Source organism: Coregonus lavaretus (genome assembly GCF_964263955.1).
Source record: "Coregonus lavaretus genome assembly, chromosome: 3".
In the NCBI taxonomy this organism is placed as follows: Eukaryota; Metazoa; Chordata; class Actinopteri; order Salmoniformes; family Salmonidae; genus Coregonus; species Coregonus lavaretus.
In genome coordinates, this window is record NC_139990.1 from 20,072,920 (window position 1) to 20,145,008 (window position 72,089).

General features: G+C 41.9%; 1 protein-coding gene across 1 annotated transcript; it reads right to left on the minus strand.

The window, feature by feature from the left end:
* Positions 1–24,617: 24,617 nt before the first annotated feature.
* Positions 24,618–49,278, minus strand: LOC311123911 (gonadotropin-releasing hormone II receptor-like; the record flags this gene model as incomplete). Its single annotated transcript, XM_084158231.1, has 4 exons — positions 24,618–24,711; positions 39,402–39,816; positions 40,185–40,386; positions 48,736–49,278. 4 exons carry the CDS (start codon positions 49,276–49,278, stop codon positions 24,618–24,620), a joined length of 1,254 nt encoding a protein of 417 aa, XP_084014357.1.
* Between the last annotated feature and the right edge of the window lie 22,811 nt (positions 49,279–72,089).

Consider the following 72,089-nt stretch of genomic DNA (forward strand, 5'->3'; position numbering starts at 1 on the left):
TTTTACTTTCCATCTAACAAATTCACACAAGTTAATTCACTTAACCCAATAACACCTAACCCTAGGCTTAAACAAATGTTTTGACAACGACATTCTTTTATCTGTTACTGATTATTGTTGCTGATACCACAGTCATGACAACGCATAAGATTGACACATACTTGATAGAGATCGAGCGACCGTCTCTAACATGTTTGTTGCTGGAATTCTTAACAGACATGGACCCTCAAGATTCCTCACTGATCTTACAGAATGAGCTAACCGCTGGAACCAAAGATTCCTACCTGCCCATTTATCTTTAACTTTCACAACAGAAGAATCAAACCACTCCATTTAGTTTCTCTCTTCCCTAACGAGCGGTACCGATGAGATACCTCTCCTTGTCTGTCATTAAAATCAAAGACCTCATCCTGTACCTCCATGATGAATCTATATTCTCTCTACTACTATCTGTTCTCCTATTTTACCTTCTTGCTACCCCCTTTAATTTCAGAAAAGTTGTTGTCGGTGTCATACTTCCTACATTTGCTATTGCCATCGTATCATTAATCCCTTCCAAAGTTACCATTAAAGTAGTTGATTTAGCTGATGTATCAACCTTAATTACTTCTAGTGCGAAAGTTCCCGTTATCCTCTGTGTATTATCTACTGTTGGAGTGACTACTGTAACATATTCTTCCTGACCTCCTTTGATTAGGTGCCACAGCTTCTACTCCTGGTCCTGATAACAATACTTATTCTCCATAATTATCTCTCCATGTGGGAGGAACGTCCCCATCCTAACCCTAATAAGTATTTTTTTTTTTCTAAAATTGGTGCTGGAGCCATTGGCTCCCTTATAATCAAATGCGATATATTTATGGCTTTAATAACTATCAATGTTGAAAGAGTTAAATTGCTTCTCACTGTTGTTATAATAGACTGAAGTGTTAATGTCCTTAGTTACTTCTAGTCTTTCCCCAACGAAAAGTTGTCTTTGCTTGTACTTCCATCTATCACCACTAGTGTCACTTTTTCCCAACTCTCAGTCCTATCTCTAATCCCTGACTTTCAAACTTTTGATTATAAAAATACACCTATAATTACCTTGATCTCCCTGCTGGGAACTGTAACTATAGATACTCAATCACCCTCAATCTTCTCTTATCATTCAGCAACACATACTTTCTCAATGCATCTGCTCCTAACAGATCTAAACTCCTACCATATCTTCCCACTAAACTTTAAAATGTCCTTCACTACTGTTCTCTCTCTCTTACTACTAACTTTGAAACTTAGCTTACTGTCTTAGAGTTCCTTCAACCTAGTTCTCCTAACTTATTTTAATCTAATCTGTTCCTCCTAACCTTTAAAAACCTTTTCCACTGATTTATTCACAAAATCCCTTTACCACCAAATGTTTAGAATATGTGATTGGGAAAGTCCCCACCTGCTACTGACTTTACACACACAGACTTGGCAAACGACTAAACACCTTTTAGCCTAGCCTGAAATCTCTTGGTGTAAGAATGTAACCCAGAATAACAGTCACCCCTTTTAACTTTATTCAGACAGATTGTCTAATAGGCAGTCTAATAGGTTATCATCCTTCCTATGATATGATCTTTTTAAGCCAATATGATTCCCAAAAACCCTACTTTTTTAAAATCCTCTACCAGACAGCCGTTTAGTGTACATCCTATTGTACAGTTCAATTTAAACAATGCATCTCTTCCCAACAATGCAATAGGTATATGCTCTAATATTAGTATGTCTATTTTAATTTCTCTTTGAGTTCTTATAGCATAGCTCAATTGGTTCCCTAAGAGTACTTAACTGTTTTACTACCTCAAATCCCTATCCTAATTAGTTAATTTTACATAGTGAGATGTTTAACCTCTTTAGGCTGAACACAGATAAGTTTTTCCACTATTCACCATTATTTCTCATAGTCCTCTGGTTTTACTTCAATTGTTAGCTATTTTCTCTTCTTCTCTAATCGGTGCTATCAGCTGACACCCCCCTCGTATCTTCTAGGCACTCTAGAATCTTTAGGGTTCACCTGGAGAACAGGTGATCTTGAATTGCCCCTGTATCTTCATTAAAAATGTTCTCTGTTTTCCCTCCTGACTTGTTGCACTCACAGGTAAAGTACCCAATCTGTCCACAATTATAACAGTCTTCTGAAAGTTGCTGGAAGTGTAGCTGAAATCTTCCTCCTCCTTCTAAGCCTTCTCATCCTCTTCCTCTCCAATTCTGTGTCTGTCCAGAAACTGGCTGTGGATATGGAACATTTGGTACCCCCCTTGGCTGGTACAATTGTATTTGATATTGTTCAGTTGAAGCTGTAACAGTGATTGTTGATTTGGTTCACTCTGATTCTTCATAACCAAAGCTTCTCTTCTCCACCAGTTGTATGATTGAGTTTTCTCAGAGTTTCTTCGTCCTGTTCTTTCTTGCTGTTGACATATCAGGATTCTTCAAAAGCTTATATTCTAAGTTCTGTCCTCAAAATATCATCTTCCATCATCTTCTTCAGCATCTTTGCCTCAATGTATTCTTCTTCTCCTCCAATTCTTGGGATTAAAAATGTTCTCAGCAGGTTTTCTCCTTGTCTCTTCAATGTCTCGAGCTGTTCCTCTAGCTCTCTTACCTCTCCCAAAGTCCTCGCTTCCTCCAGGCCTGATAAGCCTCGGTCTATATCTCCTTCTATTTCTTCTGTGCCAGTCCTTGTAGGATAAAATCCTCTTGAACATAAAGCACCTTTAATCTCCAAATCTTCATCGCTTTCTTCATCTTTGCTTTCATCAGAGATCAAATCTCGTGTATCCTTCTTCCTTCAACTTCCATCAGAGATCAAATCTCTAGTATCCTTCTTCTTTCCTCTCTTGCCAACTTCCTTCTGATCACAGAGTCATATCCACCCATGACCTCTTCTCAATCACTCTTATCTTCATCATCCTCGTCTTCTTTAACCTCACTCTTCTCTTCCAGACATCTCATTTTCTTCCTTCTGGAGTTTTGGATTCATCTTTATCGTCGTTTCTGCTTGTCCTCTATCTATTATTTGTTCATCTCCATCTCTGATGCAACAATCACCCTGCTGGATGATCACTGAAAGCTGAGGATAAACATCCCTAAGCTCTCCTTCCCTTCTCATAAGGTGGGTGTCATTTTGCTGAATCCGTATGTGAGAAAGGTGTACTAACTTCTGCCATTAGTTTTTCTAACACTACTTTAGTTAAAGGATTACTATTTTTCCCCCTATATCAACCCTTTTATATTCCTTTATCGTGAATTATTTTATTTTAGACTATATAGCCTATGGCTTCCCCCCTTAAATTATTAATATAAACCTAACAACTCAAAAAAAAAAAATTTTTTTTTTATTTATTTATTTATTTAAATAAATCAATTAAAAATCATGAATAATTAAAACCAATTTTTATTCCTATATCCTATGTCACCAATTTATCAATTAGTGGTGGCTATCTTACCACAACCCATCAAATGCAAATGTAAGTTAGTCAACTTCAAAGCAATCCCAAAACAAAGCCTGTAACCCTACCATTACTACAATTCCCATAAACCCCCTTGCTCTATAGGCACCTAATTATCTTAAATTTACAGAATAATGTCAGTCCTTGATTCCCAACCCATCTGTAATTAACCCAAGTGATGCACATAGCCTCCAAAATGCAATTTTTAATGAATCATTTGCCAAGCCTATGCAAAATTGTCATAACATCACATATTTTGTAAGGGATGATTTTGTGAACTAGCCTGATATCTGATCCTCTGCCTGCGTCACACCTTGTCACGTGACGCACGTCAGCACTTCCTGTATCTCCTCTCTCCTCTGGTTCCTCTCAGATGACAAAAGAACAGAGACACAGGAAAAGATTTTAGTAGTTAATGCAATCACTGAGTTATTTCAAGCATATTCAATATTCCTTCGTTCATATTCGCTTCAAGACTTAATTTAATTCATTACGTATTTTATTTTAATCCGTCATTTAACTCAGGACTAAATAGATCGCTCAAAAACATTTTTATTTAATTTTAATCCGTCATTTAATTTAATTCATTATACTTCGCCAACATATATTTAATTTATAAATTCAATAGGTCACAAAACAAGTTTCATCTTTAACCATCCGCCGTTTAAACTAGAATACTTGTGTCAAAATATATCTTCTTTGTTTCCTCGTCTGTGTCTATTTCTCTTCCTGCGACACGCAGGCCCCACAGAGATATGACACGTTACCCACAATCCCGTTTTTGTAGTTTTACTATACCCTCGTGTTGTAGTTTAGTGCCGTAAACCAAAACGTGTCCTAATCTCGTGCCATAAACTCCCCCTTTCTGTAGTGTAGTGTCGCAAAATTAAACGCATGCGCAAATGCATTCAATGATACGATTCCCGGACAATAGAACGATAGCATTACGCTACAGCTTCACTATTTTATACCCTATACTCACACAATTACACATAACAGAGCTCACATTTGCGTAGAACTTTAAATTCTACACACACATACATATTTTAAGAGGCTTAGTCCATCGCAATGGGACCTCTAAGGATACATTAGCATGTAGCACAGAACACAATAAGCATTTAGCATTAGCCGCCATATACTATATAGCATGAAACACACTCCCATTTAGCATTAACCTTAGCCTTAGCCTTTAGCTAACTGCGGCCTACCACGCCCTAAGTAACCTTTCATTGTGCCCAAATCATTATCCATCATTATCCATATCTCCGCCTAACTTTATGCTGCCTTGAGTTCTGGATAATTATATGAGCGGTTACCCCAAATGAATAATCCGTCAACTATAAGATGAGCATAACATACAATATCATCGTCCAGCTCATGGTTCCCAGAACCAACCTGACCCCACACCTAGCGCGTTGCCAGGATTTTATGGCCGACTCATAATAAGTCGCCTCGTTTCGAGGTCTTTCCAGATTCACAATGCCCTAATTGCATACGTATTCCTGACTTCATTCTGCCAATATCTGCCGTTAATATCTCTACCATCGATTGCTCTAAAATTCCAAGCCTACCCTCCCCCTTGTTGCCCTGTCTACCAGTGCAACAATTGATAATGATTAGCCAGACCCCCAGTAATCAGCAATAACTCCACGAGGCACGGTCGTATGGTACACCTCTCCAGTGTACACAAGCAGTATCAAAACTAACAATCTCACAAAGCTTGTGAGGAAAAAACTCACCCTTGTCTGGTCATGACTTCAGACCGAGTTAGCTTGAGTTAGCTTGGCGGCTACAAATGAACAAAGGAGAACTGCAGACCAGCCCCACGTTGGGCGCCATTTGTCGTATCGAGTGAGTGATGGCAATTATTGCTGATAAACAAAGGAGTCCGCTCATACTGAATCCTTGATCATAAGTTTATTCAGATCCCAAGCTTCAGCATAAGTGACAGGTGACATGACACCCGGAGAGCGACGCCTCAGAATGGCCGTTCTGCCCTTTCTGTAGTCTAGCCCCTATTTATAAACAATGCAAAAAGATGCTCCCTCTTCTGGCCAATCACCAGTCTCCCCTGTCTACAACACACTTCCTGTCTGTTGTATGTGACGTTGCACTAAAACATTCCCTCTTGATACTAAAATCAACATTCTTTCAGTTCCACTTAAAAAACATTTAACACCATGATAATCTCAATACACTACACAATGGCTACTAGAGGAGTTGTACACTATCTCCTGCAAGTGGTTCTGTAAATGTTGTGGAACGTTATTTTTTTTTTTTGTTATCTGTTGTGCTACAACCATAAATGTGTGTGGTACAATGGTTAGAAGCTCCATCCAATGTGAATGAGGTCTAAGTCACCAGCCCCCACTTGTTCACCAGCCTCCTAAATTAAAGAGAGAAGGAATTCTCTGACCACTGCTTTAATTATCTGTCCATTGACATCAGGTACAAAGGTGATGTGTTAGGGCCAGTCTCCCTCAGTCCAAGTGATCCGAGTTATCCTGGGTGGGAATTCCTATCTACAAGATTATAATAACACATTCCCTTTAAATGTCAGATTTGAAGAGCAGGGCCATTGTAACTCAAAATCAAATCAAATCAAAATCAAATCAAATTTTATTGGTCACATACACATATTTAGCAGATGTTATTGCGGGTGTAGAGAAATGCTTGTGTTCCTAGCTGTAACAGTGCAGTAGTATCTAACAATTCACAACAATACACACAAATCTAAAAGTAAAAGAATGGAATTTAGAAACATATAAATATTAGGACGAGCAATGTCGGAGTGGCATTGACTAAAATACATTAGAATAGAATACAGTATATACAGTACCAGTCAAAGGTTTTAGAACACCTACTCATTCCAAGGTTATTCTTTATTTTTACTATTTTCTACATTGTAGAATAATAGTGAAGACATCAAAACTATGAAATAACACATATGGAATCATGTAGTAACCAGAAAAGTTTTAAACAAATCAAAATATATTTTATATTTAAGATTCTTCAAAGTATCCACCCTTTGCCTTGATGACAGCTTTGTACACTCTTGGCATTCTTTTAACCAGCTTCATGAGTGTCACGTCTCCTCCCGTTACTCCCCTCCGGAGCTCTGATTCGCCGGTCTACTGAGCCACCGATCTGAGTGCACCACCTCGGCAACACCGGAATGGAAACCCAACGCATCCTAATCACCTCCACTTCATCATCTCATCACCACTCCTATATAGCCCTGGACTGTTCAGTGTTGTGTTGTGTGTGATTGTTAGTGTCTTGTCGTGTACTCGCTCTTTGTTGTTCTCTAGCTCAGTGTTAAGCAAACCTTTATATTGTTGATTCCTGCGTCTGCGTTCTGCCTCTTCGTATCCTCAGTACTCGTCACAATGAGGTAGTCACATGGAATGCATTTCAATTAACAGGTATGCCTTGTTAAAAGTTAATTTGTGGAATTTCTTTCCTTCTTAATGCATTTGAGCCAATCAGTTGTGTTGTGTAGGGGTGGTATACAGAAGATAGTCCTATTTGGTAAAAGACCACGTCCGTATTATGGCAAGAACAGCTCAAATAAGCAAAGAGAAATGACAGTCCATCATTACTTTAAGAAATGATGGTCAGTCAATACGGAACATTTCAAGAACTTTGAAAGTTTCTTCAAGTGCAGTCGCAAAAACCATCAAGCGATATGTTGAAACTGGCTCTCATGAGGACCGCCACAGGAAAGGAAGACCCAGAGTTACCTCTGCTGCAGAGGATAAGTTCATTAGAGTTAACTGCACCTCAGATTGCAGCCCAAATAAATGCTTCACAGAGTTCAAGTAACAGAAACATCTTCATGGTTGAATTGCTGCAATGAAATCACTACTAAAGGACACCAATAAGAAGAAGAGATGCTTGGGCCAAGAAACATGAGCAATGGACATTAGACCGGTGGAAATCTGTCCTTCGCTCTGATGAGTCCAATTTTGAGATTTTTGGTTCCAACCGCCGTGTCTTTGTGAGACGCAGAGTAGGGGAACGGATTATCTCCGCATGTGTGGTTCCCACCATGAAGCATGGAGGAGGAGGTCTGATGGTACTTTGCTGGTGACACTGTCTGTGATTTATTAAAAATTCAAGGCACACTTAACCAGCATGGCTACCACAGCATTCTGCAGCGATACGCAATCCCATCTGGTTTGCGCTTAGTGGGACTATCATTTGTTTTTCAACAGGACAATGACCCAAAACACAACTCCAGGCTGTTTAAGGGCTATTTGACCAAGAAGGAAAGTGATGGAGTGCTGCATCAGATGACCTGGCCTCCACAATCACCCGACCTCAACCCAAATGAGATGGGTTGGGATGAGTTGGACCGCAGAGTGAAGGAAAAGCAGCCAACAAGTGCTCAGCATATGTGGGAACTCCTTCAAGACTGTTGGAAAAGCGTTCCTCATGAAGCTGGTTGAGAGAATGCCAAGAGTGTTTAAAGCTATCATCAAGGCAAAGGGTGGCTACTTTGAAGAATCTAAAATCTAAAATATATTTTGATTTGTTTAACACTTTTTTGGTTCCTACATGATTCCATATGTGTTTTTTCATAGTTTTGATGTCTTAACTATTATTCTACAATGTAGAAAATAGTAGAAATAAAGAAAAACCCTTGAATGAGTAGGTGTGTCCAAACTTTTGACTGGTACTGTATATGTTTTTAAATGAGTAAACACTCCTGAATTACACATTTTGGAATGTTTTCTGTTGTTAAAAGTAAATAAAAAAACCAGACTGCAATGAAAGGTTGTTGTCTTTCTTCATAAATTCTCATCAGTTATTAACAGATCGTAAACAAGGTTATAATGAAAGTCAAAATCATGGCACGTGATGAGTATTTCATTATTTGAAAAAATTTATAAACATTGCAGTTCAAGAATTTATAAGGATTTGTAATGTCTTAATCATGAAAGTTGAGTGTAACCTTGTTATAGAGTGTAACTGGATGCATATATACAGTACATGCATCATTAATTGCTTTTTCAATGTCAACCTGAATGGAATGCACTGGATGCATTTCAGCAAAGCACTAAGGCCCTGTGTGGTGTGTGTGTGTGTGTGTGTGTGTGTGTGTGTGTGTGTGTGTGTGTGTGTGTGTGTGTGTGTGTGTGTGTGTGTGTGTGTGTGTGTGTGTGTGTGTGTGTGCGTGCGTGTGGTGTGTGTGTAACCGGTCCAGTGAGGGCAGTGTGAAGATAAAATCTATTTGATCTAATATAGTCCCCTGTAGCTCAGTTGGTAGAGCATGGTGCTTGCAACGCCAGGGTTGTGGGCTTGTTTCCCACGGGGGGCCAGTATGAAAATGTATGCACTCACTAACTGTAAGTCACTCTGGATAAGAGCGTCTGCTAAATGACTAAAATGTAAATCTAAGAGCTGTTAGTCCTTTGGCTGTGAGTCCGTTTTATATTCTGAAAGGTAGAGTTCCCTAGCGTACTGTATAGATTTTTCCTCTCCTACTCCAAATTGTTTTCAAACGTTATTATAAGTAAAGGTGGGAGTGTGCTAACAGATGAAGACTAATGCTGAGAGAGAACAAGGAATAAGTGGCTTCTGAGCTTTAAGGGGCTAAGCGCCTCCGTGCTCCCACAGAGCCCCTCCCACTGAATGTTTGCTGGATAGAACAGAGAGGAAGGTCACAGTGACTGCTCAACACAGCTGGACCCTACCAAGTCATGAACTGAACAACTCAATTTCACAACAAGCAAGAAACTGGTCAACAGGTCAATCCCACTAGAAGGCAGGAAACTGAACACAGCTTGATCTTTAAAGCCAGAAACTGAATACAGCTTGATTTTACAGTCGTCCAAAGCAGTGAACTGAACACAGCTCAATGTCACAAGACAGGAAATTTAACAAAGCTAAATGTTCCAACAAGACAGGAAGCTTAACATAACTTGGTTTTCAAAGCAATAAACTGAGCATAGCTCAATGTCACAACAAGAAAGGAACAATGTTACAGAGCTGCTGAAAAATAATGTGGCACAGCGCGTCCTGAGAGTCTACGAGAGATTAAGAGAATATAAAAAAAGAATGGCTGAGAACTTAATGTGAACTCAGTGTGCCCACATTAGAGGCTGCTGCTGCCTATTGAAATCACTGGCCACTTTAAGAAATGGAACACCAGTCACTTTAATAATGTTTACAGTCACTTTAATAATGTTTACATATCTTGCACTACTCATCTCATATGTACAGTGGGGGAAAAAAGTATTTAGTCAGCCACCAATTGTGCAAGTTCTCCCACTTAAAAAGATGAGGGAGGCCTGTAATTTTCATCATAGGTACACGTCAACTATGACAGACAAATTGAGAAAAAAATAATCCAGAAAATCACATTGTAGGATTTTTAATGAATTTATTTGCAAATTATGGTGGAAAATAAGTATTTGGTCACCTACAAACAAGCAAGATTTCTGGCTCTCACATACCTGTAACTTCTTCTTTAAGAGGCTCCTCTGTCCTCCACTCATTACCTGTATTAATGGCACCTGTTTGAACTTGTTATCAGTATAAAATACACCTGTCCACAACCTCAAACAGTCACACTCCAAACTCCACTATGGCCAAGACCAAAGAGCTGTCAAAGGACACCAGAAACAAAATTGTAGACCTGCACCAGGCTGGGAAGACTGAATCTGCAATAGGTAAGCAGCTTGGTTTGAAGAAATCAACTGTGGGAGCAATTATTAGGAAATGGAAGACATACAAGACCACTGATAATCTCCCTCGATCTGGGGCTCCACGCAAGATCTCACCCCGTGGGGTCAAAATGATCACAAGAACGGTGAGCAAAAATCCCAGAACCACACGGGGGGACCTAGTGAATGACCTGCAGAGAGCTGGGACCAAAATAACAAAGCCTACCATCAGTAACACACTACGCCGCCAGGGACTCAAATCCTGCAGTGCCAGACGTGTCCCCCTGCTTAAGCCAGTACATGTCCAGGCCCGTCTGAAGTTTGCTAGAGTGCATTTGGATGATCCAGAAGAGGATTGGGAGAATGTCATATGGTCAGATGAAACCAAAATAGAAATTTTTGGTAAAAACTCAACTCGTCGTGTTTGGAGGACAAAGAATGCTGAGTTGCATCCAAAGAACACCATACCTACTGTGAAGCATAGGGGTGGAAACATCATGCTTTGGGGCTGTTTTTCTGCAAAGGGACCAGGACGACTGATCCGTGTAAAGGAAAGAATGAATGGGGCCATGTATCGTGAGATTTTGAGTGAAAACCTCCTTCCATCAGCAAGGGCATTGAAGATGAAACGTGGCTGGGTCTTTCAGCATGACAATGATCCCGTCGTAAGAAGCATTTCAAGGTCCTGGAGTGGCCTAGCCAGTCTCCAGATCTCAACCCCATAGAAAATCTTTGGAGGGAGTTGAAAGTCCGTGTTGCCCAGCGACAGCCCCAAAACATCACTGCTCTAGAGGAGATCTGCATGGAGGAATGGGCCAAAATACCAGCAACAGTGTGTGAAAACCTTGTGAAGACTTACAGAAAACGTTTGACCTGTGTCATTGCCAACAAAGGGTATATAACAAAGTATTGAGAAACTTTTGTTATTGACCAAATACTTATTTTCCACCATAATTTGGAAATAAATTCATAAAAAATCCTACAATGTGATTTTCCGGAATTTTTTTCTCAATTTGTCTGTCATAGTTGACGTGTACCTATGATGAAAATTACAGGCCTCTCTCATCTTTTTAAGTGGGAGAACTTGCACAATTGGTGGCTGACTAAATACTATTTTTCCCCACTGTATATACTGCATTCTATTCTATAATATTCTACTGTATCTTAGTCCATGCCGCTCTGTCATCGCTTGTCCATATATGTATATTTTCTTAAATTCCACTCCTTACTAGTTTTGTGTGTATTAGGTATATGTTGTGAAATTGTTAGATATTACTTGTTAGATATTACTGCACTGTCGGAGCTAGAAGCACAAGCATTTCGCCACACCCGCTATAACATCTGCTAAACATGTGTATGTGACAAATACAATTTGATTTGATTTGATTTGATGACATCTCAGCCGCTCTGAGGCATGTATCTGCAATTGCGTTTGCCACTTATTTGTTTCCCGGGCCACTTTCACTTGCGTCATGTCTCTCATCAATCCAACTTGCTCCATTTTGCCCAGCCACTGTTCCCCCAAGGAGCATTTCCCCATTACTATTCAACGTTGCTCAATGACAGTACACTAGCTCAGCTGAGAGTATGGAATAATTACCCCCTACAAATTACCAATGAAATATGAAAATACTGGCAAAGCTTTAAAGGGTAGGTTAGTTCTTTGATCACACATTGTCCAGCAGGACCAGCTGGTAAAATAGTTATCTCCTTTTATCATGAATACTATATATATATATATAATTTTTTTACACACATAACAATCACTGAACATATGGGTTGCTTATTAAAGGTGCAACCTGAGACAGATGGTAAAAATCTGTGTTCACACAGGTAGCCCAATTTCTGATCTTTTCCCCAATTATTTGCAAAAGAGCTGATCTGATTGGTCAAAAGACCAATTAGAGGATAAAGATCACAACTGCATTTTATCGATGGCAATAAAAGTACACTCTAAAATGTGCAGTTTTGTCACACAACACAATGCCACAGATGTCTCAAGTTTTCAGGGAGCATTCAATTGGCATGCTGATTGCAGGAATGTCCACCAGAGCTGAATGCACAGAGATACCATGACGCGATCCTGAGGCCCATTGTCGTGCCATTCATCCGCCGCCATCACCTCATGTTTCAGCATGATAATGCAAAGCCCCATGTCGCAAGGATCTGTACACAATTACATTTACATTTACATTTTAGTCATTTAGCAGACGCTCTTATCCAGAGCGACTTACATTACATTACAGCATACATTATTTTTTTTATTTTTTCATACCCCCTGTGGGAATCGAACCCACAACCCTGGCGTTGCAAACGCCATGCTCTATCAACTGAGCTACATCCCTGCCGGCAATTCCCTCCCCTACCCTGGACGACGCTGGGCCAATTGCACGCCGCCCCATGGGTCTCCCGGTCGCGGCCGGCTACGACAGAGCCTGGATTCGAACCAGGATCTCTAGTGGCACAGCTAGCACTGTGATGCAGTGCCTTAGACCAATGCGCCACACAATCCCTGGAAGATGAAAATGTCCTGGTCTGCATACTCACCAGACATGTCATCCATTGAGCATGTTTGGGATGCTCTGGATCGACGTGTACGACAGCGTGTTCCAGTTCACGCAAATATCCAACAACTTTTCACAGCCATTGAAGAGGAGTGGTGCAACGTTCCACAGGCCGAAATTACCAACCTGATCAACTCTATCGGAAGGAGATTTGTCGCGCTGCATGAGGCAAATGATGGTCACACCAGATACTGACTGGATTTCTGATCCACACCCCTACCTTTTTTAGAATAATAGTGTATACAGTGGGAAGAACAAGTATTTGATACACTGCCGATTTTGCAGGTTTTCCTACTTACAAAGCATGTAGAGGTCTGTCATTTTTATCATAGGTACACTTCAACTGTGAGAGACGGAATCTAAAACAAAAATCCAGAAAATCACATTGTATGATTTTTAAGTAATTAATTTGCATTTTATTGCATGACATAAGTATTTGATACATCAGCAGAACTTAATATTTGGTACAGCTACCTTTGTTTGCAATTACAGAGATCATACGTTTCCTGTAGGTCTTGACCAGGTTTGCACACACTGCAGCAGGGATTTTGGCCCACTCCTCCATACAGACCTTCTCCAGATCCTTCAGGTTTCGGGGCTGTCACTGGGCAATACGGACTTTCAGCTCCCTCCAAAGATTTTCTATTGGGTTCAGGTCTGTAGACTGGCTAGGCCACTCCAGGACCTTGAGATGCTTCTTACGGAGCCACTCCTTAGTTGCCTTGGCTGTGTGTTTCGGGTCGTTGTCATGCTGGAAGACCCAGCCACGACCCATCTTAAATGCTCTTACTGAGGGAAGGAGGTTGTTGGCCAAGATCTTGCGATACATGGCCCCATCCATCCTCCCCTCAATACGGTGCAGTCGTCCTGTCCCCTTTGCAGAAAAGCATCCCCAAAGAATGATGTTTCCACCTCCATGCTTCAGAGTTGGGATGGTGTTCTTGTGGTTGTACTCATCCTTCTTCTTCTTCCAAACACAGCGAGTGGAGTTTAGACCAAAAAGCTCTATTTTTGTCTCATCAGACCACATTACCTTCTCCCATTCTTCCTCTGGATCATCCAGATGGTCATTGGCAAACTTCAGACGGGCCTGGACATGCGCTGGCTTGAGCAGGGGGACCTTGCGTGCGCTGCAGGATTTTAATCCATGATGGCGTAGTGTGTTACTAATGGTTTTCTTTGAGACTGTGGTCCCAGCTCTCTTCAGGTCATTGACCAGGTCCTGCCGTGTAGTTCTGGGGTGATCCCTCACCTTCCTCATGATCATTGATACCCCACGAGGTGAGATCTTGCATGGAGCCCCAGACCGAGGGTGATTGACCATCATCTTGAACTTCTTCAATTTTCTAATAATTGCGCCAACAGTTGTTGCCTTCTCACCAAGCTGCTTGCCTATTGTCCTGTAGCCCATCCCAGCCTTGTGCAGGTCTACAATTTTATCCCTGATGTCCTTACACAGCTCTCTGGTCTTGGCCATTGTGGAGAGGTTGGAGTCTGTTTGATTGAGTGTGTGGACAGGTGTCTTTTATACAGGTAACGAGTTCAAACAGGTGCAGTTAATACAGGTAATGAGTGGAGAACAGGAGTGCTTCTTAAAGAAAAACTAACATGTCTGTGAGAGCCGGAATTCTTACTGGTTGGTAGGTGATCAAATACTTATGTCATGCAATAAAATGCAAATTAATTACTTAAAAATCATACATTGTGATTTTCTGGATTTTTGTTTTAGATTCCGTCTCTCACAGTTGAAGTGTACGTATGATTACAGACCTCTACATGCTTTGTAAGTAGGAAAACCTGCAAAATCGGCAGTGTATCAAATACTTGTTCTCCCCACTGTATGTATATCTGTATTCCCAGTCATGTGAAATCCATAGATTAGGGCCCAATGAATGTATTTATATTGACTGATTTCCTTATATGAATTGTAACTCAGTAAAATCATAGACATTGTTGCATGTTGCGTTTATATTTTTGTTCAGTATATATTTATATTGTTATCAGGAGGTGCTGCAGCACCCTCAGCACACCTACTACCCACGGCTATGTATGTGAGAGGTTATAGATCTACAGATTGTCCAGATTTCAGTTTCCATTTAACCCATCTGAACAGTAAGCTACTGTACAGTTTTCTTGACTGTCAAATTTGTATAGCCCTCACTATGACTGCCATCATCCTCTTTTACCACTTCACCAAATCTCTCCCAAACATTACTTTTATGGCCCTCCCTTCTCTTTATTTTCAACTCTCCATTTCGCAGGTTTTCTCTTATTGTATTTAATTCCGACCTTGTCCTTTTTGCCTCTGTTGCTTTGCCTCTGGAAGTATGCTTGGGGTCATTGTCCATTTGGAAGACCCATTTGCGACCAAGCTTTAACTTCCTGACTGATGTCTTGAGATATTGCTTCAATATATCCACATCATTTTCCTTCCTCATGATGCCATCTATTTTGTGAAGTGCACCAGTCCCTCCTGCAAAAATGCACCCCCACAGCATGATGCTACCACCCCCATGATTCACGATTGGGATGGTGTTCTTCGGTTGCAAGCAACCCCCTTTTCCCTCCAAACATAACGATGGTCATTATGGGCAAACAGTTCTATTTTTGTTTCATCAGACCAGAGGACATTTCTCCAAAAAGTACGATCTTCATCCCCATGTGCAGTTGCAAACCGTAGTCTGGCTTTTTTATGGCGGTTTTGGTGTCTTCTTCCTTGCTGAGCGGCCTTTCAGGTTATGTCGATAAAGGACTCGTTTTACTGTGGATATAGATACTTTTGTACCTGTTTCCTCCAGTATCTTTACAAGGTCCTTTGCTGTTGTTCTGGGATTTATTTGCACTTTTCGCACCAAAGTACATTCATCTCAACCTGTGCATCACTACCACTCAGTACATCTAGAAGGGAATGTATTTCATACCGAACCTCTCCCTCCCTTGAGATGTCTTTACATCACGATTTCAATGGTAGAGTTGAACCACTATGGGCAAAAATAGCTACATTTAGGCTACTACTAAAAGACCAAAATATATCACTTTTGCAATTAACTGTCAAAATGAAGACCAGAATTGACTTCTTTCACTATAACTAAACCTAAAACATCTGGTTAAAAAAAAAAATAGTATTTGTATTCTCTATATTGATTTCCATTAAGACCTCCTGCGCCTTAGGCATGTTCAGGTGGATAACAACATCATGTACAACATAACATGTTATGATCCTTGTCATCCTCATCATCTTCATCGTAATGACTATCATCTTTGCAGTGATATTAACAAATCAAAAAAGGCCACTTGCACCATATTCCCCCCACATGCGTTTCTATAATGGCTGCAGTAGATGGCTCTGCATTTGGTCACACTATTTGGATAGCCAGATGGTCCATCTGTAGATACTCTACAGATGGTCATTCTATCAACAAACTATCTGTTGATAAGCAACTGCTTGCTAAGGTTACGGTTAGGGTTAGGTTTAGAATAAGGGTAAGGTTTAAGGTTAGAGTTAGGGCTAAGGTTAGGGTTAGTAGATAGTAGGTTGAAATGTTACTGATAGTCTGTAGATAGTCTGTAGAGCATCTACAGATGGACTATCCAAAGAAAGTGTTACCCTGCATTTAACCTTGACAACTGCTACAATCCAATCGATAGCACCAATGCATTTTTAAGTGGCTGTAGAGGTGGACTTTACAGGGATAAATGATTTATTAATACATGCTGTGGTGCAGCAACCCCAATATGGATCAGGGGACCAAGTCCAGCAGATTTACAATATAATATGCCATTTGGCAGACACTTTTATCCAAAGTAACTTACAGTCATGTGTGCTTATATTTTACATACAGGTGTTCCTGGGAATTGAACCCACTAACCTGACGTAGCAGGAATTTATTTCCTTCTTAATGCGTTTGAGCCAATCAGTTGTGTTGTGACAAGGTAGGGGGGGTATAGAGAAGATAGCCCTATTTGGTAAAATACCAAGTCCATATTATGGCAAGAACAGCTCAAATAAGCCAAGAGAAACCACACTCCATCATTACTTTAAGACATGAATGTCAGTCAACACGGAAAAGGTCAACAATTTTGAACGTTTCTTCAAGTGCAGTCACAAAAACCATCAAGCGCTATGATGAAACTGGCTCTCATGAGGACCGCCACAGGAATGGAAGACCCAGAGTAACCTCTGCTGCAGAGGATAAGTTCATTAGAGTTACCAGCCTCAGAAATAAATTGCAGCCCAAATAAATGCTTCACAGAGTTCGAGTAACAGACACATCTCAACCTCAACTGTTCAGAGGGAACTGTGTGAATCAGGCCTTCATGGTCGAATTGCTGCAAAGAAACCACTACTAAAGGACACCAATAAGAAGAAGAGACCTGCTTGGGCCAAGAAACACGAGCAATGGACATTAGACCGGTGGAAATGTGTCCTTTGGTCTGCGTGAGCGGATGATCTCCACATGTGTATTTCCCACCGTAAAGCATGGAGGAGGGGTGTTGTGGTGTGGGGGTGCTTTGCTGGTGACACTGTCTGTGATTTATTTAGAATTCAAGGCACACTTAACCAGCATGGCTGCCACATCATTCTACAGTGATATGCCATCACATCTGGTTTGGGCTTAGTGGGACTATCATTTGTTTTTCAACAAGACAATGACCCAACACACCTCCAGGCTGTGTAAGGGCTATTTGACCAAGAAGGAAAGTGATGGAGTGCTGCATCAGATGACCTGGCCTCCACAATCCCCCGATCTCAACCCAATTGAGATGGTTTGGGATGAATCGGACCGCGTAGTGAAGGAAAAGCAGCCAACAAGTGCTCAGAATATGTGGGAACTCCTTCAAGACTGTTGGAAAAGCATTCCAGGTGAAGCTGGTTGAGATAATGCCAAGAGTGTGCAAAGCTGTCATCAAGGCAAAGGGTGACTATTTGAAGAATCTCAAATATAAAGTATATTTTGATTTGTTTTTTGGTTACTACATATGTGTTATTTCATAGTTTTGATGTCTTCACTATTATTCTACAATGTAGAAAATAGTAAAAAATAAAGAAAAACCCTTGAATGCGTATGTGTGTCCAGACTTTTGACTGGTAGTGTATATATGGATAGCCAGGGGTACACTACAACACTCAGACATCATTTGCAAACAAAGCATTTGTGTTTAGTGAGTCTGCCAGCTCAGAGGCAGTAGGGATGACCAGGGACGTTCTCTTGGTAAGTGTGTGGATCATTTTCCTTATCCTGCTAAGCATTCGAAATGTAATGAGTACTTTTGGGTGAGTACTCTTAGACACAGAGGCCTATAGTCTGCTCTGTAGATAATCATTGCGTTCTGTAATGAATAGACGGAAGACAGGGTATAGGCCAGGATGCTGCACCATGCAAACAGGCTATTTTGTTATAGCAAATTCAGATGCATGATGTATTTTGATAACAGCCTCCTTGGGCCACTGAAATTCTCAGTCCGACTGTGTGGGCATGGGGATACAAATGTGAATATAATTACATACAGCCCTGATTGGCTGATAGAATCATCTAGAGCCCACCCCCTTACCCCTTCCAAAAAACAACAACAAAGGTACATGGTATTCAACCTGTCAGTTGGAGCTGGAGTTGGACCCTGAAAGCAACAAACTTCCACAGGTGTGTAGGCTACTTTGTTTCGTCATCAAAACAAAAAGGCATACATCACACATCTTAATTTGCTATATCATTGTTGTACAGTTTTCGATAGGTCACCAGAAGAAGCAGTAGGTCACCAAAAGATGCAGGACCAAAATAGCCTGTTTGCATGGTGGACCATCCTGGCCCATACCCTGTCTGCCGTCTATTCATTGCAGAATGCCATGATTATCTACAGGGCAGACTATAGGCCTCTGCGTCTGAGGCCAAACACAGTAATACTTAGTATAATCTTCAGTATCATCACAAAGTCTATTTCATCATTTAGCAAAATAGACTTTGTGATGATACTGGAGATTATAACTTATTATACACTGCTCAAAAAAATAAAGGGAACACTTAAACAACACAATGTAACTCCAAGTCAATCACACTTCTGTGAAATCAAACTGTCCACTTAGGAAGCAACACTGATTGACAATACATTTCACATGCTGTTGTGCAAATGGAATAGACAACAGGTGGAAATTATAGGCAATTAGCAAGACACCCCCAATAAAGAAGTGGTTCTGCAGGTGGTGACCACAGACCACTTCTCAGTTCCCATGCTTCCTGGCTGATGTTTTGGTCACTTTTGAATGCTGGCGGTGCTTTCACTCTAGTGGTAGCATGAGACGGAATCTACAACCCACACAAGTGGCTCAGGTAGTGCAGCTCATCCAGGATGGCACATCAATGTGAGCTGTGGCAAGAAGGTTTGCTGTGTCTGTCAGCGTAGTGTCCAGAGCATGGAGGCGCTACCAGGAGACAGGCCAGTACATCAGGAGACGTGGAGGAGGCCGTAGGAGGGCAACAACCCAGCAGCAGGACCGCTACCTCCGCCTTTGTGCAAGGAGGAGCACTGCCAGATCCCTGCAAAATGACCTCCAGCAGGCCACAAATGTGCATGTGTCTGCTCAAACGGTCAGAAACAGACTCCATGAGGGTGGTATGAGGGCCCGACGTCCACAGGTGGGGGTTGTGCTTACAGCCCAACACCGTGCAGGACGTTTGGCATTTGCCAGAGAACACCAAGATTGGCAAATTCGCCACTGGCGCCCTGTGCTCTTCACAGATGAAAGCAGGTTCACACTGAGCACATGTGACAGACGTGACAGAGTCTGGAGACGCCGTGGAGAACGTTCTGCTGCCTGCAACATCCTCCAGCATGACCGGTTTGGCGGTGGGTCAGTCATGGTGTGGGGTGGCATTTCTTTGGGGGGCCGCACAGCCCTCCATGTGCCTGCCAGAGGTAGCCTGACTGCCATTAGGTACCGAGATGAGATCCTCAGACCCCTTGTGAGACCATATGCTGGTGCGGTTGGCCCTGGGTTCCTCCTAATGCAAGACAATGCTAGACCTCATGTGGCTGGAGTGTGTCAGCAGTTCCTGCAAGAGGAAGGCATTGATGCTATGGATTGGCCCGCCTGTTCCCCAGACCTGAATCCAATTGAGCACATCTGTCTCGCTCCATCCACCAACGCCACGTTGCACCACAGACTGTCCAGGAATTGGCGGATGCTTTAGTCCAGGTCTGGGAGGAGATCCCTCAGAAGACCATCCGCCACCTCATCAGGAGCATGCCCAGGCGTTGTAGGGAGGTCATACAAGCACGTGGAGGCCACACACACTACTGAGCCTCATTTTGACTTGTTTTAAGGACATTACATCAAAGTTGGATCAGCCTGTAGTGTGGTTTTCCACTTTAATTTTGAGGGTGACTCCAAATCCAGACCTCCATGGGTTGATAAATTTGATTTCCATTGATAATTTTTGTGTGATTTTGTTGTCAGCACATTCAACTATGTAAAGAAAAAAGTATTTAATAAGATTATTTCATTCATTCAGATCTATGATGTGTTGTTTAAGTGTTCCCTTTATTTTTTTGAGCAGTGTTTATATATTTTTAATGAGTAAACACTCTTGAATTACACATTTTGGAATGTTTTCTGTTGTTTAAAGTAAATAAAAAAACAGACTGCAATGAAAGGTTGTTGTCATTCTTCATAAATTCTCTTGTCAGTTATTAACATAATAAACAGATCGTAAACAAGGTTATAATGAAAGTGAAAATTATGGCACGTAAGCATCTTTTCAAGTTATTGTTTTACAACTCAAGCTCTGGAAGGTATGACTCACAGTAAAATGTGTTTATATTCTGATCCTTACAAAATAAGGAACACCTGTTTTTGTGACTGATGGTACAAACTGATAGGGATCAGACACTTTCTTATTCGGATAGTAAATTAAACAAATATCTGCACCAAAACAAATTACAGAAAGCATTGAGTCTTACAAATGATAAGGAAAGACATACAAGAAATATAATATTAATAAAACAATAACATTATTGAAAGAATAAGGTTAGGAGAATATAATTGTCTCATTCAAACCTGAAAACAAAGTGTAAGTTACATCACTATCATAACCATAAAATCAAACACAACCGCTTGCCATCGCATTCAGTTGCCACACAAGCAAACCAAGTAATACTCTCCTTTCTAGCTTTCAAATCAAATCAAATCAAATTTTATTGGTCACATGCGCCGAATACAACAGGTGCAGACATTACAGTGAAATGCTTACTTACAGCCCTTAACCAACAGTGCATTTATTTTTAAAAATAAAACAACAACAAAAAAGTGTTGAGAAAAAAAAGAGCAGAAGTAAAATAAAATAACAGTAGGGAGGCTATATATACAGGGGGGTACCGTTGCAGAGTCAATGTGCGGGGGCACCGGCTAGTTGAGGTAGTTGAGGTAATATGTACATGTGGGTAGAGTTAAAGTGACTATGCATAAATAATTAACAGAGTAGCAGCAGCGTAAAAAGCATGGGGTGGGGATCCAGTGCAAATAGTCCGGGTAGCCATGATTAGCTGTTCAGGAGTCTTATGGCTTGGGGGTAGAAGCTGTTGAGAAGTCTTTTGGACCTAGACTTGGCACTCCGGTACCGCTTGCCGTGCGGTAGCAGAGAGAACAGTCTATGACTAGGGTGGCTGGAGTCTTTGACAATTTTGAGGGCCTTCCTCTGACACCGCCTGGTATAGAGGTCCTGGATGGCAGGAAGCTTGGCCCCAGTGATGTACTGGGCCGTACGCACTACCCTCTGTAGTGCCTTGCGGTCGGAGGCCAAGCAGTTGCCATACCAGGCGGTGATGCAACCAGTCAGGATGCTCTCGATGGTGCAGCTGTAGAATTCTTTGAGGATCTGAGGACCCATGCCAAATCTTTTCAGTCTCCTGAGGGGGAATAGGCTTTGTCGTGCCCTCTTCACGACTGTCTTGGTGTGTTTGGACCATGATAGTTTGTTGGTGATGTGGACACCAAGGAACTTGAAGCTCTCAACCTGTTCCACTACAGCCCAGTCGATGAGAATGGGGACGTGCTCAGTCCTCTTTTTTTTCCTGTAGTCCACAATCATCTCCTTTGTCTTGGTCACGTTGAGGGAGAGGTTGTTGTCCTGGCACCACACGGCCAGGTCTCTGACCTCCTCCCTATAGGCTGTCTCATCGTTGTCGGTGATCAGGCCTACCACTGTTGTGTCGTCGGCAAACTTAATGATGGTGTTGGAGTCGTGCCTGGCCATGCAGTCATGGGTGAACAGAGAGTACAGGAGGGGACTGAGCACGCACCCCTGAGGGGCCCCCGTGTTGAGGATCAGTGTGGCAGATGTGTTGTTACCTACCCTTACCACCTGGGGGCGGCCCGTCAGGAAGTCCAGGATCCAGTTGCAGAGGGAGGTGTTTAGTCCCAGGATCCTTAGCTTAGTGATGGGCTTAGAGGGCACTATGGTGTTGAATGCTGAGCTGTAGTCAATGAATAGCATTCTCACGTAGGTGTTCCTCTTGTCCAGGTGGGAAAGGGCAGTGTGGAGTGCAATAGAGATTGCATCATCTGTGGATCTGTTGGGGCAGTATGCAAATTGGAGTGGGTCTAGGGTTTCTGGGATAATGCTGTTGATGTGAGCCATGACCAGCCTTGCAAAGCACTTCATGGCTACAGACGTCAGTGCTACGGGTCGGTAGTCATTTAGGCAGGTTATCTTAGAGTCCTTGGGCACGGGGACTATGGTGGTCTGCTTGAAACATGTTGGTATTACAGACTCAGTCAGGGACATGTTGAAAATGTCAGTGAAGACACTTGCCAGTTGGTCAGCACATGCTCGGAGTACACGTCCTGGTAATCCGTCTGGCCCTGCGGCCTTGTGAATGTTGACCTGCTTAAAAGTCTTACTCACATCGGCTACGGAGAGCGTGATCACATAGTCATCCGGAACAGCTGGTGCTCTCATGCATGCTTCAGTGTTGCTTGCCTCGAAGCGAGCATAGAAGTGGTTTAGCTCGTCTGGTAGGCTTGTGTCACTGGGCAGCTCGCGGCTGTGCTTCCCTTTGTAGTCTGTAATAGTTTTCAAGCCCTGCCACATCCGACGAGCGTCAGAGCCAGTGTAGTACGATTCAATCTTAGTCCTGTATTGACTCTTTGCCTGTTTGATGGTTCGTCGGAGGGCATAGCGGGATTTCTTATAAGCGTCCGGGTTAGAGTCCCGTTCCTTGAAAGCGGCAGCTCTACCCTTTAGCTCAGTGCGGATGTTTCCTGTAATCCATGGCTTCTGGTTGGGGTATGTACGTACGGTCACTGTGGGGATGACATCATCGATGCACTTATTGATGAAGCCAGTGACTGATGTGGTGTACTCCTCAATGCTGTCTGAAGAATCCCGGAACATGTTCCAGTCTGTGCTAGCAAAACAGTCCTGTAGCTTAGCATCTGCGTCATCTGACCACTTTTTTATTAACCGAGTCACTGGTGCTTCCTGCTTTAGTTTTTGCTTATAAGCAGGAATCAGGAGGATAGAGTTATGGTCAGATTTGCCAAATGGAGGGCGAGGGAGAGCTTTGTATGCGTCTCTGTGTGTGGAGTAAAGGTGGTCTAGAGTTTTTTTTCCTCTGGTTGCACATTTAACATGCTGGTAGAAATTAGGTAGAACGGATTTAAGTTTCCCTGCATTAAAGTCCCCGGCCACTTGGAGCGCTGCATCTGGATGAGCGTTTTCCTGTTGATTTATGGCCTTGTACAACTCATTCAGTGCAATCTTAATGTCAGCATTGGTTTGTGGTGGTAAATAGACAGCTATGAAAAATATAGATGAAAACTCTCTTGGTAAATAGTGTGGTCTACAGCTTATCATAAGATACTCTACCTCAGGCGAGCAAAACCTCGAGACTTCCTTAGTATTTGATTTTGTGCACCAGCTGTTGTTTACAAATATACACAGACCGCCACCCCTTGTCTTACCGGAGTCAGCCGTTCTATCCTGCCGATGTAGCGTATAGCCCGCTAGCTGTATGTTATCCATGTCGTCGTTCAGCCACGACTCGGTGAAACATAAGATATTACAGTTTTTAATGTCCCGTTGGTAGGATAACCGTAATCTTAGGTCATCCAATTTATTTTCAAATGATTGAACGTTGGCTAATAGGATTGATGGAAGAGGCAGTTTACTCGCTCGCCGTCGGATCCTTACAAGGCACCCCGATCTACATCCACGATATCTCCGTCTCTTCCTCACGCGAATGACGGGGATTTGGGCCTTGTCGGGTGTCTGTATGATATCCTTCGCGGCCGCCTCGTTGAAGAAAAAGTATTCGTCCAATACGAGGTGAGTAATCGCTGTCCTGATATCCAGAAGCTCTTTTTGGTTATAAGAGACGATGGCAGAAACATTATGTACAAAATAAATTACAAATAACGCGGAAAAACACACATAATAGTACAATTGGTTAGAGGGCTGTAAAACGGCAGCCATCTTCTCCGGCGCTGTTCTCTTAGCTATCTAACAAAGTCCCAAAAAAATGGAGTAGTTCTCAAGTACAATGAAGTTTCACTCTTTCTGATCTGACAATAATAATAATAATAATAATAATAATAATAATATAATAATAATCAGCCATATGTTTGCTTGGTCTTCGATCTGTTTGTGCTATATAGCCAACTCCTATGTATAGCCAACTGGTAACATGGCATGACAACTATCATACATTAGAAGTTAGCAAAACAGCATAAACAGATCTGGGACCAGGCTAGAGCATTTCTACTACCTGCACCACCAGCTTGGTATGTACAACAGCCACCTCCACCAGCATCAACCTAGGAGCGTAAGGGTTGCACCAGTTTAGCTGTTTCTCTGCCAGTCAATTTTCACATGCCTGTCCTATGTGTGTGTGCGCGTGTCTCATACTCTTCATCCGTGTAGCTCCTCATCAAAAGCATCTTCCTCCAAGAAGTCCATGACCTCATGGTCCTCTTCATCCTGCAGTCCTTCCTCAGCGATGACCCTTTAGCACATAAGGGGATCATGAATGGAAGGGAATTATGTAGCTACAAGTTATCAACCTGTTTTGCTAAGGTTTTCACACTAACATTTGAGAAAACATGTAACATAATTCCATATATGATCGTCCATAGCTGAAATAATATGATAATGTATGCCTGTAGCAAAGTCAACCCAGCTAGATCTCCAGCCTGAGCTTTCATAAGTCCTATTCTTGCATTCAACAGCCAGCTTGCTTACTATTTTCTAGGAATCATATCACAGATAAACAAACAACTAATGAGATATCTATCTTGCTAATAATGATAATAATAATATACCCACTATCTTCTGGATGGCAGGCTAGTAGCTACTAGCTACTAATCCAATCACAAGCCAGTTATTTTTAGCTCTAATACCGAATGACAAATACTCTTGAAATTGTCAATTTCAGCATTCGATTTTTTACAGTCATCAAAGAAAACAAGAACATAAAAAAGACAAGACACATGCTAAATCAAGTACTGTAAAACTTAAATGAATAGCCCGGGCATTTGTTTGCTTAAATCACTGGACAGGCTTCTATTTGAGCCAGGTGTCTATTAATGCACACATTTGCATAGTTAATTGTTTAATTCCAGCATTTTAATCAATTTCTTCATTTCCTGCACTAATATGTTATCATTTACACACTGTGTCACGTTTCTTTTGTCTTAGTATACCTCTATTTCAAAAAGACTTCCTTGACATTATAATTATTCTCCTCCTTGACTGTTGTTGACTGTTTTTGTGCTGCTTGCCAGTTAGCAGTTGTCAACTGTTAGCAGCCAATGGCTAGCAGTTTCTTAATGCCGATAAAACGGATGATTGCCATAATTTTTTTGAGTCATTACTGAATTTTTGAATGTAACAAATCAAACATTTATCCTTGTAAACAATTCATAGTAATTCATGGTAACCTCGTAAACAATTCATTCAGACAGGGTGTTTATTTAAAACAGCTGTTTATTTTCTAAAATGAGTGCCATTGCCCGGCTATTGAAAGGGACATGTGGCTATCTGAGACTTGGTACTTAATTGAAGTTTTACAGTAGGCTACCTTGGTCCGTTTTGAGTGACTGACTGACTGCAGCTTGAACAAGCTACAGTTGAAGTAGGAAGTTTACATACACCTTAGCGAAATACATTTAAACTCAGTTTTTCACAATTCCTGACATTTAATCCTAGTAAAAAGTCCCTGTCTTAGGTCAGTTAGGATCACCACTTTATTTTAAGAATGTGAAATGTCAGAATAATAGTAGAGATAATTATTTGTTTCAGCTTTTATTTCTATCATCACATTCCCAGTGGTTCATAAGTTTACATACACCCAATTCATATTTGGTAGCATTGCCTTTAAATTGTTTAACTTGGATCAAACGTTTCGGGTAACCTTCCACAAGCTTCCCACAATAAACTGGGTGAATTTTGGGCCATTCGTCCTGACAGAGCTAAGCAAAGCACCCCCACAGCATGATGCTGCCACCCCCGTGCTTTACGGTTGGGATGGTGTTCTTCGGCTTGCAAGCTATCCCCTTTTTCCTCCAAACATAACGATGGTCATTATGGCCAAACAGTTCTATTTTTGTTTCATCAGACCAGAGGACATTTCTCCAAAAAGTACGATCTTTGTCCCCATGTGCAGTTGCAAACCATAGTCTGGCTTTTTTATGGCGGTTTTGGAGCATTGGCTTCTTCCTTGCTGAGCGGCCTTTCAGGTTATGTCGATGTAGGACTTGTTTTACTGTGGATATAGATACTTTTGTACCTGTTTCCTCCAGCATCTTCACAAGGTCCTTTGCTGTTGTTCTGGGATTAATTTGCACTTTTCGCACCAAAGTACGTTCATTTCTAGGAGACAGAACGCGTCTCCTTCCTGAGCGCTATGACGGCTGCGTGGTCCCATGGTGTTTATAGTTGCATACTATTGTTTGTACAGATGAACGTGGTACCTGCAGGTGTTTGGAAATTGCTCCCAATGATGAACCAGACTTGTGGAGGTCTACAATTTGTTTTCTGAGGTCTTGGCTGATTTCTTTTGATTTTCCCATGATGTCAAGCAAAGACGCACTGAGTTTGAAGGTAGGCCTTGAAATACATCCACAGGTACACCTCCAATTGACTCAAATTATGTCAATTAGCCTATCAGAAGCTTCTAAAGCCATGATATCATTTCCTGGAATTTTCCAAGCTGTTTAAAGGCACAGTCAACTTAGTCTATGTAAACTTCTGACCCACTGCAATTGTGATACAGTGAATTATAAGTGAAATAATCTGTCTGTAAACAATTGTTGGAAAAATTACTTGTGTCATGCACAAAGTAGATGTCCTAACCGACTTGCCAAAACTATAGTTTGTTAACAAGAAATTTGTGGAGTGGTTGAAAAACGAGTTTTAATGACTCCAACCTAAGTGCATGTAAACTTCCGACTTCAACTGTAGCTACCATTAGTTAGCTCATAGACTTTGACAATCTAGCTAATATTATCTGAGGATAATTAAGCAATAAGGCATGAGGGGGTGTGGTATATGGCCAATATAACACGGCTAAGGGCTGTTCTTATGCACGACGCAACGCGGCGTGCCTGGATACAGCCCTTAGCCATGGTTTATTGGCCATATACCACAAACCCCTGAGGTGCCTTATTGCAATTATAAACTGGTTACCAACGTAATTCGCGCAGTAAAAATAAATGTTTTGTCATTTCTGTCAGCCAATCAGCATTCAGGGCTCGAACCACCCAGTTTATCATGTCAATTATATCATAAATAGGACTGGTGGAGTTATGTCACACATGCTCTATCCAAAATTACAACCAACTAATTGCAGCATTACCACAAAAATGGAAGAGGCAAGTGGAAGGGGGAGAAAGTAAGGAACTTGTCTGTTGGCCATGCATTAAAGATTGGTTGAAGAATATTGTGATAAATAAAAAAGTATACCAGTTTAATTTAAGGACCAAAGAATTGACAGTTGTGCCATACAGATTGCAAAATAGTTGGGAAGAGATTTGACAGAGGATTCAAAACTTTCAATTAAATTCTTGCAACCAATAGAATGTTATATAAATGGGGGATACAACCTTCCCAGCTCTGCAGATTTTGCTGCGAAGACACTGACTCATTAGATCATTTGTTTTGGTACAGCCCAAATGTAGCTTGTTTTTGGTCGCCGGTTCAGGAATGGCTGAAGAATTGCAACATTTACAGTGCATTCGGAAAGTATTCAGACCCCTTGACTTTTTCCACATTTCGTTACGTTACAGCCTTATTCTAAAATTGGTTAAATTGTTTTAGTCTTTCATCAATATACACACAATACCCAATAGTGACAAAGCAAAAACAAGTTTTTAGACATTTTTGCAAACTGGAAAAATCACATTTACATAAGTATTCAGACCCTTTACTCAGTACTTTGTTGAAGCACCTTTGGCAGAGATTACAGCCTAGAGTATTCGTGGGTATGATGCTACAGGCTTGGCACACCAGTAATTTGGGAAGTTTCACCCATTCTTTTCTGCAGACCCTCTCAAGCTCTGTCAGGTTGGATGGGGAGCGTCGCTGCATAGCTATTTTTAGGTCTCTCCAGAGATGTTCGATCGGGTTCAAGTCCGGGCTCTGGCTGGGCCACTCAAGGACATTCAGAGACTTGTCCCGAAGTCACTTCTGCATTGTCTTGGCTGTGTGCTTAGGATCGTTGTCCTATTGGAAGGTGAACCTTCACCCCAGTCTCAGGTCCTGAGCACTCTGGAGCAGGTTTTCATCAAGGATCTCTCTGTACTTTGCTCCGTTCATTTTTCCCTCGATCCTGACTAGTCTCCCAGTCCCTGCCGCTGAACAATATCCCCACAGCATGATGCTGCCACCACCATGCTTAACTGTAGGGATGGTGCCAGGTTTCCTCCAGACGTGACACTTGGCATTCAGGCCAAAGAGTTCCATCTTGGTTTCATCAGAACAGAGAATCTTGTTTCTCATGGTCTGAGAGTCCTTTAGGGCTGTCATGTGCCTTTTACTGAGGAGTGGCTTCTGTCTGGCCACTCTACCATAAAGGCCTGATTGGTGGAGTGCTGCAGAGATTGTTGTCCTTCTGGAAGGTTCTCCCATCTCCACAGAGGAACTCTGGAGCTCTGTCAGAGTGACCATCGGGTTCTTGGTCACCTCCCTGACCAAGGCCCTTCTCCCCCGATTGCTCAGTTTGGCTGGGCGGCCAGTTCTAGGAAGAGTCGTTGTGGTTCCAAACTTCTTCAATTAAGAATGATGGAGGTGACTGTGTTCTTGGGGACCTTCAATGTTGCAGACATTATTTTGTACCCTTTCCAAGATCTGTGCCTTGACACAATCCTGTCTCTGAGCTCTACGGACAATTCCTTCGACCTCATGGCTTGGTTTTTGCTCTGACATGCACTGTCAACAGTGGGACCTTATATAGACAGGTATGTGCCTTTCCAAATCATGTCCAATCAATTGAATTTACCACAAATGGACTCCAATCAAGTTCTAGAAATATCTCAAGGATGATCAATGGAAACAGAATGCACCTCAGCTCAATTTCGAGTCTCATAGCAAAGGTTCTGAATACTTTTTTATTTTTTATAAATTTGCAAACATTTCTAAAAACCTGTTTTCACTTTGTCATTATAGGGTATTGTGTGTAGATTGATGAGAAAAAAATATTTAATCATTTTTAGAATAAGGCTGTAACGTAACAAAATGTGGATAAAGGGAAGAGGTCTGAATACTTTCCGAATGCACTGTACCTGGAGCTAACACTGCAAATAGCACTGCTGGGTGATTTGAGAAGTCATAGTCAATCGATCAATAATATTATAATACTCTTAGAAAAAATGTATATCTTTAATTTACAATCTGTAGAAACTATGAGAATAGAAAGTTTCTGAACTTTTGTGAAACATCACAGCACAGTTGAAAAATATATGGCAAATAGAAATCAAAACTGGATGGTGTTCTGAAGGTGGGACAAAAAAAAAGAGAAATAATGTAAAATATACTATGTCCGTAAAATGTATATAGGTTCAGATCTTGTGAAACATCACAGCACAGTTGAAATATATATGGCAAATGGAAATCAAAACTGGATGGTCTTCAGAGATAGACTGTAGCTCAGCTGGTAGAGCATGGTGCTTGTAACGCCAAGGTAGTGGGTTCGATCCCCGGGACCACCCATACACAAAAAAAAAAAAAAAAATGTATGCACGCATGACTGTAAGTCGCTTTGGATAAAAGCGTCTGCTAAATGGCTTATTATTATTATTATTATTATTGAGGATAGCTGAAGGATGGGACTAAAAACAAACAAAAGATAACTAATGTAAAATATACTGTGTCCATAAAATGTATATAGTATGTATAAGCTGGAAGTAGAAGACTAAGTGGGGTTAGGGAAAAATGATAAATAATATATATGGGGGATTGGAAATAATGCAGACAATTACATTGATAGAAGCCACAATCTGCAGTATTAAAGATGATTTACCCGCTAAAATAAATAAAAAATAAATAAAAATAAATAAATAAATAAAAAATATTATCTGAGGAGACACTATGGTGGCCTGTAAATACGATGACATTGCTGAAGTAGTTAAGTGAATAGTAGGAAACAACTTTGCCATTATCATCATGTCATCAAATTTACTTTAGAGAGATGGCAATTGCCATAGCTAGAAAAGTTAGTCAAAAATAGCTAGCAATGCTAACGTTAGCTAACTTTAGCTAGCTAAAATCGAGTCCCTCAATCTTGGCTAGCTAGCTAAAGTTATAATCCATCCAAAGTCAAAATGGCAACATCACAGTGATGACAAAATGTTTTCCTACTAACATTAATGATTTGCCACCTTTAGAAATGTTATCATTTTTCCAAGTCACTATAATGCTCTTTAGACAAAATCTTCATCAGCACATTGCTCAGAGAATGCATTATAGAACATTCATTCGGGCATAAACATTTGGAGACAAAATATAGTTTACATGTTGTCAACAGTGTCTGTTTTGCCCCATAGTTGTGCACGCGTAGCTTTTTTTGCTAAACAACCACCCCATCTATCTGAAGGGCTGAGTTCCTTTCCCATAATCAATGGAGTTTAATCAGTAACATAGAAGTATGGTATACTCACATGCTGCTGTGAGAGGTCCCACGTGTTGTTACAGATCGAAAGTCTTAAAGCTGGAATCTGTACTTGGTGAAACTGCCATGTCCGTTTGCCATGTCCAAAGAAGTTCCTTCAAACAAGGAACACTGTTTTTTTTCTCCCTTGGACATCATTGCACATCATTGGACGCGGTATATAACAGTAGAGTATGTACTGTGATTTTTTTTTTGCCACGATGCTGGATGCTCCACTCCTCCATTCCATCAACAAAACAAAAACAATAACAAATGTGCAGTGGTGAACAGTGGTGCTGTTTCACCGTATGCAAATTTCAGCTTTAAACAGTCTCGCTATTTTCTATTCCCTTCGATAGGAAAGGCTGTGGCCTTTAATACAGATTCTAGGTGTGAACATAATCATTGCAGGCACTCTTTATAAACTCATCATCTTTACCAAGCATGATTTAGATATTGTAAATGCCTGTAAGAATTATCTGGTTATGCTTTATTTTAAGGTCTGCTATTAATATGGTAAAATGGTAATTACATAATTCCTTTGGCATTTACTAAACCAGCTAAACAATATACTATTTGATGATACCAAATAGCAAATGGGTTGATTTCATTGTTGGTACTGTAAATCACCCATCAAGTGCCAGAAAGTATCCCTTGTTACCACCATAGTTTTTTAGTCAATACCATGTAAATACCAGATAAAATACTAGCTTAAACTGGGCTGTAAAATAACACATTTAGCTAGCCGTGTTCATTAAAGTATGATCAAGGCTGGATTAGGAGTATAAACAGGAGGTCCTGCCAGAGCATTGACATTGTATTAATCTTCCATTTTGCTCTTGTAACCACGAAAAAACAATAGATGTGATGTTTATTCACATCACTCTTCATCACGCCGACGCCCCACATGAGTTGTTTTGGTGATAGTTGTGTCGGATGGTGGGAGCAGTGAGGGTCGGTGTGTGATCAGTTCTGTCGGTCATTGTCTCACACAGTGATGGGTGGCTGTATAGAGGTAAAGACCGTTGGAGATAAGGTGTTCTGGGTTGATTAAACTGGGTGGCCACGGTGAGAACAGTTTGATGCGTTGCTGTGCAGGATGCTTCCTGACTATTGTTGCGGAAACACCCATATAGTGATTTCTGTAATTGATGGTACTAAAGCCCTCAATCTGACACACACACACATAAACGCACGCACACACATACTCAAAAACGCACACACATACTGTACGCACCCACCCACACAGACACACACACGCATTCTATTTTTGGCAAGAGAGATTTAATAATTATTTATTTCCCCTTAGACCTAGGAAAGCACATCAGAGCCACCCAGTGTGGAATGGCATGTCCCTCTGAAAGAGTGACAGAGAGAGAACAAGAGAGAACAAGAGAGACAGAAAGCTGTAATGTTCCACTGCTTTCTCTCTAACTTCAACCCTCTCCCTTCATTCCCTCCTTGTACAGGCACACATACACAAATGGTAAAAAATCTATAAAAATAAGTATTCAAAGTGCCAGTTCTGAGGTGAATTCAACAAAGCTTCTGTTTGCGGGAACATGTTGCCAGAGTAACAATTTTAGTTTAACGATTTGAATGAACATTCCAAAATGTAACGGTGAAACATCAAACAGCTACTTTTTGTAAGGATTACTGTGGCTTTTTAGCAACAATATTCAAACTGAAAATGACTTAGCTATTCCTACTAAATATAGTAGAAAGTCTACATGGCCACTTGATTATTTTTTGTGGCTGTTTAGACGCGAAACAGACACTTACGTTTGCCACACACTACCTTCTCAGACTGTTAGCTAACATTAGCGAATGGTCGTGGCTAACACAAAACAAATGGAATACGTTGCCTAACTTTAGCAAACTATTTCCCTTGTTGAACGTGCCTCTGATCTCCAACTCAGCAGCCCAAGAGCCACAGAGGGTATGCTGATGCAGATTATGTTTCATGCCTACAGTTTTGCAGTTTCTCGCCCGACCTCTTCCCTGTCAGCTATTCATTAATGAGTTTTTATTACCTTTATTGAATCGATCACTTTCATTACTTCAGCAGTGTTCTCCCTTGTGCATCCAACCCTGAAAGAACATTGGATGGTTCAACAGAGGAGAACAAAATCAGAATGCTCAGTTCTACTGTGATGGAGCATAGACTTTTATTTTCAATTGACATTAACACACTTTGAGCATATATTAAACTGTATGAGAGACACAATAACCAGAACTCGCATTAGCATTATTATGGTTGCATGTTGTGTTGATCATACTGTATAATAGAACACATTTAATGGAATGGTTTTCACATTGTTTGGGATTCTGCTGGTTGGTAGAATCAAGTGTCACAATTCTCGTTTGGTTCCAAACTCCCATACTGTATAATAGAACACATTTAATGGAATGGCTTTCACATTGTTTGGGATTCTGCCGGTTGGTAGAATCAAGCGTCACAATTCTCGTCTGGTTCCAAACTGAATTGTTCCGTTTCACTTCACGATATCAATCTGGCCATCTCTTCATTGTAATGAGGGGCTAATTTAGAATAACAAGAGTATGTACTGGTAACCAAAAAAAATTATAGACTGAGACCATTGACATATCTTAAACTAACTATTAAAACCACATTATTGTTGTTGGTTTTTGTTTGTTTTGTTTGTAGTCTGGCCCTAAAAAGATGTAACTCTTATCAGAACACGCCATAACACATCCAGATGTTCAAGAATGCTGGGTGCTACGTTACCCACAGAAAATGGAGGGGAAATTATCAAGGAAAAAGACAAGGTGGTTTCAGAGTACCTTTACTGGCATTTCATCATGAAGAACCACGCAGCCATTGTAAGGTTTACAGATGGCCTAGGCCTGTCAACACTGAACTAATCGGATGTGTTGGAGAAGCACCCAGAGCTATTCTGTGGCACAATGTGCATCATCGACAGCAAAAAGACTGCTGAGACCGTTGAGAAGCTCTTGGTCAAGAGATTGTCGATGATGGAAGCAACAGGGGTAACTTCCTGTCCAATCTCGAGGGGCCAGTAGTGTCTCTCTTGTGGTGTCTCTCTTGTCGTGATGTGTGTTTTGTCCTATATTTTAATTGTATTTTTAATCCCAGCCCCCGTCCCCGCAGGAGGCCTTTTGCCTTTTAGTAGGTCATCATTGTAAATAAGAATTTGTTCTTAACTGACTTGCCTAGGTAAATAAAGGTTAAATAAAAGACAAAAAAAGGAGAACAGTTTGACGCTAGAAGAGGTGCTTCCTCCTTCAGGGATACAGCCACAGCCCTGCAAATAGTTCAGTGATGACCCTTTACCCACTGCTGGTATACTGTATTTGTTAATGTGCTCAGAATATGGCCTTTGGCAGTCTTGACCCCTTACAAAAAGTATTTGAGATAGCACTAAGTAGTTGTTTGCCCAATTTGTGTTAATAAACCCTGTTCTGTGGCAAACAAAAAAGGGGAAAAATAACACAACCTGATCCAAACGTGATAATCCTGCACGTACAGTGCATTCAGAAAGTATTCACACCCCTGGACTTTTTACAGCCTGAATTTAAAATGGATTCAATTAGGATTGTGTGTCACTGGCCTACAAACAATACCCCATAATGTCAAAGTTGAATTATGTTTTTAGAAATGTTTGTTATGGCAAGCCTAAATACGTTCAGGAGCTTAGCAAGTCACATAATAAATTGCATGGACTCACTGTGTGCAATAATAGTGTTTAACATGATTTTTGAATGACTACCTCATCTCTGTACCCCACACATACAATTAATAATCTTTAAGGTCCCTCAGTCAAGCAGTGAATTTCAAACAGATTCAACCACAAAGACCAGGGAGGTTTTCCAATGCCTCACAAAGAAGGGCACCTATTGGTAGATAGTTTTTTTTTAAAGCAGACATTGAATATCCCTTTGAGCATGGTGAAGTTATTAATTACACTTTGGATGGTGTATCAATACACCCAGTCACTACAAAGATACAGGCGTCCTTCCTAACTCAGTTGCCAGACAGGAAGGAAACCGCTCAGGGATTTCACCATCAGGCAAACCGTGACTTTAAAACCGTTACAGAGTTTAATGGTTGTGATAGGAGAAAACTAAGGATGGATCAATAACATTATAGTTACTCCTCAATACTAATCTAAATGACAGAGTGAAAAGAAGGAAGCCTGTACAGAATACAAATATTCCAAAACATGCATCCTGTATGCAGTAAGGCACTAAAGTAAAATTGCAAAAAATTGGGCAAAGAAATTAACTTAATCACTGAGTACCACTCTTCACATTTTCAAGCATGGTGGTGGCTGCATCATGTTATGGGTATGCTTGTCAGCGGCAAGGACTAGGGAGTTTTTGGGGATAAAAATAAACGGAATAGAGCTAAGTACAGGCAAAATCCTAGAGGAAAACCTGGTTCAGTCTGCTTTCCAATGGACACTGGGAGACAAATTCACCTTTCAGCAGGACAATAACCTAAAACACAAGGCCAAATATACACTGGAGTTGCTTACCAAGATGACAATGAATGTTCCTGAGTAGTCTAGTTACAGTTTTGACTTAAATTGGCTTGAAAATCTATGGCAAGACTTCAATTACTGTCTAGCAATGATCAACATCCAAATTGACAATCCAGGTTTGCAAAACTCTTAGAGATTTACCCAGAAAGCCTCACAGGCTCTGCCAAAGGTGATTCTAACATGTATTGACTCAGGGGTGTGAATACTTATGTAAAATAGATATTTCTGTATTTCATTTTCAATACATTTACCAACCTTTCTAAAAACATGTTTTCACTTTGTCATTATGGGGTATTGTGTGTAGATGGGTGAGAGTTTTTTCTCTCAATTGAATCAATTTTGAATTCAGTTTCGTAACACAACAAAATGTGGAATAAGTCTAGGGGTATGTCTACATTCTGAAGGCACTGTAGGTTCTAAGAGGACGCTGATTGGAAAGGTTATTCTTTATATTGTCCAATTACCCTTCTATTAGAGGAATGACAGACTAATATCAGTTTGGATCTAGGCAATTACAATTACAATTAATACTGGACCATTAACACTGCATTCAGATAGGCAGTCCAATTCTGATATTTGTTCCACTAATTGGTGTTTTGACCAATCACATCAGATCTTTTCACATCAGATCTTATGTGATTGGTCAAAAGACCAATTATTGAATAAAATATCAGAATTGTGCTGACTGTCTAAACGCAGCCTAAAATAAAGTGGAACATTTTAGCCGTGCATGGCATGATGACAATAGTTAAATAGTTCAGACGAGTAATTAGAGACGATTAGGCTGAGTACAACACAAGACATTGAGAAAACACAAATCTTTGTACATACAGTGAGGGAAAAAAGTATTTGATCCCCTCTCAATCAGAAATATTTCTGGCTCCCAGGTGTCTTTTATACAGGTAACGAGCTGATATTAGGAGCACACTCTTAAAGGGAGTGCTCCTAATCTCAGCTTGTTACCTGTATAAAATACACCTGTCTACTGAAGCAATCAATCAATCAGATTCCAAACTCTCCACCATGGCCAAGACCAAAGAGGTCTCCAAGGATGTCAGGGACAAGATTGTAGACCTACACAAGGCTGGAATGGGCTACAAGACCATCGCCAAGCAGCTTAGTGAGAAGGTGACAACAGTTGGTGCGATTATTCGCAAATGGAAGAAACACAAAAGAACTGTCAATCTCCCTTGGCCTGGGGCTCCATCAGCCCAGAACTACACGGGAGGATCTTGTCAATGATCTCAAGGCAGCTGGGACCATAGTCACCAAGAAAACAATTGGCAACACACTACGCCGTGAAGGACTGAAATCCTGCAGCGCCCGCAAGGTCCCCCTGCTCAAGAAAGCACATATACAGTACATGCCCATCTGAAGTTTGCCAATGAACATCTGAATGATTCAGAGGAGAACTGGGTGAAAGGGTTGTGGTCAGATGAGACCAAAATGGAGGTCTTTGGCATCAACTCAACTCGCCGTGTTTGGAGGAGGAGGAATGCTGCCTATGATCCCAAGAACACCATCCCCACCGTCAAACATGGAGGTGGAAACATTATGCTTTGGGGGTGTTTTTCTGCTAAGGGGACAGGACAACTTCACCGCATCAAAGGGACGATGGACAGGGCCATGTACCATCAAATCTTGGGTGAGAACCTCCTTCCCTCAGCCAGGGCATTGAAAATGGGTCGTGGATGGCTATTCCAGCATGACAATGACCCAAAACACACGGCCAAGGCAACAAAGGAGTGGCTCAAGAAGAAGCACATTATGGTCCTGGAGTGGCCTAGCCAGTCTCCAGACCATAATCCCATAGAAAATCTGTGGAGGGAGCTGAAGGTTCGAGTTGCCAAACATCAGCCTTGAAACCTTAATGACTTGGAGAAGATCTGCAAAGAGGAGTGGGACAAAATCCCTCCTGAGATGTGTGCAAACCTGGTGGCCAACTACAAGAAACGTCTGACCTCTGTGATTGCCAACAAGGGTTTTGCCACCAAGTACTAAGTCATGTTTTGCAGAGGGGTCAAATACTTATTTCCCTCATTAAAATGCAAATCAATTTATAACTTTTTTGACATGCATTTTTCTGAATTTTGTTGTTGTTATTCTGTCTCTCACTGTTCAAATAAACATACCATTAAAATTATAGACTGATCATGTCTTTGTCAGTGGGCAAACGTACAAAATCAGCAGGGGATCAAATACCTTTTTCCCTCACTGTACATTTGTTCCTTATTAAACTATGACCAGTTGCCTACTCACAGGAGTTGGTTTTTCTGGGTCTAGCTGATAACGTCACTGGCTCCAGGGAGACCTAAATTGTAAATGTCTTCCCTTTGACTAAAGCAGTAAACATTTATTAGAAACAGTTACACTAAGCCTACACTGTATCACAACACATTTTATGTCTTGTTAAAGTACCATTTGTTCAGGGCAGCCAGAAGCCTGTGGACAGACTTACTCAGCTATTAGTTGTAATGTTTGGTTGTGTTTGGTTCTTGCTGAGACATAAGCAATGCATTTCAAGTGTGCCCAGTTAGTTCATCTTGTAGTAATTCCAGTGAGATGATCCAGAGGACAGAAATTCAAAAGATGTCCCAAGGTTCTGTCCTCCCTGGCCAAAGTCCCAAAGTATGTGGTCCAAATATTTGATAATAAATATAATCTTCCTTGGGTACGTAAGAGTTGTTTGATTAGTGTCAGAAGCTGAGCGGTTTTCTAGGAAGTCTATACTGTTCTGTAAATATGATCTACTGTACTGCAACCAGGGTCTTCACTGCAATGGACTATTAATCGAAGGTACTAGTTATTTTCCCAGAGACTGGTTGAAAGGAAATGTTTGAGTCTTCTGTGTAAGACACTGTAGGTCTTTACATTCATAGTGGAACTGGCAAAATCCACTCAGTAATACGAGTAATGTTCTCGAATCCTTCCTTACATTATCCAAGCTTTGTGTAGCTGAATGTGACACAAGAAATAGTGATCCAGATTAAGCCCAAACCTAGACCAAAAAGCTTTTTTAATGGAGTCTCCATTGTCCACATGTTTGGTTAAGTAGTTGTAGGTCTCTATTCAATCTGTATCGCTAAAGCGTTACAGATTGCGCAATAGAAATGTAAAGGTAATTTCTAATTGAGCTGACATATGTAGCGTTTACCGTGAATGCAGTCTCCGCTAACGCGGGAACCATGCCGTTAAATTTCAATTACATTTGACATTTTAGTCATTTAGCAGATGCTCTTATCCAGAGCGACTTACAGTTAGTGAGTGCATACATTTTCATACTGTAATGCTGAACTTCAGTGATACAGATTGAATAGAGCCCTTAATCTGGGTCTCGGAAATGGGCACTAAAAAGTTCAGGGAGTAAAATAATCTGTATCCCACACACTGTAAATAGACAACTTAACCAATTGCTTAATCACATCACTTTGCAAGCCAGCATAATGTGACTTGTAGGCTTGATGTGGCCTGTAAACCAGGAGTTTCAAACTACTGTGTTAGGGTGTAACTAGGCCCTCAAAGAAAGGCCTTAAGATTTATGTAATGTATTGTCGTAAAGAGATTAATTTTAAAGATAAAATATTAACTTAGACACTAACTTGGTGAAGGCTACAGTACTGAAAACCATTGAACACAACAACCATGTTTCTGTCGCTAACAAATACAGTCATGGGTGGTAACTACAATTCACTCGAAAGGCTGGGAAATATGAACATTTCACTGGGAAATATGCAAATAAGGTAGAATATATTCACAAGTTAAATTGTATGTTTACTCAACCTAAAATTCAAAGTCGAATGACAATTCACTCGACTTTCAACTTGAGAATGTATGTTGGTTCAGCTGTATGCCCAAATGTTGAGCAAACTCACAATCCTATTGCAGCTGGTTGCCGTACAATTGTATGTTGAATCAACGTCAATGTTATTTTGTTGAACAAACTCACAATCCTAGTGCAGCTGGTTGTCTTTTATTATTATTATTTTTTTTACAATGCAGTTGAACAAGTGGCCCACCGATATCTACCCCAGGTTTCCACTTGGCTGGTTGCCACTGGGATTGTCAGACTCTGCCTCTCCGCTTGCCCTACCCCTCCGACATGCCAGGCGGTCCAGGGACCTCGGGGAGATGTTTGGCGATCGGCAGCGGCAGCAGCATGCGACCACATCAGCCAGGTCAGCCCGGAAGGAGGGCGTGAAGAAGCCGTAGATCACTGGGTCGCAGCATGTGTTGAGGTTGCCGAAAACGAAAAGGGCGTGGTGGACGTACTCGGGCGTCTCCTGAAGCATGGCCGGCTGGAACCAGTACCAGATGCCCAGGAGGTAATAGGGCGTCCAGCAGATCACGAAGGACACCACAATCACGATGGTCATCTTCAGGGTCTTCATTCGCGCTTTGGGGATCATGTCGGTGCCACTTCGCCTCAGGCAATGCTCCCCACCTGGAGTGATAACAGACATACACAGTTTGTGAGGAGATATGGAATGGTACTTTGTAAATTGAAGGTTGTGATGCCCTGAGTCTTCCTGACCACGTGACCTGACCAGGACCTGACTCTGGTTGATTGATTCATTTGTATTAGATGTACAAAAAGTGAGATAATATATACAAAGGTACAAAAATATGAGATTTTCCTGGTAATAACATTGTGCCCTAAATATGACAAGTATGTGTTGTCGAAACGTTCAATAGTCAAATATATCACATGGGAACAAAGAATGCAGTGTGCAGAGTCTCTTCACCTTTTACACTAACACACAGACACAGACACACACACAAACACACATACACACACACACAGACACACACCTTTGGCTTTGTGCATCTGACGGCTGATCTCGATGAGGATGTGGGTGTAGCAGAAGCTCATTACTAACAGGGGGAACACGTAAAGCGTGACAAAGTGAAACATGTTATAGGCCGTCTCTTGCCAGCGATGGTGGAAGCTTCCATGCGTCACACACTGAGTGAATTCCACTCCCTCTGCTTTGATTGCTCGAAAGATGAACAGCTATGAGATAAAGAGAGACAAAGGGGGAGTGAGAAATCATGATAAAGGTATATTAATCAATCAATCAATAAAATGTATCTCAAGCCTTTTGACAGCAACAGTTGTCGCAAAGGTCTTTAGAGTAAACCTGACCTATGGACCAGCAAAACGCATACAAAAGCACAGTGGCAAGGAAAAGCTCCCTAGAGGGAAGAAACCTGGAGACAAATGAGAGTCAGGGCTCGATTCAATCTGTATCGCGTGATTGAAATTTAAAGGCAATGTTCCTGCATCCTTAGAGACTGCATTAACGGTAAACGCTGCATATGCCGGCTCAATCAGAAATTACCTTTAAATTCCAATTGCGCTGTAGCGCTGAACTTCTGAAATACGGATTGAATTGAGCCCTCAGAGGGTGGGGCCCATTCTCTGGCTGTACTGGGTAGAGGATATGTAGTGCCCATCAGAAATAAAATACCATGTTAGCTTGGTCTCCTAGTTTTTCCCAGTTAGTTAACTGAGTGTGGTAAATGGATTGCTCAGTTATGAGGGCAATGTTGTGTTAATAAGTACAGAGTTACTGTACATATACTGAACAAAAATATAAACGCAACATGTGTCACGATCGTCAGGGAGAGACCAAGGCGCAGCGTTGAATGCGAACATTATATTTATTAGAATGATCACACGATCAAAACAACAGACGAAAACGTGATGTCTACGGTTGAACACAAACCAAATAAGAACAAGAAACCACAAACACAAAGTGAAAGACAGACAGTTAAATATGGCTCCCAATCAGAGACAACCAGCTGACACTCGTTGCCTCTGATTGGGAGTCACTCAGGCCAACATAGAAATACAAACATATAATTACACACCCTGGCTCAACATAACAGTGTCCCCAGAGCCAGGGCGTGACAGTACCCCCCCCTAAAGGCGTGGACTCCGACCGCGCCAACTAAATACCACAGGGGAGGGACCGGGTGGGCACTCCGCCTTGGCGGCGGATCCGGCTCCGGGCCTGATCCCCACTCCCTCTCCAAACCCCCAAAGTACCCCTGGTCCGGTCTGGCCCCGCTGGCCGGAGCTGGACTGCACACTGATGGAGCGGATTGCTCTAGCTCCGGCGTGACGCATCTGACCGGTGCCGGACCAGGCACCAGTGGAACAGGCACGGGCCGTGCCGGACCGACGACGCACACCACTGGCTTGGTGTGGGGAACAGGCACGGGCCGTGCTGGACTGACGACGCACACCACTGGCTTGGTGTGGGGAGCAGGAGTGGGCCGGACAGGGCTGACGAAACGGCCCACAGACTTGGTGCGGGGAGCAGGCCGGGCCGAGCTGGCGACACGCACCGTAGACTTGGTGCGGGGAGCAGGAACGGGCCGAGCCGGGCTGACGAAACGCACCACAGACTTGGTGCGGGGAGCAGGAATGGGCCGGACTGGGCTGGCGACGCGCACCACAGACTTGGTGCGGAGAGCAGGAACGGGCCGGACAGGGCTGACGAAACGCACCACAGACTTGGTGCGGGGAGCAGGAATGGGCCGAGCCGCGCTGACGAAGCGCACCACTGACTTGGTGCGGGGAGCAGGAACGGACCGAGCCGGGCTGACGAAGCGCCCCACTGACTTGGTGCGGGGAGCAGGAACGGGCCGAGCCGGGCTGACGAAGCGCACCACTGACTTGGTGCGGGGAGCAGGAACAGACCGGACCGTACTGGGGACACACACCACTGGCCCTACCTCGGGATCTGGAACGGGCCGGACCGGACTGGTAACACACCCCAGTACCTCTCGCCGTGCCTCTCCACCTTCCATCCCCTCTTCGACCAGTGGCCCCCGTAACCTGGCGGCCTCCTCTGCCAACCCGCTGGACCGCTCTATCGCGGCCTCCTGCTGCCCCGATGTCGTGAGCCCCCCCCTAAAATTTTTATGGGGGTCTCTCCTCCCCGTGGGCCAGGCCTCTATCGTTCTCGCCCAACTCTCGCTCTTCTGTCTCCAACTCCCGCTATTCAGCTCCTCAATGGGCTTGACCCAGTCGAAGCTCTTCCTCAACTGTTCCCAAGTCCACCCTCTCTGCTCCTCACTAGGCTTGACCCAGTCGAGGTTGCCACGGAGATCTGCTAGCGATGGCTCCTGGACACGCTGCTTGGTCCGGTTTTGGTGGTTTCTTCTGTCACGATCGTCAGGGAGAGACCAAGGCGCAGCGTTGAATGCGAACATTATATTTATTAGAATGATCACACGATCAAAACAACAGACGAAAACGTGATGTCTACGGTTGAACACAAACCAAATAAGAACAAGAAACCACAAACACAAAGTGAAAGACAGACAGTTAAATATGGCTCCCAATCAGAGACAACCAGCTGACACTCGTTGCCTCTGATTGGGAGTCACTCAGGCCAACATAGAAATACAAACATAGAATTACACACCCTGGCTCAACATAACAGTGTCCCCAGAGCCAGGGCGTGACAACATGTAAAGGGTTGGTCCCATGTTTCATGAGCTGAAATTAAAGATCCCCGAAATTTTCAATATGTACAAAAAGCTTATGCTGAGGAGTATTTCTGTCTGTAATAAAGCCCTTTTGTGGGGAAAAACTCATTCTGATTGGCTGGGCCTGGATCCCCCATGGCTGTCATGTGAAATCCATAGAATAGGGCCTAATTAATTTCAATTAACTGATTTCCTTATATGAACTGTAACTCAGTAACATTTTTGAAATTGTTGCATATTGCGTTTATATTTTTGATCAGTTCAGACATACATCAGTGGAGTGAAGAAAAGTATAATTACATAGGAAAGACACTTTGACACATGCAGCAGCCTTTTAATGACCTAATCAGAAATCTATTAAAAAAACAATCTATTCTAATTTGTTAGAATGATGATTCCTCTCAATACAGTCTCTGCACCAGAGGCGATATGATATAGAAGTGTTATAATACACCACATGACCAAAAGTATGTGGACACCTGCTCGTTGAACGCCACATTTCAAAATCATGGGCAATAATATGGAGTTGGTCCCCCCTTTGCTGCTATAACAGCCTCCACTCTTCTGGGAAGGCTTTCCACTAGATGTTGGAACATTGCTGAGGGGACTTGCTTCCATTCAGCCACATGAGCATTAGTGAGGTCGGGCACTGATGTTGGGCCCCTTGTAGCTCAGTTGGTAGAGGATGGCGCTTGCAATGCCAGGGTTGTGGGTTCGATTCCCATGGGGGGCCAGTATGAAAATGTATGCACTCACTAACTGTAAGTTGCTCTGGATAAGAGCGTCTGCTAAATGACAAAAATGTAAAAAACAATGTAATGTTGGGCGATTAGGTCTGGCTTGCAGCCAGTGTTCAAATTCATCCCAAAAGTGTTCGATGGGGTATGGACCTCTCTTTGTGCATGGGGGCACTGTGATGCTGAAACAGGAAAGGGCCTTCCCCAAACTGTTGCCACAAAGTTGGAAGCACAGAATTGTCTAGAATGTCATTGTATGCTGTAGCGTTAAGATTTCCTTTCACTGGAGCTAAGGGGCATAGCCCGAACCATGAAAAACAGCCCCAGACCATTATTCCACCTCCACCAAACTTTACTGTTGGCACTATGCATTGGGGCAGGTTGCGTTCTCTTGGCATCCGCCAAAGACAGATTTGTCCATCGGACTGCCAGATGGTGAAGCGTGATTCATCACTCACGCGTTTCCACTGCTCCAGAGTCCAATGGTGGCGAGCTTTACACCACTCCAGCCGACGCTTGGCATTGCGCATGGTAATCTTAGGCTTCTGTGTGGCTGCTCGGCCATGGAAACCAATTTCATGAAGCTCCCGACGAACAGTTATTGTGCTGACGTTGCTTCCAGAGGCAGTTTGGAACTCGGTAGTGAGTGTTGCAACTGAGGACAGACAATTTTTACGCGCCTCGCACTTCAGCACTCGGTGGTCCCGTTCTGTGAGCTTGTGTGGCCTACCACTTCGCGGCTGAGCCGTTGTTGCTCCTAGACGTTTCCAGTTAAGTATTGGCATATATATTTTTGTCAGCAAATTTTTGATAATTTTTCTGGATCCACTCTTCTCAATTACCTGCACTGTAAATAAATACCACCTATTTTTGCACCTGATCAACTGACTGTGTCTCAACAGTTGGTGCTCCACACCAACTAAATAGGCTGCTGTAAGGACTGGTCCTAGATATTGGGAATGGAGGAAATGTATCTTTTAAACTGTATTTTTTCCTTTTGCTTCATGATAACTTCCTATTAATGCAAACTCTCGCACTCTCAGTAATTCATTCAATTCATGACAGACTGTCATACACTCCGCTTCTTCTTACTAGCCGTTTTCCACTTCCTCCAGCTCTAGTACACACACACACACATCAATGTTAATCAGCGTCTTTTCTCTGGCTTTGTCAGCTATGCAGACACCGCTATCAGACACACGTACAGTGGGGAAAAAAGTATTTAGTCAGCCACCAATTGTGCAAGTTCTCCCAATTAAAAAGATGAGAGAGGCCTGTAATTTTCATCATAGGTACACGTCAACTATGACAGACAAACTGAGAATTTATTTTCCAGAAAATCACATTGTAGGATTTTTAATGAATTTATTTGCAAATTATGGTGGAAAATAAGTATTTGGTCACCTACAAACAAGCAAGATTTCTGGCTCTCACAGACCTGTAACTTCTTCTTTAAGAGGCTCCTCTGTCCTCCACTCGTTACCTGTATTAATGGCACCTGTTTGAACTTGTTATCAGTATATAAGACACCTGTCCACAACCTCAAACAGTCACACTCCAAACTCCACTATGGCCAAGACCAAAGAGCTGTCAAAGGACACCAGAAACAAAATTGTAGACCTGCACCAGGCTGGGAAGACTGAATCTGCAATAGGTAAACAGCTTGGTTTGAAGAAATCAACTGTGGGAGCAATTATTAGGAAATGGAAGACATACAAGACCACTGATATTCTCCCTCGATCTGGGGCTCCACGCAAGATCTCACCCCGTGGGGTCAAAATGATCACAAGAACGGTGAGCAAAAATCCCAGAACCACACGGGGGGACCTAGTGAATGACCTGCAGAGAGCTGGGACCAAAGTAACAAAGCCTACCATCAGTAACACACTATGCCGCCAGGGACTCAAATCCTGCAGTGCCAGACGTGTCCCCCTGCTTAAGCCAGTACATGTCCAGGCCCGTCTTCAGTTTGCTAGAGTGCATTTGGATGATCCAGAAGAGGATTGGGAGAATGTCATATGGTCAGATGAAACCAAAATATAACTTTTTGGTAAAAACTCAACTCGTCGTGTTTGGAGGACAAAGAATGCTGAGTTGCATCCAAAGAACACCATACCCACTGTGAAGCATGGGGGTGGAAACATCATGCTTTGGGGCTGTTTTTCTGCAAAGGGACCAGGACGACTGATCCGTGTAAAGGAAAGAATGAATGGGGCCATGTATCGTGAGATTTTGAGTGAAAACCTCCTTCCATCAGCAAGGGCATGGAAGATGAAACGTGGCTGGGTCTTTCAGCATGACAATGATCCCAAACACACCGCCCGGGCAACGAAGGAGTGGCTTCGTAAGAAGCATTTCAAGGTCCTGGAGTGGCCTAGCCAGTCTCCAGATCTCAACCCCATAGAAAATCTTTGGAGGGAGTTGAAAGTCCGTGTTGCCCAGCGACAGCCCCAAAACATCACTGCTCTAGAGGAGATCTGCATGGAGGAATGGGCCAAAATACCAGCAACAGTGTGTGAAAACCTTGTGAAGACTTACAGAAAACGTTTGACCTGTGTCATTGCCAACAAAGGGTATATAACAAACTATTGAGAAACTTTTGTTATTGACCAAATACTTATTTTCCACCATAATTTGCAAATAAATTCATAAAAAATCCTACAATGGGATTTTCTGGATTTTTTTTTCTCATTTTGTCTGTCACAGTTGACGTGTACCTATGATGAAAATTACAGGCCTCTCTCATCTTTTTAAGTGGGAGAACTTGCACAATTGGTGGCTGACTAAATACTTTTTTCCCCCACTGTATCTCCTATAATTACACACACACACAATGACACAGGGAACCAGATGATAATAGCTTCTTTCTGGACTCGTTTAAAAATAGTATACACCCATGACATCACAGAAGACGACGGAATAACGTCACTGCAACCAGTTTTGCCAACTGGTATAGCTTCACTTCACTATTGTATTTTTGGCACTGTTTTTGATGAGGGTGTTTGCCATCGTTCTGCTGTACTGAAGTGCTAATAAAATCGGCCTGCAGTCACCTCCCACTGGGCACAGATGTCATTTCAACGTCTACTTTGGATTTACATTTGGTAGAGTCGTCGACTAACATGAATTCAACGTGAAATCAACTAAATAATTCACCATGTCATTGGATTAAGGTTAAAAGTTGGGTGAAAAAAAGACGAATTCATCCATGTTTTGTGCTGAATTACTTTAACCCCTTGCCATCTCCACCAATCCTTGAAAGACATTGGTCAATTAGTAAGCATGAACAAGGAAACACTCAAAATGAGATGGCTTCTGTCGGCACATATCTACTTGATTATCATAATGTAAAGTGTGTGTGCCTGCATGCTTGCGTGGGTGCGTAGTAAATTAGATAGTCACCAGTGCTGTGTTTAGTCACCATAAGATGGGTTGCCTTAATTGCCTAACCAGGAACATTTCCTGTAGAATGACCATCCATGTCAAGCATGTGCGTGTGTGTGTGTGGTTGGGAAGGGGGGCATATTGATCTCTCCACAACTCACCACCCAAACTCCTGTCTTTGAGATGTCTAACATCTCTCTCCCTTCTCCACAGTCGACTGGCTCCCCCACCTTGTGTCTCTCCCTCTGTCCCTCTTCCTACAGCAGAAGTGTTGTGTTTTTCCCTTCTTCCTATTAATTTGGAACACCAGTCACTGACTAGCACCTCCAAGGTCGCATCCACTTACAGCCAGAAATGTCACCTCTCCGAGACTCTGACATTAAGGGGATTGCATTTGTGGAAAACTCTCTCTCCCTCTCTCTCTCTCTCCCCCTCTCTCTCTCTCTCGCTCTCTCTCTCTGTAACAGTAAAAACAAGGAGGGAACACTCAGAAATCTAGCCATGCTGGAAGGAAAGCTATTTTCTCTCAGTGCAGCGTAATGGGACCTTCAACTTTGAACTGGAATTGATGGAGCGTCCAAAGTACTGTACTTTTGACTACAAATTGATCTGTGAGCATGGAATGAAATCTACTCCCCCATTTCTTAATTCAATTCAAATTACGTGCTTATTGGCATAAAATACATGTAAATACAAAAATATTACAAAATAAATGGTTTGAATATGAGTAAAATTGCATAAATCCACATGCTTTGTTTCTAAAGACCAATTGACAATACATATCATATTATTGGATATACAGTATATACATTTGAGTGAACACAATCTCTCTCTCCCTACTTGTCAGGGTGGGCAAAGGCTTATATCATTCACAGCACTACTGTTTGGATTGAGGTGGGACACTCAGGAGGTCAACATTAATATGCAGTTGACCTCCTGAGCCAATTTGATCATTTGATTTGATCATAGCAACACTTTGTTACCAAGCTGACAACTGCTTAAGCTGCTTCCACTTCTAAGCCATTCAACTCACATTACTACAGCCATCAATCAAGAGCTGGTGTGCATGCCCTATAGAATTACAGTTGAATACACCAACCTTGGGAATGCTCTCTATTTTGCTGAGAGATTATTTCCTCACAATGCACCACCCACCTACCCATAGGACTTCATTTGATTGGCAGATCACTGACTGTATATATGCTCTATTGTGTGAGGAAGACAGTGACCAACTTAAAATTGATTGCTGGCCTGCAATCTTACTAGCCTGGAATCCAAATGGAATAGCGCTCCATTTCACTATTGCTCCAATACACTGATTCAGTGTGGACCTTTTCCAGTAGAAGGGCACTTGGACGGCTAGAGAGTAGTCCTCTAAGAAACTATGGGACTGTTCAGCCTAAAACCCACGTGGACAAATGTTGCACAACAAAATATTTTGTCTTCTGATTCGTGGATGGTGATCCAGTCATCGACTGATTCGTTATGCATAAACATTACAGACATAGGTGCAAATGATTAATTGAATGCGTGCGCAAGGTGATTCAGTGAACTGAAACCATAGTGAAATGGAGTGATATTCAGTGTGGATAACACGCTACTAAGATAGTGGATCAGCAATCTCAAGTGGACCACTATCTTCCTAACATAAAAGAGAAATACAAGGCTTACTAATTGAATATCCATGTTGTTATGTTGTAGTCTGAGAACAATGTAGAGGCTACCGTATGTACACCCACCTGTGGGGAGGCCAGGAGCAAGCTGAGGCCCCAGGCAACCAGCAGCATCCTCTTGTTCCTGCGTCCGGCGTCCAGTGCGTCCAGCGGGTGCAGAATAGCATGGTAGCGGTCCAGGCTGACCACCACCAGGATGAAGGCAGACGAGTGCATGGCAAACAGCTTGAGGAAGCACAGCAGCTTGCACATGGCATCACCGGCGTACCACTGTACGGTGACGTTCCACGCCGCGTCCAGCGGCATCACCACAAACGTCATCACCAGGTCTGCAGAGGCCAGGCTGGCAATGAGTGGCCGGAGATGGGCGGCCAGGCGGCGCCCGCGGCCCCGTGCCACGCTGATCAGCACCGAGAGGTTGGAGAACGCAGCGAACACGAAGAGGACCATGGTGGCGGCCACGCGGACGCGGGCAGCGGCGGTGAAGGTAGGAGCCTCCCAGTCCGTGAACGACGGAGGGAGGGAGGTGTTAAAGGAGGAGTTCACTGGTGGGAACATTGGTGTCGCCGAAGAAAGAGACCAGTTGCCTGATATCCTGTCATCCGACATCCTAGGAGGAAGAAAGGAATAAAATCATAATCTTTATCATCATCATCCTTATCCTCATCATATCCTTGTCATCATAATAGTTTTGGTTTATCTGAAAGGGACAATGAACATTAGTCAACATTTCTGTAAATGTGCCAGATTTAGCCAGCCAGCTAATTTTCAACGGCTGTAAGTGAAAACATACATTAATGTATCATTGGCTGCATCAAGGACAACATTCTCTTGGCGCCAATAATTCATTTTTGATTATTTATATAGGAGCACAGGCACACAGCCAGCCTACTGCCTAAGTGCAGTTTCAGCCTCCTAAAGCTGATAAACGGTTTGGCAGCTGATAAACGGTTTGGCAGCTGATATACAGTTTGCCAGTGTAAATAATGATGGGTCTGTTATTTTGACCTCAGTAATATTCCTTAACACACTGCAGTATTTCAAATATACTAAAGTTTTATAGCTAAGGCAATATTCTAATATAGATAATAGATCATAGATGGGACACCAACTGCTAAACTAATGGTGGATCAATTATTTTGTCCTCAGTAATGTTCCTTAACAACACTCATCTTAATTTCTGAATCAGGCAGGTTCAACAGGTCATACATATATATACATTGTCAGCTTCCAGGAATTGTGTACAGATCCTTGTGAAATGGGGCCGTGCATTATCATGCTAAAACATGAGATGATGCGGCGGATGAATGGCACGACAATGGGCCTCAAGATCTCGTCATGGTATCTCTGTGCATTCAAATAGCCATCGATAAAATGCAGTTGTGTTCGTTGTCTGTAGATTATGCCTGCCCATACCATAACCCCACCGCCACCATGGGGCACTCTGTTGACAACGTTGACATCAGCAAACCGCTGCCATCTGCCCGGTACAGTTGAAACCGGGATTCATCCGTGAAGAGCACATTTCTCCAGCGTGCCAGTGGCCATCGAAGGTGAGCATATGCCCACTGCAGTCGGACACGACGCCGAACTGCAGTCAGGTCAAGACCCTGGTGAGGATGACGAGCATGCAGATGAGCTTCCCTGAGATGGTTTCTGACAGTTTGTGCAAAAAGTATTTTGTTGTGCAAACCAACAGTTTCATCAGCTGTCCAGGTGGCTCGTCACAGACGATCCCGCAGGTGAAGAAGCCGGATGTGGAGGTCCTGGGCTGGCGTGGTTACACGTGGTCTGTGGTTGTGAGAAATTAACATTCTATTCTCTGGCAACTGCTCTGGTGGACATTCCAGCAGTCAGCATGCCATTTGCACGCTCCCTCAAAACTTGAGACATCTGTGACAAAACTGCACATTTTAGAGTGGCCTTTCATTGTCCCCAGCTCAAAGTGCACCTGTGTAATGATCATGCTTTTTAATCAGCTTCTTGATATGCTACACCTGTCAGGTGGATGGATTATCTTGGCAAAGGAGAAATGCTCACTAACAAGGATGTAAACAAATTTGTGCACAAAATGTGATATAAATAAAGTGTTTGTGCTTATGGTGCTGGGTTTTTCATGCTCAACAGTTTTCCATATGTATCAAGAATGGTCAACCTCCCAAAGGACATCAAGGCAACTTGACACAACTGTGGGAAGCATAGGAGTCAACATGGGCCAGCATCCCTGTGGAACGCTTTCGACACCTTGTAGAGTTCATGCCCCGACAAATTGAGGATGTTCTGAGGACAAAAGGGGATGCAACTCAATATTAGGAAGGTGTTCATAATGGTTTGTACACTCAGCGTATATACTGTACACATGTATATATCTCTGAAATAGCTAAGGCAATATTCTGGTACTGACTGATGGGACACTGACTAACATTACTGGACTATAAGTGACATGACTTCAAGGAAGACATGAATCAGCAGCAGATCTTCCACCATTAAAGTACCCATACCAAAATCATAATCACCATTTAGCCCATCTCTCTCTGTCTGTTTGACTCTCTCTGTTTATCGCTCTCTCTCTCTCTCTCTCTCTCTCTCTCTCTCTCTCTCTCTCTCTCTCTCTCTCTCTCTCTCTCTCTCTCTCTCTCTCTGTTCAGGGCAATCTTTTGTGGATTTACAGTTCCCTCAGGCCAAATGTAACCTCAGACACTTCAGTGGGTGCTTTTGTTCATGCCTTTTATTCACAAAAGAAGACAGAGACCTTGGCTGAGGGAGCAGTGGTCTGATACACAGCTATCTTTGGGGCTTGTACAGTAGGAGAATAGAAAACCTTGAGAGGCAGTGATTTAGGTTGCCTCGTTTTTGCCCAGACCCAAGAGATTCAGTTGAAATGAGATTAGGATGAGGGAAAAATATAATTTTCTCTCTCCCTCCATTCCTCTCTCTCTCTCTCTCTCTCTCTCTCTCTCTTCCTCCTTCTCTGCCTCTTCCTCCCTGTCTCTCCCTCCCTCCATCTCTCTTCCTCTCCCCTCTCGCTCCCTCCCTCGCTCCCATTCTCTCTCTCTTCCTCCCCCTCTCTCTGTCTATTCCTGCCTCTGCATCTTTCTCCCTGTCTCTCCCTCCCTCCATCTCTCTTCCTCTCCCCTTCGCACCCTCATTCTCTCTCTCTCTCTCTCTCTCTCTCTCTCTCTCTCTCTCTCTCTCTCTCTCTCTCTCTCTCTCTCTCTCTCTGCCTCATTCCCCTTCTCTCCCTCGCTCTCTCTATCTTCCCCTCCCCACTCACTCCCTCGCTCCCTCTCCCTCAGTCTTTCTCTCTCTCTCTCTCTCTATCTATCTCTCTCTCTCTCTCTCTCTCTCTCTCTCTCTCTCTCTCTCTCTCTCTCTCTCTCTCTCTCTCTCTTATGGGGCAGATCGTTGAAACGTATGGGCGGACAGACAAGAGTGGCTGAGGTGGCAGGAAGATAGCCTTGGGGATTGTTGTGTTCTTCTAATGAGTTATCGGTTATATGGTTCAGTAAGTTGTTCAACTTAATAACTTAATGGAATTCTCCACACCCTTGGCTTGCAATGGGTCTCACACATGTTACCATGTGTGTAAGTGCTCCATAGAAATATTGTTGTAAAAAAGTTGATTGAATTGAGTTCATCTGAATTTAACTGTGAATGACTTATGTTAGCAATAAAGCATCTGCCACAGGAATTTCTGGGGTAGCTGCAACCATGGCCAGGTACAAGGATATAGTATAGCATCAAATATGATAACACAAAGCATCCATGTGATTGAAAGCTTGTACATTGTTCGTTATTTGCCCTCTCCATCAACAGTCCTTGATCTTTCTATACAGGTGCGTCTTGCTATAAGCTACAGTAGCTATATGCTTGATATGTATTCATCATGTAAAGCATATGGAAGCATATGGCCACTGCCCATGTGGTAGGCTCTTCGCCGGTGAGTATGACATGGCCTCTGTGGCCTGGAGGGGAAGCAATCAATGCCTCAGTGAGCTCTGGCGTGGGTGGACAATCAGTGCACTGTAAGGTAAATAGAGCCATAGTGATGAATCTACAGCAGTAGAACTATGAAGACACCGAAAATACCTGAGGGACCTACAAGATACAGCACATACACAATCTGTAGGTTGTCAAAGGGTAAAAGAGATACAAGGCAGCTTTATCATAGGATGAACATATGCTGATCAAAAATATAAACGCAACATGCAACAATTTCAAAGATATTAGTGAGTTACAGTTCATATAAGAAAATCAGTCAATTGAAATACATTCATTAGGCCCTAATCTATGGATTTCACATGCCTGGGCAGGGGTGCAGCCATGGATGGGCCTTGGAGCTGTTTAATCATCCACCTGACAGGTGTGGCATTTCAAGAAGCTGATTAAACGGAATAGAAAGAGGAGTGGGAGGCCCCGGTGCACAACTGAGCAAGAGGACAAATACATTAGTGTCTAGTTTGAGAAACAGACGCCTCACAGGTCCTCAACTGGCAGCTTCATTAAATAGTACCCGCAAAACACCAGTCTCAACGTCAACAGTGAAGAGGTGACTCCGGGATGAATTGGACCATTTTTCTGTCCTGCTAAGCATTCAAAATATAACAAGTACTTTTGGTTGTCAGCGAAAATGTATGGTGTAGAAAGTACATTATTTTCTTAAGGAATGTAGAGAAGTAAAAGTAAAAATTGTCAAAAATATAAATAGTAAAGTAAAGTACAGATACCCCAAAAAACTACATAAGTAGTACTTTAAAGTATTTTTACTTAAGTACTTTACACCACTGCTTTATTATTTGACAGACTGCCACTGCACTACATTGATAACACTTTCTAGAATAGACAGGGTGGATAGAAATCTTTGCAGTTTTAAAGCAAATTTTTCCTGCAATTCTACACATTTTGCCATGATTTATGCCATGTTAATATGATATCTGAGTGAGAATGACTAACAAAATCAATGGGGGGGCCCTGGAGCTCAGGGCCCTGGGCACGTGCCCTGCGTGCCCAGTCGGTATTCGGCCATGATTACTACAAGTTTAGATAGCTGGCTAGACTAACAACCAATCAAAAAATTGTTAGCTGACATGGCTAATTGAGTGACTGTCAGTGACTGACACTACAAGAGAAAAACTGCTCAAATTTCTAAATTGCACCTGGTGTATTATTCTACTATTCTTACTCTCAATAGTAAATTGAGACTCCGACTGAGGGAGTTGGGGGGCCCCTAGTGGCCGGGGACCCTAAGCCACCGCTTATGTCGCTCATGCCTAGAGCTGGCCATGATATCATCTCTTGTTTTGATGTGTTTTGACTGATGTCACATCTATGCTAATATGGCTAAAATTCGCTAGCTAGCTAACCAACAACTGGAACGATGTATTTGAGAGACAACAAGTGCTCATTGTACAAATGTATTTATATTTTCATTAAACATTGGAGACGAATATAGTATACATGTTGTCAACAATCTAAGCCAACCCCGTCTGTTTTGCCCCATAATTGAGCACGCGTCAGTTTTGTTGCTAAACACCAACCGGTCTATAGAACCTCTTTGATATCCCTCAATTTGTCCCTCAATCCCCAATAGTTCAGGCATAGTCTATGGATGATTAATATGATCGACCCTCCTATATATAACCTAAAATGGCCAGCACCATGTATTTACATAATTGTGTCACCCATCAATATTCCAATATTTGTAGTGTCTAAACAGTTTATGACTTTGTTGATGTTTGCAAATGGTGTGTTAGAGGAAGTCTGTTAGGTGGCCTCCTGGGATTGGTTTATGGGAAAACACCCATTTTATGTTACATAGGGCATAGGATATAAATACCATGGTTGAAACAAAGGACGGGTAGTAACAACATATTAGATTGGGTCGGTTGTTCTCCAGATGCCTGCAGAAGTCTGTAAATTGACGCTGAAATATTTTGATATAATAAACCTTTATAATCAAAGTACAGTGTCAGCGGATTCCTTGTTCTCACAACATAATTAGCATCATTATTTATTAGCATCATTATTTAGTTACTACAGAATGGCGACGAGGAACTTTGGGACGTGTTGCGTCTCTCCAGCGTTCCATTCATGAGCTACGAAGTGACTCCCGCTCAAGACGCTGGCACATAAGGTGAGATTTCTCACAATTTTGTGCGCTGGTCGGTTCGTTTGCTTATGTGGGTGTGTGCGCTGGGGAGATGTACCGTTTGAAAGACTTATGTGTGCATTTTGCTGTTATTTGCTGTGGGATAAGAGTCCGTTCTAAATTTCTAAATTTGTTTGCGTTGGAAGCAACGCAAACAGGGGGGAGTGTCTATAGGTATTGATAATACTGGACACAGGGATATTTTGCTTGAGGAAAATTGAAAAAGAATAGAATGAAGGAATAAGGCCAAGGAAAATGTATAAAAATTAGGACGTCGCGGATCTATGGCAAGCCCTCAAACGAGGCGATCATTAGGATGGGCCGAAAATCCTGAAAACTCACTAGGTTGTTTTTAGGTCAGTTCCGGGGACTGGAGTTTGTGGTAGATACATTCGGTTGCAAGTTACCGCTCGACTTATAGTTGACGAGGTATATGTTCGATGTAACCTCTCATTTGAATATCAGCAAACTCGAGGTAGCATAAATTTAGGAACAATGAAAAAACGGCGCAATGGTGGTAGCATGCTTCTTTAGAGGTCCGTAGGAACGGATATAAGCCTCAAACTGTGTGTGTGTGTGTGGGGGGGGAGAAAAAATTATAAAATAAAGACGTCTCTGTTGTGTTTAAACTGTGTGTCGACTTATGTTAGGATAAGATTTATGTTAGAGATATATACATATATATGTTTTGGTTGAGCACAGGGGTTTTTGTTTTTTGTAAGGAAATATGTAAGTTAAGCTTACAAATCTTATGAGTCTCCGTTGGTGAGAACGTTAATAATTGTTAACTATATATGAGCCCCCTGGAAGGACGTTAAGGTTAAAAATCTTATGAGTCTCTATAAAAAGAGAACGTTTACTAACTATTAGAAAATCATGAGCCTACAGGGAGGAGTTTGTAAGAGTGTATAGAGATGTTTTGTAATGGATAAGAAAATAACTATACATCTGCAGATTAGGATAAGTAAAGTTAAGAAACTTCAAAGTAGGATTTGTGTTCTATGTTTTGTGTTGGTTTGTGAATTCTGTTAAGTGTTACTGTTTGTCTGTTGGGGGAAATAACGGAGGGACAGCTGGTCTGTCTACTTTCTGTTGTTTAGCTTGGAGAGAGCTGCTTGGGAGCTCTTCTCACTCTGAGATCGCACTGGTGAATGAACTACGCATGCGTGGGATGTTATGAGTTTAGAGTTACGTAGAGCAAATATGCCACTCCCCTGCCTGCACTGAGCTGCTGGGAGACGCAGACTCAGAGCAGACAGAGAAGGGGGAGACTTACACACTAATAAAGTATTCTGTTTGTTAAATCGGCTGTTGCTTAACGATGAAACTATTTGATTGAGACCTATTGAATTGATAATAATAATAATAATAATATGCCATTTAGCAGACGCTTTTATCCAAAGCGACTTACAGTCATGCGTGCATACATTGTTTTGTGTATGGGTGGTCCCGGGGATCGAACCCACTACCTTGGCGTTTCAAGCGCCGTGCTCTACCAGCTGAGCTACAGAGCTAAAAAGACCCCCCAAATGAGAGATATGTTGACGGATTAAAAATAAAAAATAATTAAATAAATAAATAAAATAAAATGTTATTGAGCTATTTATACTATTCCTGAGTTAAGCTGTTTGCTTATTTTTTAGCGTGAATGTGAACAGAGGAGTATTGCATGGTTGAAATAACCCAGTGAGTGCATAAAATACTAAATTCTTGTCTGTTCCTTTGTTCTTCTGTCATATGAGAGACGAGAAGGAGGAGACAAAGAGAGAGAGGAGGTGCTGACAAGTACATCACGCGACAGTGTGGGCTGCAACAGATCTAGTCAAATTAAGGCCAGTACTGTTCTGTTTACAAAACTTACCTTCCCATACAGGATATTTTGTGTGCCTAGCATATTTCATGTTGTGACAATTTGACAGGGACATGGCAACAGACTGATCAATTGATGTAATTGCATATTGGAGTTTTTTGTGCATGAGTTGGTTTGATTAGAGTTGTGTTGGAAATCCAGCACTGACATTATTCTGTAAAATTAAGGTCATTGGGTGCTTATTAAGCAATTGGTTTGTGAGTACTGTAGTGTTGCTGGATTACAGGTCTTTCTTTTTTGGGTTGCTCTGAAGTTGACTACTTTCCTTTACTTTTCCTGATCAGATGTGGTAAAATTGCCACTAATTAATAAATTGGTAAAATAAATAGATAAAAACAAAACAAAACAAAAAAACATTATATATATATATTGATTGATTGATTGTTTAATTAATTATTTTTTTTAAAGGGAGGGAGGGAAACATAAGCTACATAGTCTAAAATAATAAAATAATTCACAATAAAGGAACACAAAAGACTTGTTACAATGGGGAAAAAGGACATCAAAACTATGAAAGTAATTACTCCTGTTGATGTAGTACAAAATAGTAATCCTCTAGTTAATGGTATTGCAAGGTTATCTGGAAAATGGAATAAACGTTCGCCTGACATTGAACAACCATGGCCAGTGGAAGGGACTCTTAACCCTGACGTCATCAACATAATTAAAGTCCTTGTGTCAATTTATAAGGCAGATCAAAAGAAGGGGAAAAAAAGGGAACAACGTAAAGAAAAGAGACAAAGAGAGCTGGGTGTTCTTAAGCTGTTTGAAAATGAAGGACAAAAACTGATGAAAGATACCAACGATAAAAGAAACAGAGGTATAGAGAAAATGGTAAAAGAGGTGAAGGTGACAGAAAAACTAATGGCAGAAGTCAATACACCTTTCTCACATACGGATTCAGCAAAAAGACCCCCACCTTATGAGAATGAAGTAGAGTTTAAGGACGTCTATCCTCAGCTTCCAATGATCATTCAGGAGGGTGATTATTGCATCAGAGATGAAGATGAATGAATAATAGAGAGAGGACAAGCATAAACGACCATAAAGATGAATCCAAACTCCAAAAGTAAGAAGAAAACGAGATGTCTGGAAACTAAGGGTGGAGTGAGGTTCAGGAAGATGGAACTTGAAGATGATGATGATGATGATCAGAGTGATTCAGAAGAGATCATGGGTGGATATGACCCTGTGATCAGACGGAGGTTGGCCAGAGCGGAAAGAAGGGGTGATGGATGTTTGAAGAAGAAGAATACAAGATATTCGAGTTCTGATGAAAGTGAAGATGAAGACAGCGATAAAGATTTGGAGATTAAAGGTGCTTCATATTCAAGAGGATTTGATCCTACAATGACTAGCACAGAATAAATAGAAAGAGATATAGACCGATGCGTATCATGCCTGGATAAGGCGAATAATTTAGAAGAAGTAAGAGAACTGGAAGAACAACTCAAGAAGCTGAAGATACAGAAGAAAAAACTGCTGAGAAAAGGATCCCAAGAATTGGAGAAGAAGTATACATTGAGGCCAAGGAAAGAGGGCACAAGTAAGAAGATGATGCCAGTGATAATTCGAGGACAGAACCTAGAGTATAAGCCTTTGCAAAATACCGATATGTCAGATATACTTGAGAAGCTGCCTACTCTTCAAGATGGAGCATATCCTTGGATTTCAAAATTGGAAGAAATTACGGTGGGAACACAGTCTGCCATAGGAGACATTAAGAGACTTTTGGCTAATCTCCTTGGGATTCCAGAAATGGAAGAAATTTTTCAGAGAGCTGGACTTAATAGATATGTGGGGACCGCGGTGAATGACCCTGAATTGTTGGCTGCAATTAGAAATCGGCTGTGGAGAGCACTGAAAGATACGTTTCCAACAAATGTGCATCTTGACAACATTCTGATTGACCCACTAGGACAACAAGAAAATCAGAGAGCCTATGTGTCAAGAGTTCATCAAGTGTGGAGAAATATTACCGGAAATGATCCAGATGTGAGTCAAATTGAGCAGTCAATTTTGAGAGCTAAACTGCAGATGGGACTGCCCTCACCAGTAAGGAGCAAACTGGCAGAGGTGGTTGGACTTGGAAGCATGACAAAAGGCGTCTATACAGATCATATAGCCCATCAAGTGGATCTGTACAGGAAAAAGGAACACAACCAGAAAGAACAGGACCAACAAACTCTCAGAAAACTCAATCAAATACAACTGGTGGAGAATAAGAAGGAGAAGAAACAAGCTTTGGTTATGAAGAATCAGTGTGCACCAAATCAACAATCACTGCCACAGCTTCAACCGGACCAGTTCCAACCGCAATTGTACCAGCCACCAATAGCGGTACCAGTTGTTTCATATCCACAGCCAGTCTCTGGACAGACACAGAATTGGAGAGGAAGAGGACGAGAAGGCTTAGGAAGAGGAGGAAGATTTAAGCCATACTTCCAACAATCTTCAGAAGTGTGTTATAATTGTGGACAGGTTGGTCACTTTGCCTGTGAGTGCAATGGGCCAGGAGGGAACATCAGAGGGAATTTCAGAGGAAGATACAGGGGCCAGTCAAAATCATCTGGAGGACCGGTGAACCCCTATAGGGGCCCGGAGCAAGGATTCTAGGGGTGCCCAGAAGATCCGAAAGGCGGGTGTCAGCTGGTAGCATCAGGACCGGAAAAAGATCCAACAATTGAGGTGAAAATAAACAACCGACCATTGGAAGTGATGGCGGATAGCGGAGCTGCTTTTACCTGCGTTCGGTCTGAAGATGCTACACATCTCCCTAAGTCCAATCAACTAATTAGGACAATCGGATTTGAGGGAGTAAAACAGCTGATTCCTCTTACGGAACCAATTGAGCTCTGCTATAAAAATCAGAAAATTACAATACCCATACTGGTATCAGAACATACACCTATTGCATTGTTGGGAAGATATGCATTGTGTAAGTTGAACTGTACAATAAAATGTACACCAGACGGCTGTCTGGTAGAAGTGCCAAAGGAAAAGGTTTACCAATTGTTGATGATGACAGAGATGGATTCGTCTTCAGTATTCTGGATTGGAAATCTCAGTGAAGATTTTTTTAAGCAGGCTAAGATATGGGAGAAATTTGTTGTGGCAAATATGCCAGATGCAAGGCTTCCGGAATATCCATTTCATCGTACGCTCAAGTATTTCAAGAATGCTGCCCAATCGAACTCAGGGGAATGGTTGAGTCATCAACCAAAGAAAGTTCAACTCAGCTCATGTTGCATAATTTTAGGACCACAAGGAGCAGCTATGAAGATAAACACAGACGATTATCTGGATAAAGAATTTGAGATTGAGAAGAGTGTGCCACATGTGACCTTGTTGGTTTCTGAAGGCTATGAGCAGAAGCAAATAGGATAAATGATGACAGAAGCAGAGAAAGCTGTTTTCGTACCGATGAAAGAGAATTTGGCGATTTGGAGGAGTGAAGATCAGTGATTTCTCAAAATAATGATTTCGGCTCAAGGACAAGGAGAGCCACAAGCTGTACGGATGACACATGAATCTATTTGCAGTGTGAAGATGAATTCAGACCCTATGAAAGAGGAGATGTTGCAACAAGTTCCAGAATGTTTGTGGTCTCAACACAGTACCGATATTGGACTTGTGAAATCAGCCCAACCGGTGAAAGTTGAACTTCGACCAGGAGCCAGACCTCCTTGGAAGAATCAGTATCCATTGAAAGATGAAGCAATCCAAGGGATTGAACCACAAATTGAAGGACTTTCGAAAGCAGGTGTTTTAAGGACAACAAAAAACCCTCAGAGTAACACGCCTTTGTTGCCTGTGAAAAAACCAGATGAAACTTATCGTGTGGTTCATGATTTGAGAGCAGTGAATGAGGTAGTGACTGACTTTCCAGCAGAAGTGCCAGACCCGCATACCTTGTTAGCCCAAATTCCTCCTGATGCGACACATTTTACGGTGTTAGACTTATGTGGTGCATTTTTTAGTGTTACACTTAGTGTAGAAAGTCAGGGTTTATTTGGGTTCACATATAAGGGACAATTCTATGAGTACAGGGGTACAAGCATAGTCCCCATATTTTCAATAAAGTACTGAAGGATGATTTGGTAGGGATAGATCAGATATTGCAAAGCACTGTCATTCAGTACGTAGATTATATAATTATTTGCTCACAGAATAAGGAAACATGTCATAGAGACTCAATTAAATTGCTACAGGTATTGGCAGAAAAGGGGCATAAGGTTTCACAGAAAAAGTTGCAATATTGCCAGGAGAAGGTTGTTTATTTGGGTCAGAAAATAACGCATGGACATAGAAACATTTCGGACAGTCAATTGGAAACTATTCGTAAGGCTCCGAAGCCTAGAACTGTCAGAGAGATGATGACATTCCTTGGTATTGCTGGTTATTCCTCAGCTTGGGTGGAGAGCTATACTAGTTTGATGGGACCTTTGAGAGCTATGGTTAAGGATACTGGAAGTGGTCAACTCCATAGCAATCTTTCCTGGACACAGGAAGGCCATGTGGCATTTGAAACGATCAAACAGAGGTTGCAGGATGCATCTGCACTTACACTACCAGACTACTCTAAGAACTTTTTGCTATATGTGTCTACTTCTACTGGAGGTAGATATGCATGTGCAGTTCTTTGTCAGCCGACAGGCACAGGGACGAATCCTCAGCCTATTTCCTACTACTCTACTGCCTATTCAGAAGTAGAACTAGGGCTACCACTGTGCTACAGAGCAATGGTGGGAGTATATTCAATGTAACAAAGCATCATCTGTTACGATGGGTTACCCAGTAACAATTCTTACCCATCATAGTCTCAGAAATCTTCTGAACTATGGGAAATATACATTGACTATGCCTAGGCTCAGAGACTATCATAGGCTCTTAGAGCAGGAAGATGTCACCCTAGTGAGGTGTGATACGGTAAATCCAGCCGAGAATTTGCCAACTTCAGAGGATGGTGAGCCACATGATTGTGTCCAGGAAGCAGAGAAATACTCGAGGCTTAGATCAGATTTGAAAGCCTTTCCATTACGTGAGGCAGACCTGGAGTATTGGACTGATGGGTCTTGTTATCGTGTGGGAGATAAATTGTGTGCTGGCTATGCAGTAGTTAAAGCCCAAGGAACTGGATTTGTTGTTGAAAAGGCTGAAGTAATACCACAGCCTGTGTCTGCACAACTTGCTGAACTTGTGGGGCTAACAGAAGCATGTTTGTTAGCAGAAGGAAAGCGAGTGACGATATACACTGATTCAGCATATGCACATAGTGTATGTCATTTGTTTGGGGCAGTATGGAAAGGTCGAGGGTTTAAGAAAACGGATGGTTCTCCGATACAACATCATGCGCAAATAATGAAACTGTTGCATGCTATGATGAAGCCTAAAGAGATAGCGATAGCTAAGTGTGCAGCTCATAAAACAGATGTGTCAAAAGTCACACAAGGGAACAAAGCTGCTGATGAAGCTGCAAAAGCCGTCACAGGAGCGGACAAATTGGGAAAAGTTTTTCTGGTCACTCATGGAGTGTTCTTGGAAGAAAAAATTACGCTTAAGGATGTGATTTTGATGCAGGAAGGTGCTTCTATGATCGACAAACAGCTATGGCTAGACCGAGGGGCTGTCAAAGATGCTACTGGTCTTTGGAGAAACCATGAGGGGTTGATAGTAGCGCCTCTAGACCTATTAGGTCTGATGATTCATGAACCACATGGGTTAGCTCATGTTGCAAGGGGGGAGGTTAGGAGAAAGATCACAAAGGAGTATGGTTTTTGGGCACCATATTTGCTTGAACAGGTTGACTATGTCATAGGCAGGTGCACAATCTGTCTGAAAAATAATGTTCGCAGGGGTGTGACTGTTCTTCCTGGTTACATTCCTACACCGAGAGGTCCTATGCGTGAGTTGGTTATCGACTTTGTTGATATGATAAAACCAGTTGATGGGAAAAGATACGTGTTGGTGGTTGTAGATAGATTTTCACGATGGCCGGAGGCCTGTCCAACCAAGCAAAAAGATGCTCAATCGGTTGCCAAGTTCTTGTGTAAAGAAGTCATAAGCAGGTGGGGATTACCCGATTGAATATCCTCAGATAATGGGAAGGAATTTGTGGATAAATCAGTGAAATTGATGTTGCAAAAATTGGGAATTAAGCAACGTCTTGGAGCAGTTTATCACCCACAAAGTCAAGGGATTTGTGAAAAAATGAACGGTGTCTTGAAAAATCGCATTGTCAAAATTTGTCAGCATACGGGTCTAAACTGGATAGCGGCGCTTCCTTTAGCATTAATGGTGTGTCGCTCAAGTGAGTTGCGTGATCTACGTATGACACCCCATGAATTGGTAACAGGAAGAAGGATGCCTACGCCTTGTTTGCGAACAAGCGGAAAGGGTCCAAGCTTGGCTCTTTTGGAAGATGAAATGAGAGCGTACGTTACATATATGGCCAATTTTCATAAAAAGTTGTCCACATATGTTTCTGACAGGCAAAGAAAAGAAGAGGTGCAGGAGGAGCTTGATGAGCAAAAAAGGAGTACAGTGCAACCTGGGGACAAGGTGTTTGTGAAGGTATTTAGAAGGAAGTGGTATAACGAACGTCGTGAAGGACCATTTGAAGTTGTTTGTAGTACTGGAACAGCTGTCCAGGTTAAAGGGTCTCCAACGTGGTATCATTTGTCACATTGTGTTAAAGCGCCTGGAGAAGAGGTGCCACGCGCAGAGAGACAGGATGTTGAAGTCTCAAGAGAGCAGGATGGAGATAGGGGAGAACAGGAAGAAGGAGAGATGCATGACAATATCCAGAGTGAAAACCCAGAAGGAGAGATTGTCAATGTTGTGGATAACGTTGATGATAATGTTTACACTTCTGATGATGCCAGAGATGACTCTGCAATGGATGGAAAGGAAAGGAGATTTGGGGAAATTGATTTTCAATACGTCCCAGAAACAACAGGGAATATTTCAGTGGAATGTGAAGCAGCGGAGATCACCAAGGGCAACTCTGTTACAGGAGAAGCTGGTGATTCGGTTAGACAAAGTAGGCCCAGACCAGTTAGGAGAAAAGTCAGACCAAAACGTTACGAAAAATAGGGTTGAAGTAACTCTAGGGCGGTCAGCTCAGCTCCCATGTAAGTGCATGAGAGAGAACAGTGGTGAAGGGAAATTTAGAGTTCAGTGGGAAGATAGATATGGTAGGAGTTTAGATCTGTTAGGAGCAGTTGCATTGAGAAAGTATGCATTTCTGAATGATAAGAGAAGAATGAAGATTGAGGGTGATTGCAGTATCTATGTGTACAATTCCCAGCAGGAGGATCAAGGTGATTATAAATGTATTTTTTATAATCAACAGTTTGAAAGTGAGGGATTAGAGTTGGGACTGAGAGTTAATGTAGTGACACTAGTGGTGATAGATGGAAATACAAGTAAAGAGTTCAAAGCTTTAGGGAAAATAGATGAATCAACAACAATGACATCAACACTTCAGCCTATTACAACAACAGTGAGAAGCAATTCAACTCTTTCAACATTGACAGTTATTAAAGCTATAAATGTATCACATTTGATTACAATGGAGCCAATCGCTCCAGCACCAATTTTAGAGGAAAATACTGTCATTAGGGTTAGGATGGGTGGTACAGCTCATCTTCCTTGTAGATGTGAGAGATGGAGTGGGGGTGGTGACGTTCCTCCCACGTGGAGAGATAATTATGGAGAAGAAGTGTTGTTATCAGGACCAGAAGTAGAAGCTGTGTCCCCTAGTCAAAGGAAGTATATTTTGTACAAGGATATGAACTGGAAGAGGGTTATGAGTGATTGCTCACTTATTTTGCGTAATGTTACATGGAAAGATCAGGGAGAATATATGTGTACTTATTTAGTGCAAGCATTAAACTTTGTTCCAGTTAAGAATTATTGGTTAAAAAGGCTATGTAACTCGTAAGGTGACGCTTATGATGGAAGATTTAAAGTCTGTTGAAGCTTCCACAGTCACCAAAGGAGTTCAGGAGCAGTATATTACAGTAGCCACTCCAACAGTAAATAATACACAGAGGATATCTGTTACTTTCCCACTGGAAATAATTAAGAGTATTAATACATCAACTAAAGCAACTATTTTAATAGTAACTTTGAAAGAGATTAATGTTACGACGGCAATAACAAATTTAGGAAATGTGACACAGACACCAACAACAACTTTTCTGAAACTAAAGGATGTAGTAAGAGTGACTCAGGAGTTTATGATACGGATGGAGAGTGCTGTGAATGGTAGTAAGGATAGTGTTGAAATAGGAGAGCAGATGGTAGTAGAGAATGATGAAGATTCTTCTGAAATAGTGCTGAATACTGTCATGGAGGTACAGGATGAGTTCTTTGATTTTGATGGAAGACAAGAAGATATATCTGATCAATACCGCTCGTTAGGGAAGAGAGAAACTAAATGGAAGGCATATGGATTTGATTCTTCTGTTTTGCAAATTAAAGATGGATGGGCAGGTAGGAATCTTTGGTTCCAGCAGTTAACTCATTCTGTAAGATCAGTGAGGAATCTTGAGGGTCCATGTCTGTTGAGAATTCCAGCACCAGGCACATGGGGTTCAATCTTAGAGACGGTGGCTCAACCTCTATCAAGTACGTGTCAATCTTATGCTTTATCATGGCTGTTGTATCAGCAACAATCATTAACAGATACGATAATGTCGTTGTCGAAGCATTTGTTTAGGCCTAGGTTTAAGTGTTCTTGGTTAAATGAATTACCCTATGTGAATTTGTTAGATCGGAAGGAAAATCAGTTAACAGCGATTCCTGAAGCATTGGAGGTGAAACCCGTGAGGGCTAAAAGCTGTTTTTGTTCAAATAAAAAATATTATGGAAAAGGGATGTTTAGGGGAATATCAGATTGTGATGATTATATGATGACTTTGGGTAAGCATGAACATAAGGTTAGTAATGAGAAATATAATGTAACTTTTTATGTTCCAGTTAGTAAGAAGAGCAGGACTTTGATGGTGAAAGATCAGCTTTTGCCTGGTAATGTGACTATTGGGAATTTTAGAGATATTTGGTGGGTTTGTGGTGATAAAGCATATATATTCTTACCCTATGGATGGACAGGATGTTGTTACATGTCGACGTTGAAGCTTCCATATGAGGTTTTTACCATTAAAAGAGGGGAAGCACCGGACACAGATATATCTGATTCTAGGTTTGGAAATAGGGTGAAAAGGGACATGGCGAAATTTCATAGTCTGGAAGCCTACCATTGGAGGATAAGTCTAGGAGAGAAGTGGGGACTTGGACTTTTTCCATGGTATGGTGTAACATTTTTGGCAGATCACATTGATAATATTACCTATACTTTGCAGGGTTTTGCAAATGAAACGATAAGAAGGTTTAACCTTCTGTCAAATACTCAAAGAAGTCACAGACTGACGCTGTTGAAACATGACATGGCTCTTGACTATATTTTAGCAAAACAAGGTGGATTATGTTTGGCTATGAACTTGACGGGGGATGATTGTTATACTTTGATCCCCGATAGTTCCGATAATATCACTAGTGTTATAGATGCATTGAAGAATATAAGGGATGCGTTTGGTAGATCTGAAGGAGCTGGATGGTCAGCGAAGGCTTGGTTGCAAGATCAGTTAGGCCCAGTGGGAGCAGTGATAGTTCAGATTTTAGTTGCAGCTCTGATAGCACTGTGTGTGATGTTTTGCTTTTAAACTTTGTTTTTGACTTTTGCGAAGGCTATGATATTGAGATGGGTTGGAGTTGTGATGCCTGGAGAAAACACTCAGATGCCGTTGTTAACTGTTACTGATCTAGATGAAGATGAACAGGTGGGACTGGATGGAGTATTGATGGATAGATATCCATTTTGAATATCCGATCATTTTTCACATGTTTTTACATATTATTGTGATTTTAGTATGTTGTTATGAATCAAAGGGGGGAAATGGAATGTGATTCATTTTATATATCATTTTTATATTATTGTTTATATTGATGTTTTAATTTGCATGTGTTGTTTTGCAAAAGATACTGGTTGGTGTTTTCTTTTCTTCCAGAAGCATATGGGGGAATGTGTAGAGGGGATTCAAATACTCAAACATGGACAAAATGAATGGACTGGAGGAAGTGGAACAAGGAAGGTGTGGAAATGTTCAGATTCCATCATCGACGTTTCATTGAAAGTCGACACTGCTGAGGAGATGAAGTGTAGTGGACTAAATTCCAGTGTCTGCAATGATATATAGACATATTTGCATGTGTAATACATAATTCGTGTCATATTTTTTCTGTATTAATTTTTGAAGAATGATATTTGCTGTTGTTGGGTACATGTGGGGATCTCAGATGTTTTTGTTTATTTCGTGGATGCTTAGGGATATTGGGACTAGGCAGGGACAGAGAGAATCCACAGGAGGGTCCGATGGGTCGACCAGCCTGAATGTGGACATTTTTGATTGTATTTTGTTTGCTGAGGCTTTCATGTGTATTCAATTGCATCATAGTTTAAAATGCATTGATAAAGATGTATGAATTGATCTGGAGTACTTCGGTGGTTGCCTGGGGCAGAGGGGCCGTGAGAGAATTTTACTGTCTTGATTGATTGATGGATATTTGGAAAGAAAGCTGCCAGACAGGTTTTTCGCTCTCACACTCCATAAAGATTTGTTCATATTTCATAGAAATGTATTTACACTCCATAGAAAAATGTGTTTTTGGTTTATTGTTAAAGTTACTCAATAAGATAAAAAATGTTATTTGTCATAATCCTATTATTTTTGTTTTCGAGACTTAATTAGTCTCGAAGGGGGGAAATATGTAGTGTCTAAACAGTTTATGACTTTGTTGATGTTTGCAAATGGTGTGTTAGAGGAAGTCTGTTAGGTGGCCTCCTGGGATTGGTTTATGGGAAAACACCCATATTATGTTACATAGGGCATAGGATATAAATACCATGGTTGAAACAAAGGACGGGTAGTAACAACATATTAGATTGGGTCGGTTGTTCTCCAGATGCCTACAGAAGTCTGTAAATTGACGCTGAAATCTTTTGATTTAATAAACCTTTATAATCAAAGTACAGTGTCAGCGGATTCCTTGTTCTCACAGCATAATTAGCATCATTATTTAGTTACTACACCAACCCTATCAATATTCTGTTATTTGCCATACATTTAAATAAGGCCATTATGATTGTCGTCATTTTCTTTTCCACTCTGTTTCCCTTCACCATAAATCTCTACAGAGACGAGGATGGAACCATACAGTATTACGGTATCTGTGGAAGATGGGAGAGAGTTAGGTTTAGGTTTATACAGTAGGTTGCTGTATCTCCTGTATCTTCCATTCACTCACTCATTGTGCATCATTCAATTTCAGACCACCACAGATAGATTACTATTGACTCAAAGGAAAGATTCACCCATTTTGAATGTTAAATTATATTTGTGCATCTCTGAGCAATGTTCTATTGATTCCCAGGGTCATTTCATATTTTCATGTGTATCTGAGCTATTTGCCGTTCAAGTAGGCAGAAATACAGCCATATGACACGTTTTGCATCATATCAGAGATGCACAAATACGATATAAAATTCAAAATTGGTGAATCTTTCCTTTAAGTCCTATGAGAAGGACTGCAGTTTTAATAGAAATGGGGATGAATACCTGGTTTCTCTTTACAATTCCAATAATGCAATTACTGGTGTAACCCTCTCACCAGGCTCGAATTTGACTCTCACAATATTACCTTATTTAGAATATCTGAACAGCATGGGATATTAGGTGAGAAGGACATCTCCAATAAGAATCCCTATTGTAAACTTGCTAGGGTGAATGACAAATAGGGTATTAACTTCAGATAGAATGATTATAGACTTGGTTATTATTATAAGGATATGCTTTCCCATGCATTAAATGAAACTGAAACAGTAAATGACTCCACCAATACAACAGACATAAGGTTCAAGATCTATATTAATCAAATTTTCATTGTATCACATCAAAAGAAATAAAAATAATAAACCCCAATGATTTTTCCACAACCCATGTCCAAAATATTTGCAAGCTTTCTTAAACCCTGGGCGCGCGTTGGAGCTCATAAAAAAATGACGACATACATAAAGTCCCGAAGTCCACCCCACATTTGTAGTTACTCACTACTTGTAGATAATGCCTCAGCAAAATATAGTAGTTCCGTGCAGGTGTCCTCACAAGATCCACAGCGAACACAGCTATCAATGCAGCCAGTACTCGGTAGCAGCAACAGACATCCGTTGGAAACCCGAACTCGTTGATCGTCACAAGCAATTCTCTCCAAGTCTTGCACGATGCTAGGCTAACCTCTAGGATGTCGAATGTCTCCACAATGCGACGGCAGCTTCAGTCTCTACTAGGTCTTTCTTAACGAAATAATAAACACTCTCTTATAGAAATAAAATCAGGATTCCCCTTAAAAAAAAACTCTTTAGGTATGGTTTTGTTTTCTCTTTATCGTTTCCTTTGGTCGTTTTTCCTTCACCAACCCCACTAACGTCTCTCCTCTCCCTTCTTTCAACCTTTCCCTCTCTTTTCTTTCCCAGCAACCAGTCCACTCTCCCATTGGCCACAACTTAACAAGTTACCTCATTGGTCAAAACTTTAACGAGATACGTGGGAAACTTAAACTTAAAAGTAAACCAACCTATTCACTTGTACATTTTTTTTTAAACATTGCTACAAAATAAATGCATTAATGACATTACAAATCAGGAGCTATTGGATCACCTTTTAAATCTAATACCAATGAATTATAACAAATAAACTCTATACTTGGTTTTAGCAAGGTATTACACTCTCCCCCCACCAAAATAGGCATGTCCTCATGACTTGTAAACATAAGTGAAATGTAATGACAAGTAAATGTGTCAACTCTTAACTACAACATACAGCTGAGACAAAACTTGTTAGATAATTGAAAATGAGATACATTTGTGTTTCCCTTATCCAATCCACTTGTACAATGTGGAACAATATCTGACAACTGGGGCTATACTTGGAACTCCAGGTTTATCATAGGTAAGCAATACAGGTGCTTTCTTTACTCTCTGAGATCTTCTTATCCCTGGTCCTTCCATTTCCTCAGAAGTTTCCACTTCTCCCTGAACTTCTTGTTCCTCTTCTGTAATCTCTTCAACTGAGTTAGATGCCTCATTATCATCTGCTTCAACTCCAGTTGCGACCTCAGCTTCTTGACTGGACTCTTTTACTTCCAGAACTTGGTCTGCTCTTTCAGGTTCCCCTGTCATTTGATTCCAAACTATGTCTAAGTCCAAGCTAAATGGTTCCGACATCTCTTCCACTTCTCGGCTTATACAGTTTGTATTTGGCACTTCATACCATACTCCGATGTCCTCATCTTCTGAGTCAAAATCCTTCTCATCTTCTGGATTCTCAACCTCTTCAACTTTCTCATCATTCCGAGGAGTACAGTTTCCAGGCAACTTTTCATGTCCCTTTCTCTTCCTCCTTCTTTGCAGGGTCCTTCTACCAGGTGTTGGTTTTATGTTAACCACAGGTTCTATGCACACTTTCTGCCCCAGTGGTAGCAGGTGATTTCGATGAAGAATCTTAATGGGTCCATCTCCAATTTCAGGCTTCAAACGAAACACAGGTAAGTTTGACATCTGACTTTCCACCACATATGGCGTAGAGGCCCAGCGATCTGCCAGCTTATGTTTTCCATTCAGTCCTAGATTCCGAATGAGGACTCTGTCTCCAGGCATAAGTTGCGTGTAGCGGATCTTCTTATCATATCGCTGTTTGTTTTCTTGGTTTTGCTTTCCACCAGTGCTCTCAGCAAGTTTGTAAGTAGCTTGTAACTGTTTCTTCATATCAGATACATACTTGAGGTAAGTTCTCTCTGAAGAACTATCACTCGAGACTCCAAAACAAATATCAACAGGCAATCTAGCTTCACGTCCAAACATCAAAAAATATGGCGAATAGCCAGTCGCTTCATTCCGACTACAGTTATACGAGTGCACTAGATGCCCAACATACTGACTCCATTTGTTCTTTCGTGTAGGATCAAGAGTTCCAAGCATGTTCAACACGGTTCGGTTGAATCTCTCGGGTTGCGGATCTCCCTGAGGATGATATGGTGTTGTCCTTGACTTCTCCACTCCAAGCATATTCAGTAGCTCATGGATGAGTCGACTTTCAAAATCTCTACCTTGATCACTATGCATCCTCTTGGGCAGACCATAATGGATGAAGTACCTCTCCCACAATACCTTGGCGACCGTGGATGCTTTCTGATCCTTCGTAGGAAAAGCTTGAGCGTATCTTGTGTAATGATCCGTAATGACAAGAACATTCGCTGTGTTACTGGAGTCAGGCTCAATGGACAGGAAATCCATACACACAAGGTCCATAGGTCCATCACTTTGCATATGACCAAGCGGAGCAACTATCTTTGGAAGTGTTTTCCTCTGTACACAGCGAGCACAGGACTTACAGTACTCCTCTACTTCCATCTTCATGCGTGGCCAGTAGAACCGGTCTCTGACAAGTCCATATGTCTTGTCAAATCCTAAATGACCTGAGTCATCGTGCAGTGACGTGAGAACCATAGTTCTGAACTTCTCTGGAAGAAGTAACTGAGCACGACGAGTCTTGTTTGGCGGATGAGTGATCCTGTACATAACTCCATCTTCCATCTTTAGCTTCTCCCACTCTCTCAGGAGCAAAGAGATGAGTGGATGTTTTGTCTTGGCCACCCTGGTGATATCATGTTTATTAAGAGCAACTCACATCTCTCCTAAGCAAGGATCTTCTTGTTGTGATGCAGAAAGTTCCATAGTGCTCAATCTGGGCATGTTAGACTTCAGCATGCTCAGGTTACAGTATGCTTGAGGCACAGCATGCATTGAGGCTCCAAACTGATCAATCACACTACTATGAGATGATCCAGGAGTTATTCTAACAACATTAGACATCTGGCACATGGCTCTAACACCGGATGCAGGAATCTCTCTCCAATCTTGTTCCACTGCATATTGCTGATGAGGGCGGCGAGATAAAGCATCGGCATCTATGTTCTGCCTGCCTGGCCTGTACTTGAGACTAAAGTCATAGGTAGACAACGCAGCCAGCCAACGATGACCAGTGGCATCCAGTTTTGCGGACGTGAGGACATATGTCAATGGGTTGTTGTCTGTTCTAACCTCGAACTTGACCCCATACAGGTAATCATGTAGTTTATCAACCACGGCCCACTTCAACGCAAGAAACTCTAACTTGTGAGCTGGGTAGTTGCATTCAGAAGCGGTCAGGCTTCGACTCACAAATGCCACAGGACGCAGACCCTCACCTTGATCTTGGTACAGTACTCCACCTAACCCTTCGT